The sequence below is a fragment of the Mytilus californianus genome, unplaced genomic scaffold (assembly GCF_021869535.1).
Source record: "Mytilus californianus isolate M0D057914Y unplaced genomic scaffold, xbMytCali1.0.p SCAF_9, whole genome shotgun sequence".
Taxonomy (NCBI): domain Eukaryota; kingdom Metazoa; phylum Mollusca; class Bivalvia; order Mytilida; family Mytilidae; genus Mytilus; species Mytilus californianus.
In genome coordinates this window covers 64,926,424-64,998,512 of record NW_026262745.1, presented here as the reverse complement: position 1 = coordinate 64,998,512, position 72,089 = coordinate 64,926,424, and the positions used below count along the sequence as shown (strand labels likewise).

The 72,089-nt window shown below is 32.5% G+C and overlaps 2 protein-coding genes across 2 annotated transcripts; both read right to left on the bottom strand.

Annotated features, from left to right (window-relative positions):
* Positions 1–3,402: 3,402 nt before the first annotated feature.
* Positions 3,403–13,077, bottom strand: LOC127713948 (uncharacterized). The gene is made up of 2 exons (XM_052219901.1): positions 13,074–13,077; positions 3,403–3,863 (listed from the first exon to the last, which is right to left on the bottom strand). The coding sequence occupies exons 1-2, from the start codon at positions 13,075–13,077 to the stop codon at positions 3,403–3,405; spliced, it is 465 nt and encodes a 154-aa protein (XP_052075861.1).
* Positions 13,078–26,089: 13,012 nt separating this feature from the next.
* Positions 26,090–69,754, bottom strand: LOC127713947 (uncharacterized). Its single transcript, XM_052219900.1, has 5 exons — positions 69,691–69,754; positions 40,344–40,415; positions 38,288–38,650; positions 30,546–30,764; positions 26,090–26,172 (listed from the first exon to the last, which is right to left on the bottom strand). Exons 1-5 carry the CDS (start codon positions 69,752–69,754, stop codon positions 26,090–26,092), a joined length of 801 nt encoding a protein of 266 aa, XP_052075860.1.
* Positions 69,755–72,089: the final 2,335 nt, after the last annotated feature.

Sequence of the window (72,089 nt, the reverse complement as noted above, 5' to 3'; positions counted from 1 at the left end):
AAGAAAGTTTATATAAAATGTTTTAATTATTATTTATAGCATAATGATATGAATAATGAGACATTGATTAAGATTTACTGACAAATGTTAAATTTTTTACTTTTCAGGAATATGTCGGATGTTTCCAGGACAACGCTTCGGACAGGCATTTACGACACAGGATACAATCATTTGGTAACAAAATAACACTTGCTTTATGCAAAAGACACTGTAAAGGTTACAAGTTCACGGGGCAACATGTAAGTTAACATTATAATAAAATAAATAAATAGATGTGGTATGATTGCCAATGAGACAATCTTCCACTAAAAATCAAATGATATATAAGTTTACAACTATAGGTCACCGTACGGTGTTTAGCGATATGCAAAAACACATATCTCATAGTAAGCAATTAAAGGCTCTATGACAAATGTAAAACAAATAAAACGAGTAAACTAGCGGCCTGATTTATGTACAAACAATAAACGAAAACAATGATATACAGCAACACAGAACAACCACAGAATTACAGGCTCCTGACCTGGCAGGCACATACACAATTTGGCGGTGTTAAACAAGTTTTCTTGCGCCAAACCCTCCATCTAACCAAGGACAGTGGTGTAACAGTACGACATAAGAAAAAATTATAAAAATCAGTTTAAAAGGGTTTAACTCATCAGATCGATACAAAGCACATCTTTCACAGGGGATATGGGCGCATGCTCCCTTTCGATGTTTTATATAGTGCACTGACATGGAATATGAGCCCATATCCCTATGAAGACAGAATAAAAAATATATTTTAATGGAGTGTCTCGATTTTTTTTCTTTCTGATTAACTTGTATTACCAGTCTGATATTCGTATTTGCTAATAGGCTATATAAGTTCATATACCCTGTTAAAGTAACCCATCATATTGCACGATAAGTCAGGATATATCATTCCAGTGTTAATTTATGTATAAATCTCCGTAATTTGCACTTGCCATGAGCAAAAGATTGCATGTCACTAGTCGACTCGTGTCACTCGTACCCTTCCGGCGTTCATGAGATATCTCCCAGTTCTTGCTTGGTATCTGTTATGACAATTAATGATATATAACTACAGATTTGTATTCAGTATTTCAAGTTATTAATGTAAAACTTTGTATATCCCTTGACCTTAATGCTACCTCCTCGGTGGTCTCGTGCTCCCCTCGATTCCTGGGTTCGATTCCCGGCCGTCAAACTAAATACTTAAACATTTACAATTGCTGATTCTCTGCTAAGCACTTTTGTTTAAGAGATACAACACAACCTGGTTAGATAAGAGTTATAATGATATGTCAATAAAGGGTGACATGTCTTTCTGTGGATAGGTTCTCGCAAACAAGCGTTGCTTTTTAGAACAAAGCATATTTTTTTCTATAAAATATTAGCATTATCTGGTCCTGATATGCATGAAATATTTCCAACTGGACGTTTGCCATCAATCTTTCAATCCTCATTTATAATATGATATTTTATTTTACATGATAAAGTATTGATGGATATCTTTATGACAAGCCTAGATCGATAAGCATCACACTGAATAACAGAAATACTGACTTTTTATTAACAGGGAGGTGAATTTTGTCTATGAGAAAATGATGTTAACAGTGAGAAGGCTTACCACCAAATTTTACCAGAATCTAGTTACAGCCTGAAATGTGAAGGCGGACCTACTAGGAACTGCGGTCACCACGACATAAAATATGTAGAGGTAAGATATCCGAAAAAGATACCTTAAAGGTCAAGGTACATTTATGATAAACAGGTTTTTGAGCCAAAATCTGTGACAAAGGACTTTTACTGTACCTTGACGTTTATAGATAAAACAGAATTCAAAGCCCGTGTATATTTAAAAATTTTGATCAAAAACATTTCAATTTTAGAAACTTATGAATAACTAGATCAACACTGCATAAATATTAGGATATTAGTCTATGCCATGGATATAATACTATGTATTATTATGTATTTCGTAAAAGATCATTTGATAATCGTACATGATAATTTTTGTGTGGTTGTATATATTGTTTAGTTGCTGTCTTTAATATTAAGAAAAGAGGACATGGCATGATTGCCACTGCAATGAGACAACTCTCCACAAACGACCAAATAACGTTCTAGTTAACAACTTTAGTAAACGGTAAGCTCGTTCACGACGAGCAAATCCCATACCATATAGGACGCTTAAGGCCCCGAAATGACAGATGTATAACAATTCAAACGAGTAAACTAACAGCCTGGTCGATGTACTAAAAATAAAAGATAAATATGATATATAGCAACACACGACAACCACTGAAGTACAAGTTCCTGTACTTGGGACAGGCGCATACGGAATATGGCGGGGTTAAACACGTTTGTGGTTTGTGGGCGCCTTACACTCCACTGTTTTCAGTTGCCAGGCATGTGTCTTTGATGTAATGAAAATCATGACTTTTCCCTGAATGTTTTGCCACGATTTATAGTGTTACTTAAATATTCTTGTAAAAACATAACGCTTTCAAGACTCTTGCATTGTAAATTAACTTTTCCATATAGATGATTAACACTGCTTTTTTTCTTATTTGTAGTATCATGAAGAAGAACATGACTCGTTTCAGAAACATTTCGTGAATAAAGAATAAAAAGATGACTTTACATAACTTTTTTTAATGGTTGTTATTGACTTTACTAAGAGACAAAGATCGGACCGAGATAGGAACAGTCTTACATGTGCCAGTCGATTAATAATTTCACCAATTAAATTACATCTGACATCAGATATCAATTGATTAAAAAAAGCAAAACTACTAGACCAAAAAACCACGAAGTTAGCAAGATTAGCATTGTATGTGACCAACAAAAAAAAACCGAAATTATCAAATAGCTTTTGCCCCTGTTTTAAAAAGGCAATGAATTACTGCCTTGATAGTAAATTGGCCATTGAAATAAGATAAAGGATGTTTTCAAACTGTAAATAAAACACAATAAGCGGAAGCGATTGTCTTAAAAAATGTTTAAATTGTTTTGCGAGGTCTCAATCCTCCCCCTATACATCTTACCAATGTAGATTAAACACATAGCAATACGTACGGAATCAGGAGCCTTTGGCATTTGTTAGTCTTGTATGTTGTTTTTTTTTTTTTTAATTTTAGTTCATTTATATGTTTAGGAGTTTATTGTACATATTGTAAACAAAAAACTTCCTACGCATAACTGAAGCTTACATTTTTTAGGCACGGCAATGAAGCACGACAAATAAGAGCTTTGCACTCGTTTTTTTTTTCGTTTTTTTTTTTCTGGTTAACAAAAGTTGTTTTATTGTTGATGAAGTTTACCCCAAAACATTTTTTAATTATATAGCAAAAACTATGGAAAGTAAAATCACACATGTAACAAACATATATTTGTTTATTTAGAACAAACTACACATGTCAGCGGGTAATTGTTTATATACGGTGGACATTTTAGAGATCCGCATTTGGTAAGAACAGCAAAGAACAATTTACCATAGTGCTGATTCACGCCACCAATGATATACTCTGGGTTTATGTCAACACATACGTAAGCAGACGCAGCTGCAGGACTATATGCTACGGACGACAAGTATCCATTATACTCTTCCTTCCAGCCACTGTAACATGTATTCTTACCAGGAATCATTATGACAGAGGTTGAGAGATGAGTTCTACAGTTAGCACAAGGGACGTCCTGGGCGTTAGAATTAGAAGCAAAGAAGTTGCCGATTACTTCTGCACCATACATACGACCATAGTCTGGTCCGCTATTCTTTATATAATTTGGATCTGGTGGTAAACATACGTATTCAGCAGCCGAGCCTGCTAGAGTATAAAGACCACCACCGGCAAAGCCTATTAAAAAATATACATTATATCAATTTTTCAATATATATATATATATATATATATATATATGATATTATTGAAATCAAGGAATGATCGTAATGATCCTTTTTTATTTATGCAACATATACGAAGGAGGGTTATAATCGCATTAAACAACAGAAGAAACCCCTTAGTATTTTACATTATTTTAAAATTTTATGCACCCAAAACTTACAGCATTGACAGAATTTATATGCAATGATATGTCATATCAGCGCAGATGTGCTGACAAGTGACCTGGTAATCGAGTATTCGGGGACGTGGTGGGTATAAAACACTCATCACAGATACGGCTAGGTTGATGATACAATTCACCAGTCACGTATTACATTAAAAAGAAGCATACCAGTGACACTCGAGTCTTTTCCAAAGTGATAACAGCTTAAAAGGTAATCATAATACATCGTACTACAATAAGCTTCTATAACAAACTATTTTTGACCAGATTAGCAACTATAAGATCATGTACAAATAATGGGCTGCTGGTGTGCCTGATGAAGGATGCAAGGTAACATTAAAGGTAAAATCCGAGAGGAACCTGAATGATGTATCTGATCTAGCCTGGGATCCTGGCTCACTACTCGACAGCAGTACAGACGCGGTAAAGGTTGGTCCAGGATGCTAGGCTACAAATGATTAGGTAAAAAGATAGGCTGGTTCTCGTCGATGTGCCATACGGGTAAATTAGAGCCAAACAGATAAACAAGCAGGGAACATGTCAAGTGAAAGATTTACGGTGAAGGTTAAGACCAGAGAAAATCTAAGATTGTTTTTATTTCAACACATGTTTACCAACAAAAAACTTGTCGAATGAAGCAAATTTATGTTTGTATTTGAGCTTTTGATTTAGCCATTTGACTGTCGACTTTTCGTTTTGAAATTTCCTTGGAGTTTGCTATTTTTGTTATTTTACTTTTTATCAACAAATGATTGCAAACCAATTTGTTTATCTTAATAGTTATTTTATGTATCACCCTGTAAATAATAAAACGATTGTAGATTAATAAGGGGATTAGTTATGCTTTGATGATTTTTCACTTTTCCGGCAAACAAATTCTATGGTGATTGTGCTTGTGAGACACATATTTTCACCTGTCCTTGAAAATCAAAAAACAAAAAAACATAAACAAAAACGAAAATTTTTAATCCTTGGAAGGAGACTGCGTTTTTTTCTTCTTCAAATGTTTACACTTTTTAATAGCGTGTAATTAATCGAATTGACATCTGTTAAGATTTACCGGAATATACCAACTCTGTATTATTATTTGGACATTGCTTTCTTCCCCATCTTATGTATGTTGTTCCAAGACCTAAAACAAAACAAAAATATTACTCAACGGCTTTCAAATAGACGACAGACATATGGATTGATTAATAGATCGTGTAAAGTTAAGGCAGCAGTAGTTAACTGGTGCTCAAATCTCGTAAATCGATTAAAAAGATACATATCATGATGACAAACAAAATTGCGTCGTCAGGGTAAGTGTCTCCTAAATGCATTCTTAGTCCCCCATGCACATACATATTCAGTCAAAATAGCACTATCCAGAATGGAACACAATCGGTATAAGTACAGATCAGACGATAATTCTTATGTCTGAAGATCTGATACCACGAAAACATGTCGCTATTGAGTTGAGATATAGACACATCATATTGGTCAACCAATTCGTGATGTGACCGTAAATCGTATGAAGAGCCGATTTCAGTCGTTCTTCCTCATAACTCTGCTGTAGCAATTTTATATAATGAGTATATCCCTGTTAAAAGTAACATGAAAAGGAGAAATGAGAGAAATATTGACACAATGTATGATAGATAAAATGCATATTTTTAAACGGCATTGAGAGTTTGTATGGGCCAACATTATGAGTGTATTTCTCACCATACATTCGACATGATGGTTAAACGAATTGTGAAAAGGGAAATATGACAGTCACGTATTACTGTATTTCAATTCGTTTTAATCTCTGATCTCAAATTCAAATGAACTGCATGTGTATGATATTGTCACTATAATGTGAAATTTTAAGTCCAACTCCAACTTGAATAGGTATACTTAACCATTTTGTCACGTTTTTAATAATGTGATCGGATCACATTGTTATCTTTTTCATCGACCAAGATTGATAAATGTGGTAATGTATTTGCGTTAAACATTTGACATAGTGATATGCATATCACCGTCAGCGTTTCATAAACATATTTTAACTTATAGCAACATTGAGTGAAAACCTTTGTTCCTTTCTGAATACCTTATTTTACCTCAAATTTACCCAGTTTTTTATTGAGTCATATTGCTCAATCTTTAGTTATCTATATTTAGTGTTTCAAAGTTTGTCTGCTCGTCTTTTTGTGGTTTGCCATGTCTGATTTTCGTCGACTTTAGGTTTTTGCAAGCACCATTTTTATCGTCTACAATTTAAAAAAAAAACAACATTATGACAAATGTGAGAAAATAAAGATAAATAAAGCCTTACTTTTGATGCCGGTTTATGAGCTTTGAAGTTTTTTAATTGTCTGTTCATGTTGTTGGTTTAATGTCCGTTGTTGCTGAATGATTATCTCTTGCTGTTGATTTGTTACTGCCTGTTGTTGGTTTTTAGTAATTAGCTGTCTCACCGTAGCATTCAGTATCGCCAAAACACTTCCCACTTGGTTCAGTCTATTAAGCAATACATCTGGGTCATTGAGCAATAACCTCTTCTCTTCTGTGGGGACTAGATCTACCTTAAAACAAAGAAAATATATTAACGACACATTCATACTTAAATGCCTTATGCTAGGTATGAAGAAATCAATTAAGTAGACACAATTTTTTTCTTATCATTTATAAGGTCACAAAGGGTCCCATAATGTTTACAAGCATATGATAACATAAACGTTAAAACATTACAGTGTGTATATAACTTATTTTTTACAGGATAAATTTGTTTCGATCTACTCTTACTTTTTTCGGACTGTGTAAACTAATAGTATTTTAATTTCTCCTAAAATTTCCATACAGATTTAAAATGAAAGAACGTAAAAAAAAACTTCATCTAAAGAGTACACTGATAGATGATATAAATCTTCAAAATAATTTCTACAACAGCCCAACCAAATTCGTAGTTGTATTCTCATCAATAATAAAGTTGTATATATATACATATACAAATTTGCAACAATTGTAAACGTCACAGTTAATCACGAAGTATTTTCCACTAAGAAAATGATTCGTTGGCAAGAATGAATCAGATTGACTACACGTCTGTGATAATTGGATTGCAAAACTCGTCTGTCAAATGATAGGCATTGACTGTCGTGTCACTGTCCTAATAGAGGATATAGAATGTTAGTCTGGCAATCGGAACGCTCTGTTTTGGAAAACAAAAACGTTTTGGAAAAATAAAACAAAATTTGTCTGGTGGAATTTGAATATATCAAGTGAAAGAAAAATTAAAGTAACAGCTCAATTTGAAATAGTCTACCTTAGACAGTAGGGTTGTTCTTCATATATTCATTTTTGATTATTTTCAATGTCTTAATATTTATTTTTTGCTTTGTTTTTAGTTTTGTCTTAAGGTAGCTGGGTAGTCTAAATGTTCGACGATAGATTTTTCTTAAACTCTCGTAAAAATACTTCTTGGTCAATGTACTTTAACATTTCAATTCAAAACACTGGGGATAACGGACCAAAATATCAAATAGAAATAGGAGTGAAAAATTTAAATGAATGTAACGACACTGATAGTTTGATCTTTGAATTTCTAGGTTTAGATGTTTTTGTTAAATGATATTTGGTAAACTATTTAAACTCGAAAAGTATATTTGCAACATGCTCAGAATGGGATACTTAGACATAACCCCCGATGTATTGCAACATATAATTTCCTGTTGATATAGACTGTGTATAAGACCGACACGCTGCATTGGATTTTGTAATGTGCTTACTCAGGTAAACAATGATCTTGATAATGCCTACCATCTATCATATGAATAACATTGTTTTCAAGCAGTACATGTACATATAAACTGAAAATGAGATACATGTAAAAACATAATTGATTTCCAAGGACTGGCACCAAAACAGTTCCATGGAAATAGCTGTATGGAACAAAATAGGTACCGACATTTATTTAATGTTATTCTTAACAGCAGGCTCATATTTCAAAATGGTTTTTGCTAATGTTTTGTGTAAAGAATGCTATATTGCTTTTTATCAAGATTCCTTCATTATTTTGTTCGGTTCTAGGTTTGAGGATGATTAAACTTCATAGAACCTCATCATTCATGATTAAACAGGGAAACTCTACACTAAAATGTACGACAAAAGGGACAATTTTTCGTTTACTATTGTTAATTTTTCTTCTTTGGATGGTGTTGTTCCTTAGGCTTCATCTTACGGTGTTTACATTTCACAACTCGTTCGCTATGCCTGTGTCTGTTGGGACGTTTTAGATTTTAAAGAACGTAATCTACGTATTACTGGTAAATTATTAAGTCAGGGATTCGTTACCACAAATTACTCAAAATCTTTACTAAATTCTTCTATAGATATAAAGATTTGGTTTTGAAGTTTGATTGTGCATGTAGAAAACTTATTTCAAACGTAAACTTATCGATCCTTTGAATAAACGTATTGTAAAAGGTTACCAATTAAACATTGTAATTAGATCTTTGAATAATGGTTTATTGGTATTAATACAGTTTTTGTTATCAGTGAATTAAAAGCAAACTAAATGTTATTGTTATATACATATGCACTCACATGGATCTACAATCTGTCGATACCTGTATCTTGACATTGCACAAGGTCATGTTTTACTCTGAGTGTTTATGACGTTTTTTCACTAAATCCATAATATGTTGGATGTGTACTGATTGATAATTTAGGCTAAGATGCATGATTTTTTTATTACTTGTTATTAGCTTTGAACTAGCTGTCAGTAACTGCGAGTAATCTCAGATCTGTACTTAATGTTTTTTTGTTTGTTCAGATGTACAAGTACCCGGCCACGTCCACTCTGTTATAGTTAGATGTATTCCTATTTGTATCCATCTGATGAGTTAAGCCTTTTTCAACACATTTCTATAGTTCGTTCTTATGTTGTACTATTACACCAATGTCCCAGGTTAGGGAAGGGTTGGGATCTTGCATGCTAATATGTTTAAGCCCTCAACAATCTGTATGTATGTGTCTGTACCAAGTCACGAGCCTGTATTCAGTGGTTGTCGTTTGTTGTTGTGTTACATATTTGTATTTTTTTCATTTTTCGTACATTAATTAGGCCGTTAGTTTTCTCTTTTGAATTGGTTTACATTTGTTATTTCGGGGCCTTTTATATCTCACTATTGGGTATGGGCTTTGCTCATTGTTGAAGGTTGTACAGTGATCTATAGTTGTTAATTTCTGTGTCATTTGTCTCTTGTGAAGAGTTGTCTCATTGGCAATCATACCACATCTTCTTCTTTTGTTATAAAACGTTGAAGGGAAATCAGAAGGTGAAGTTACGTCGAATTTTGGTAGGTATACATGATTCATAGGATTTAATGACATGAAGCCAAATATATATAAAAAAACAAAAATCATAATCCGTGTTTTTTTTTTTATTATTTCTATGGGCACTAAGCGGTTATCAATCAATTAATCAATTTATGGAAAATTTAACCAGCCAAGACTTTGATCAAGTTGTGTTCAGAGAAAAACGTACTGCTTTCGCTACGGTCGATGTACATATTTGGATTTATTTTTTTAAGAATGCTGGGCAAAACATTTAAGTTAACACTGGCTTTAATTGTTGGTAGATTAACATAAAGTTGACATTATCACATGCATATTGAAAATAAACACATAAGAAGACATATTTATGAATATAAGCTGATTTTCCCCAGACCAAGGCCATGGACGTTGAATATTTTTAACATATTATCTGTAATAATAAACATTATTTTGACTCCAACATGTCAAATTCTACCAGGTTTTTTTTTCCAAATCTAAGATACATGTAGCGAGTGATTGGTGGAAAAAGTGACAAATGCCAAATTAAAACCAAGCTAAAAAGGTACAGACAAACTGTATATATGTTGTTAATGTAATTTTAGAAATAACATATTTCAAATCTTTCTCATCACATAACTCAACAGTTTTTTCTATTAAAAGTAAAATCTACTCTATCTGTGAAAAAGCAATTAAGAGTGGTCGTATAAACAGTCAGCATGATTTGTTTGTTACTATTGTTGGTAAGTGTTTTTCCTTAAAACAAATGAGACAATGTTTGTCGGCTCTTGCTATCAAGTCATGATTAAAAGGACTTCATGAACAGAAGCAAAAAAAAAATATACAAACTCATTACCTTTTGTATTTTTTTTTATTACTTTGAACAGACCACACATGTAAGTGGATAATTGTTTATGTACGGTGGACATTTCAGAGACCCGCATTTCGTAAGAACTTCATAGAACAATTTACCAACATGTTCATCCACACCTCCAATAATATATTCTGGGTTTAGCTCAACGCATGCGTAAGACGAAGCTGCTACATGACCATGATTCCCTGACGCCAAATATCCATGATATTCCACCTTCCAGTCCTTGTAACATGTATTTTTTCCCGGAATCATAACAACAGTTGTGGCCCGTTTTGTTCTACATAGAGCACAGGGAACGTCTTCGTCGTTAGCATTGGATGCAAAAAAAGCGTTGTCAAATTCTGCGCCGAACATACGACCATAGTCTCCCCCACTAGTCTTTCCATAGTTTGGATCTGGTGGTAAGCATACATATTCAGCAGCTGCGCCTGAATCAGTATAGTGACTCCCACCTGCAAAGCCTGTTATAATAATGTAACATCATTATGGAGAAATAATGAATGCGTATTCGTGAAATAATGTACACAATATTCTGGAATAATAAACATGTAATTTATGTGAAATACTCTATATAACAAATGAAGAAAACATGTATCTTATACTTGAAGTAATCGTCACGGGGATAGTATAGGTTCTAATTGAATTATGTAAAATACGCATAAATTGAAAACACAATGCTGCTAAAACACCACAGGAACAAGACTGGCAACTACGAGTATTAAAACTGTGTAATTGATAAATTTAATCTATATAATATTTACCGGAATAAACCAATTCTGTATTATTATTTGGACATTGCTTTCTTCCCCATCTTATATAAGTTGTTCCGATACCTGAAATAAAGTAGGTAATGCTTTGCGTATTTCAAATAGACCACAGACACATATGTTGATTGATTGTTTGTTTATTCAAACATAAAAACATTAGAACAATGCTATGTTAAATACCATGTTTATGATACAATGGCATTTATGACACAATGGTGACTTTAATTTAAAACACACTGAAGTAATTGAGTTTTTAATCATTGTTTTATAGGCAAACTGAACAAGATAGGCAACAGAGTGTTATATTTTCACAATTCATCAGCCAGATCAATTAGTCACACTTACACAAATTTACAAGATATGCAGTTATCTGTGGTCATATTTTACGAGGTCATTCATGATTACCACAGGAAAACTACAAAATAAATCGCAAACTCTATCTCGTCAAGTTTATTAATCTAAATTACACCAATACGGGGGAAAAATAATACTTGGCATAAAATATTCTTTGCAACACATTACAAATTATCTTAAGTTCCCCATGTCTTCAGTTTCATAGACTGTTTGATAAAAGAGCATTAAGATTTTACTTGCTGGCTAGAGGTTGGAATATATTTCATATCATTGTCAGCAAATTCTTTATGTTGGTTTTTAAATCATTTAATAGGAAATGTTTTATTCATTATATATTACAAAACAATAAGAAACATGATTCAATATTCAGATAAAACTTTGCACTTGTAACATAGTATCTTTTGGATCGGGATATTCTAATTTCATCCACTTTTAAATGAATTGTCGATAATATAAAAGCTGCAAATATCTCAGAAGAATTCTCGTATAACGATTAGAGTATGACGAATGATACTATCGTAAACATCCAATTAAACCATTGTGGTGACGTCAGCCTATTCATTTACCGTGGATTCTTTTTCTAGAATCAACGCTTCCCAAATCTGCCGCTGAAATGGTCTCACCAAATTATTTTCAATTGTTTCCTTTGTGTGTCTAATTTCGTTAAGTTTGAATTGGCTAATTTACTGATTTCTGTTCACTAATGGAATTAATTTAAAAACTTACCTTTAATCTTTGTAATTTGTATATGCCTTCACTGGGAATCGAACCCTTCCTTGAAATCTGTAATGAATGACTGACATCAACACATCGACGAAACCTCTCGGCTAACAATGGGTTACAACTTAGATGTCTATTTTATCTATATAAATGAACATCGGAAACACAGGGGTTGTACCTTTATATATACACAATGGGCAGTCGTATAGTATAAGTTGGTAGCCGCGAGGTTAGCATGCTTAAAATCAACGAGTTAAAAGATAGGGATTTATCGGTTTAGGTTCGAATCCCTGTATTATCTCTGTTGTCCCAATTCAGTTTTTTTTTCTAATTTGCATGTTATAGTGGATATTTTTGTAATACAAGCGAGTTTTACCGTTTATTTTTTGGATTATTATTGGCTATTTCACATGTTTGAAACAAAAATGATTACATTCTATTTGTCAATTTTTGTTGTATAAATATAGTATGATTTCATCTGTTTTACTACATAATTTTACAAATGTTTGTTCGCAAATTCCTATGCGAGAAAATCGTGATGTGCCTAGAGTGCTAGAAATTTCGGTAACATACTTATTGTATATACTTTATATATGCTCTTTGGTCGGGTTGTTGTCTCTTTGACACATTCCCCATTTCCATTCTCAATTTTATTAGAAATAAGTTCGAATATGTCTTATTTTGTAAAAACAGATAATATTCAGATGCCTGATGATATAAAGATCTTTAAAGATAGAAGTGTTATATTTGTATTTTGTTAACCAATTAATTGTGATTTGAGATTTATCAATGCATCGTTGGACACGATAACATGGTTATTTAAACTCACTTACAATACCTTCTAATTAAGAAAAGGCTTTAATTTTGAAAAGAAATTAACACAATAGTTTAAGTTATAGATACAATGGATAAGCGTAGATTCATGAAAAACAAACCATTCGCCCTCCGGGCTCATGGTTTCTTTTTCAAGAATCCACGCTTACCCATTGTATCTATATAACGTAATATATGTGTTTACAACAGGAGTTTGGCCTTTTATCAAGGGATGAACATTTATTATCAAATACTTCTTTCTATCTTTAAACTATGCCAATTGATAGCATTTTTACCAAGATTCTTATAGCCTCATTATGTGTTACATCTGCTCAAATCTTAATTTGGCTTACATGATTTACATATTAGTGTCAGGATAATAACTGATAATGAGGGGATCCGAAAGCAAATATGACTCTATTCAGTATATCAGGTGAGTTTTCTCTCAAAAGATAGCGTTCAAACATGCAGAAGTGACTATGTAGCAATCAAACAGTGAAGAGGATATCTTCCAAACTCAGATCTGGGGGAAATTTTACATTTCTTTTTCAATATGAAATTTTGGTACAAAAATGGTTCCGTATTGGTATAGCTAGGTACCTTCCTTGTTACATTAACAGGCAATGAGCAAGGATGAAGAGTTTTGTAATATGTCTTCTCAAAAGCGTTAATTAAATCAGATCATTGTCAGTATTAGTTTTCCTCGTAGAATCCCCATGAATACATGTTTCACCTACCCACTTGGTAATTTGAAGAAAACACCACAGACTGAAAACGAAATGCCAAATAAGTATTCGTAAAAAGTACATAGCAACTAAAATAAGTCTTTTATTAAAAGTTGCATGGAATTTTTAAATTGGACTACATTAGAGTTTGGAATAATTGATGGGTTACATATTTTAAGATGACCAATTTTTTGTTTAGAATCTGAACTATTAACAGCACGCACAGAAATACACAGTATGGGTACTTTAGTCTACAGGGTCAATTAATTGAGATAGTTTTTCATTTTGAAGCAAATGAAGCATATTATCCTCATAAAGTTTGAAGATGGACTATATAATTTGTTTCTAGAAAAAAACTTTTATGGGATTTTTTAGTGCGCTGATATAGACATATGCATGTATGACTTTCTTTAAATACTTATCTTTACAATATAGTCGAGTTGCAATTAAAGAGAAAATAAAAAAAATTGATATCGACAACAGATGGTAATATATCTTGCAATTGCCCCTGGACTATTTATAGAACTGAGTCAACCTTGCAAATAATACGTAGGGCGAATGAAAAGTAGATTTTAACATTATAAATATGATAGTCCCGTATATAATTGATAAAAACCATTACTGTATTTCATTTCGATTGAGGTCAAATTTTATGCATGCATGCATGGCTTTATCACTCTGATTTCAAACTTCAACAGGTACTCTGGAAATCAGGTGGAATTTTATTGTGACCATTTAGACGTACCGATTTGTTATTACATTAATTTAGAAGTGCTCAGATTAAGACAGAGATATTTATCAATCAGAACTTTGGGGTTTGCATACGTTTTATCAACAGATTGTAACTAGTGACAACACGACTGTTGTGAAATGACGTTGTGTGCTTTTCTTTGACTTAAAGATTTTGTTTGCTCCTTATGTATATTCTCTTTTTTATGAAAAAAGTCTTACTTGGAATGCTGTTAAATGAGCTTTACAACTGGATAATTGTCTGTTCCTGTTGTTGATTTATTGTCTGTTGCTGTTGGATTGTTGTCTGTTGTTGTTGGATTAATGCCTGTTGTTGCTGAATTGATGTCTGTTGCTGTAGAATTGATGTGTTTTGTTGTGTAATCCATGCCTGTTGCTGAAGGGTTGATGTCTGATGTTGCTGAATGGTTTTCTCTTGCTGTTGAATAGTTAACGTCTGCTGTTGGTTTTCGGTGAATAGCTGTTTTACTGTGGCATTCAGTATTGCAACGATATTTTCCACCCGGTTTAGACGATTAACGAGTACATCTGGATCATTAAGCAATAACCTCTTTTCTTCTGTGGTGACCAGATTAACACTAAAGCAAAAGAAATATATTAACCAAATGATCATACTTGAACTTCCCTCATGTGCTATGAAGAAACGATTCGACACAAATTGTTTCTTATCAATCTAGTGTTAAGTTAGGTCACATAGACAAAGGTATCAACAAGTGTACATACATATGCTAACAGGTGCATTTGAACATAACGATCTAGATTTGACAATTTTTAAGAGGACATCTTCGTTTCGACATCAACTTACATTTTCCATAATTGTGTAACCGACTGGTAATTTTGAAGGCAACCAATTTTTTTATTGTTCATATCGACTAATTCATAAAACAAATATACAAAAGAAACCCTCGGAAGCGTAAATATATAGTATATATGAATGTAATCGTGACCGTTACAATTTCATTCGAAACAATAATGAAGTTTTACTTTGCAAAACGTAAAATGTTACACTTTATCATAGAATAGGTTTTCTCTAAGAAATAAATTCGTTGATATATAACCGTTGAAGCATATTAACTGTCCCTTCTTTGAATATGGGATGCCTTTGATGAACTTCTACTATTCCAATCGGCGATCCAAAATACTGGGTCTGTGGGTGGCATGCCTTTTTTGTGAAATATTATTTAAATCCCGTGAAAATAAAACCAAAATTTGCCGAAACCTATCATTTCCTGATGGAATCCTACAGCATCTTTTTCCATAATTTCTAAAACTTCTACTGAGTTTCGTGCTAGATACTTTATGAAATTTGCGGTTTCAGAACTGCTTCACCATTGAACACATCCGTAGAAAAATCTTAGTGGGAAATATAAAGGAATAATATAAGATATGCTAATGTAAGGTCAATGGTGTAGCTACACAATACCTAGAGAATCAACACATGTAACCTTAAACTGTCAGTCAAATATAAAAACACTAAATATAAACGCATGGTTACAATTTCAGTGTAAACGATTACCTTTATACATTATACCTACGAAGACCAAAACCAAAAGTTCTGAAAGTTTAATGCATCAATAAGTAAATAGTATCAAACTTTGAATATATCTTGATAAAATTATTGAAATCATGTGCGATACCTTGTACAATAGGAGAAATGAAATAATTTCATAAGATACAAGACCAACAACAGCATTTTTCAACAAATTAAATTATTATTTATAAATCAACTGTTTAAAAACATTTTGAATTGTTCGAAATATCTAAGATTTTATACCCCGTTAGTAGAATACCTAAGCTGTATTTGGTAAAACCTTTCGAAACCTTTGGCCCTTAATGCCTTCAAATTTCGAACTTTTAGCTTGTTTGATTCGAGCGTCACTGATAAGTCTTTTGTACACGAAAAGTGAGTTTGGGTTACAATATGCTATTTATGGTATTTTGAATGAGCTGTTTTTAATTCAGTTTTTTCACAAGAAGGTTTATTATTCTATGCAGTACAAGTTTTCTCTAAAAGAGACAATATATTTTTGTTTGGTATTAAAAACGAGGTTATACAGTAGAAACAAGATTAACGCTTCGTGAGGTGAATAAGATAACCACTGTGTACGACAGTGAAGCGATAAATATGGGTATAACAAAACACATGTCAACAGTCAACAGAAAAAATAGATAAAAAAAATAGTCATTAATAAAATTAAATGCGTTTCTATACTCTCATAAACTCTCAATATGACAAGCTTGAAAATACAGAATAAGTTTTTCAAAACCATGCGCACAAATAAAGAACAATTTAGTAGTGAATAAATGTAAATTTCACGAACCTGTTCATATTTGAGAATAGCCTTTGATTATGTCCATACTCATATACGAGTCCATTTTAAGTTTATTATATCTTAATTATTTATTGGGGGATGGGTGTCCCATGAATCATAAAAGACATGGGGATGTTGAAATAAGACAGAAACCAATCAACAGATACATTTCTAGAAAAACATAACCTCTCAACTACAAATCAAATTGAATGAACGAGTAAAATTGAATAAGTATTCAATCCAAATGCATGTAACTGATGTCAGTGCGCATGACCTCTCATTCTTGAGCTACTTTTGTAAGGATTATCTAACACCAAAACTTTTTTAAATAAAAAACGTAATCTTAACAAAAATAAAAATCGACAAATGCTGTTACATGTCTATATTGTTAACTTAATCTAATCACATTGAATTTAAAATACAGGATATTAGATACACAGTATAGTTAGCCTCATATACTGACGTACATCCAGAAACGTACAATGCGGTTTGGATGAGAACATCAACTTTACGAAAAGAGAGGATTATTTACGTTTTAGTTGTTATCTTTTAATTTCTATGCTATAACATGCACGCAGCGACTGCATATGGAATACATTTCTCCAAGTTGATAGAATATTCAAACCTTGCGCTTCCTATCTCCATTTTCTCATGCATGAATTGCTACTAACAAGGAAGCTATTGAACAAAGGGTTCATGGTGGTAAAGTTTTAGTCATCCCTTCGAGCGTTTTACGGACACTATCATAATTTGTTTGATCGTTGTTGAACATCTATGTCATAGATGACCCCTGATAGGTTCCTATTGCCGTAGCTAACATCCTGCCCCTTTTTCCTCGATGATTGTGCCATAACCGGATGACACTAATCACCGAATGCTATCTTCCTTGAGCCACACTACGGATACCAGTTGTGGAGCTGGATCTGCTAATCCTTCCACAGCAACTGTGATCACTCCGGCTTTAAATGTGGTTGGTGTTGCTCAGTCTTTATTTATTTCTATTGTTTGTTAGACTGATGTATCATATAAAATAATAAGACAAATCATAATTATTTGTCCGTTAATGACAAGAGATAAATTATATTCAATTAAACATGCGCACTACAAAACAAAATAGAGATAACTCATATGACCAACAACAAAAACGATCCATACAAAAATTGTGAGTTTTCGTTACATGTTGAAGTTCTGTGAAATATTCTTAAATCAAGAGTATTATAAAACTGCTCATTCGTTGCTTATGGTTGTATGAAATACGTGTAAGGATGTTGTGTCATGATATAATACAACATACAAATAAAGGCAACAGTAGTAAACCGCTGTTCAAAAGTCATAAATCGATTGAGAGAAAACAAATCCGGGTTACCGAGGGAAACACATCAACTATAAGAGGGAAACAACGAACGAAACAACAGAGACACTGAAGTGCACCAAAAAACAAACGACAATGCAACATACATAGCAAAAATTACAGCGGGTACAATATTTTTTGTCCAGATAGTGTAATGAGATTTTATATTGTAATTGTAAAATGATGAAATAATGTGTATTCATCTTGACCATAGAATGTTTATTTGGAAAAATGAAACAGCAAAGAAAACAGATTTCTGTCAGATGTATTTCATAAGTGAAGTTATTGAGGATCAAATTATCAAATGAATTTGGAAACATGTACAGGTTCTTTTTTTATTGGTATCGATGAAGTTTGAATGACATAAAGAAGTGAGTAATTTGTTGTAGAAGAAAAGGATAGAACATGTTTTGTAACTATTGTTTAAGGTACACTTTTCTCAGAGATTATTTTATGAAGAGGCTGAAATAAATATCTATTATTTTGAAAAGAAAAAAAAACATACATAGAAACGAACTATTAGATAACAACTGCCATATTCCTAACTTGGTACAGGACATTTTAAGAAAAAAAGGTGGGTTGAACCTGGTTTTTTAGCTAGCCAAACCTTTCGCTTTATGGCAATGTTAAATATACCGCTAAAATGACAACATTACATGACAGGAATACAGTACAAATAATGCAAGAACACTCAGGACAGAGAAATGCATGAATAAATAATATAGTAGTACATCTCGACATGTTAACCACAGAATAACAACGAATACCTAAAATAAATTTAGGACAGTACACAAAAACAGCATATTAGAATTACGAACTATGCGTCACACGAATGTGTCAACGCCACAAAAAGTGATGTCACAGGTAAATTTCTAAAAAAAATGAATATAAATGGAGATAAGGTTTGTCATTATGTTATTTGATGTATTTTATAACAATTACAAGAATATTAATATAGAATTTTGTAAGTTATTGTGTAATTAATTGTATTATCTAACTATATCGGTTTTTCTTCTAAATCAAACGGTGTAAAACAAATAAATCCTGTGCGTATATTTGCTTTAAACTAAAATCATATAAATGAACAGGGTGATTGATTATTTTTACTTTTACATACGAATAGAAAATAAAAAATCGAATTACGACAACAAACGATAAGACATAAAATAATATCCGATCAGAATGACATATAAAAATTTGGTCACAACACACACATTTAACAAGACACTAGTTTCTCTCAAATGTACTTAACTGAAGTTTACCTGGAATCTATTCTCTTATATAAAGTTGTTGCTTACGTAAATTTCAACAATCTTTTCTTGTATGGAGGACGGATTCCTTGAAATTTAACTTTCCAATATATAGATGATTTTCTCTCACTATAAAATATTTCAAAGTTTGACGATTATGTTGAACGCATCTATCCCATCGAACATGAGCTAAAGGATACACCATATACAGTTAAGTGTGTCTCATATCGTGACTTACATATATAAATTGACAATGAGGGTCGGTTGAAAACAAAGCTTTACAACAAAAGAGAGGATTTATTCTGCCCAATTGTGAACTTTCCATTTCTATGTAGCTATATTCCTTGCAGTGCCTGATAGTCACTGATGAGCCTTATGTAGACCAAACGCGCGTCTGGCGTATCAAATTATAAGCCTGGTAACTATTTACACCACTTTGATAACTATTCACACCACTGGGTCAATGCCACTGCCGGTCGACGTTTCGTCCCGGAGGGTATCACCAGCCCAGTTGTCAGCACTTTGGTGTTGACATGAATATCAATTATATGGTCATTTTTATGAATTAACTGTTTGCAAAAGTATGAACTCTTCGAAATGCTAAGGATTTTCTTATTCCAGGCATAGGTTACCTTAGCCGATGAGTCTGATGTAGACGAAACGCGCGTCTGGTTATCAAATTATAAGCCATATTATATTACCTTTGATAACTATTTACTGACGCCATCACGAGTTGGTTGACTGTTATGGAATATTCGTTTTACAGATGATAGCGTATGTGTTCCTAATGTCGTAAACACAGTTCCGCCTCCTGTTCCAGAATGTGATCTACCGAATAGAACTTATTACCAGCAACGCGACGGGTGCCACATGCGGAGATCTGCTTACCCTTCCCCGGCACCTGAGATAATCCCCAGTTTTTGGTGGGGGTTCATGTTGCCCAGCCTTTTCTATGTTATATTTTGTGTATTATTGTTTGTCTGTTTGTCTTTTTCTTTTTTAGTCATGGCGTTGTCAGTTAATTTTAGAATTGTTAGTTTGAATTTCCCTATGGTATCTTCCGATTATCTTTTAGCATTTGTTAATGGTCTTTAATACTGTACTGTGTTTAGACATACTATTTTATATGTTCGTATCTCAATCATTTATTAAATAAACGTATCTGCGTCATATTTAGGTTTTCAATTTAATTAAATACTAAACAATGGAATACAATAGAACATATTTTAAGTAACAGTCCAATTAACAAATTTATGAAAAACACACAATTATAAACTTGTCTGACATTGTTCTGACCCCCTCAGTTCTAAAGACTGCTTAATGAAGACTCCAATATGAAAAAAACAAGTTCAGGGGTGGGGTTCAGAATGTGTTTTAAATTATTAAATGTAGCAAGATGTTGAAATAATGGTACATTGTCTTTTAGATAAGCAAAAAAAAAAAAATGAACGCAATGCTATGTTAATGTCACAATATAAAAAGAAATGAAATTCTTCATCTAGGACTCCACATTTTTTGCATAATCGTTGTGCTCTAGGAATGTTTCTATATCTACCGAATCAATGCCTAGGGAATGATCACTGAGTCTAAAGTTTGACAGTAACTGCCTATTTATAAAATTATTGTAATTTAAATATTCCTCAGACTGACAATTAGTTTTAAATTAGTTTTGGATGAGGAATCCAATTTTGAAAGTTAATTTAAAGTCTTTTCATATTCTTCTGAAACACACTTTTTAGTATTACATTTGAACCTTATTTTATTGTTTAAAAGGTACATTAATATTAGAGTGATTTTCTGGGTTTATTTTCATATCTTTAAAAATTTTATCTGCAAATGAGTACCAAGAATAAATTTCTGATGAATGTAAATTTATATTCGTTTGTAGTGATTTTTTAACCAGAGGATTAATATTATTAGAGTTTATTCTATAAACATACATGAGTGTTTGAGTTTTTATATAAGAGTCTGATCTAGCACCTTTGTAAGTGGCTGTCTTTTTCAGGCCTAATACTGCTTTACAAAATTTAGAATGAACCTTCTCAAAAGGATATTTTTTCTGCCAGTGCAAGAGTACCACAGAATATGTTATTTCCAGCAGCTATATAAGATGCCCTAAATAGTTATCAAAGGTACCAGGCTTATAATTTGATACGCCAGACGCGAGATTCGTCTACATAAGACTCATCAGTGACGCTCAGATCAAAATAGTTATAAAGCCAAACACGTATTAAGTTGAAGAGCATTGAGGATCAAAATTCCAAAAAGTTGTGCCGAATACGGCTAAGGTTATCTATGCCTGGGATAAGATAAAAGTTAACTAAAAATTATCCATAAACCAAATTTCAGAGTTGTATGTCCAAATAGGTCTGATAATACCTTTTTCATACAGCTCTCCAGAAGTTTTTGTAAATTTTCCTCTATAGTTAATAATATTCCCTAGACATTTAAAGTCCTTGACTTCAGTCAAAAATTGATCATTGAACAAGAGGAGTGGGGCTTGTTTATTAATATTCTGAAACATTAATTCAATTCTAATAATATGTTAATATTATTCTTGTAATCAAGGAATAATCGAAACAGGGATTCGGGAGTTGGATATCAACAGACAATCTGTGGTATAAAAAAAGAAGAAGACGAAAAGACAAATACCGATCTTTAATACAGCACAAAGAGACCTAAAGTCTGAGCAACACTCATCGTCGAACGACGACTATCTTTGCATTAATATAGAAAACCACCTTAAAGTTGTGAATGATATTTATAGTCCGACAGCAGTCTCATCTGTATAATATGTCATGTAAGTAAAGAAGTGCTCTGCTTCTTTCACGAAATGGCCACACGCAGTTTCGTTGACTCTTTTTTGAAAAACGAATGGAAGATATTATCGGGCTTATATCTAGTTTGTCAATCTAACTTTTCGACTACACTACAATCTTCAGTGGAGTTCGAGTCTTTTTGATTTGCATTTTAAAAAAATACAATTAGTCAAGCATACGGTTTGTAATAAATGCCCACACTGTTTTTTTTTTTTTAATTTTATTATCACAATTCGTAAAGGTTTCTCGGGAATCCTGTGCCTCGGTTGAAATTGCTGCTGTCCGTGTAAAAGCGTCATGTTGATCTGCAAAAGCTGAGTCCATTTGTTAGTAAATTATGAAAATGTTTATTTGAACAATTACTCTTCATGTGCTATTTCTTGGGCTTGAAAATGCTTCTTTCCAAGTTTTGTTATATGTCAGTTTGATTTTAAATCTTACTGTAGTATGGTTCTTGATTAAAGTTTATGAAAATTACAGACTTTAAAATACATAGAATACCTTCCTGATTTACATACAATATTTTTGAAAGTGTAATATCTCTACTAATTAATTATTAAAAAAGTCAAGAACACTACCTTATATGGATATGCATGAGTTAGCATACTTATATTCGCGTACTTGTTATTGTTTATTTACGTATGACGCATTTTTTTACCTGGGTTTTTGACCAATCCACTAAATGAGTAACTGTGCATGATGGACTAGTATGTGTTAACGATCAACCGAGAACACGTGTTATATATTGAAATACAAACAATTTTGCATGCATGGCGGTATAAACAAATTTGCTTAATTTTTCTTTTTTCGTATCCACATTTATAGTCCGTGATATAAAGTATTCATTCCATGCTCAGATTAACGAGGAGTTGCTTCTGTGCGAAGAATCAAGTGTCTGAATTACCCGAATATCTGTTGGGGAAGCTAAAATTTCCCAGCTTTTTTCACAAAATTGATTTTATGATATTGTACTTTCTTTTTATGATATAAAAGTCATTTAAATCGAGTAAGGGCATGTGTTTATTAATTTGTCTTTAAGAAACAAACACGCGTAATCAAAAATCGGGTCCATTTATAGCCGTCTACACCATATCGTTTTTCTCATTGTGGAGGACTCACGGTTGCCTATAATTACCTACAATCACTTTATGTGAACCTTGGTGGATAGTTGTCTCATTGGCAATCATATCACATCCTTTCAGAAAGTTTGGTTTTCCATTACTATCTTGTAAGTAGATGTTTACTATAGAATAATGTGTATTTTTTTATATTTTAAATTTGGCTGGTACAGAATGTATTAATCCTAAATCATATGTCATCAAAGCTGCAAAGGAAATTTATTAATGCTTGTCTGTCAATGTTATCAAAATCTATCCATATTGATTTTTTGGCATATTTTGGTTTTTTGGACCTTTTCAAACTGTTCCTTTTATTCTGAAGGTAATGAAGCAATATTTTAAACAATAATTGTAAGTAGCTGTAGATTTGTTTTGTTTTCGTCTTTGCAAAGTTTGTTTTTATGTATATTTTAGTGACTCAGATATTTGCCAATCTTAATAAAATCATTTTAGATGCTATCTATATTTATGTGCGACAAGGACGCTAACTTTAACATATTTTGTGACAATTGCAGCGTTGGATATAAGCCTATCATATTTCTCTTGTTTGTTGGATACAGACAGTGATTACTCCATTGGAAATTTCACTGTTTCACGTGAAATTAATGCAAATGTTCAATGTATAAAAATGGACAAAAACTGTTCAACTATTATTACAAGACGAATAAGAAAGTCGAATCGTGAAGCTAGTAAACAATTTTTTTTTAAATCTGAGCATCAAATTGAAGATGTTACATTAAACACATTCGCTGAACAAAAACATTAGTTATCAGAGTCCCAGGCACTATTTAATACATGTATAAGTTTACAACCTCTCGCAGTAAACTCATAGTAGCCCTCAATGCATTGTAGTTCATTGAGTCGATTGACCAATTTTGCAAGGCTATGTTAACCTTTCTAATAGGAAAATTACTATGCAAATATATTCTGACATCAGGAAATTTATAGTTCCCGACCTGTTAAAAATCTTCAGAAAACTGGCAAATGAAATTAATTTTCTTGGATACCGAAGAGAAATTAATAGTAAGTCTTTTTTTCTATTTATACGTAAATACAAACGTGCAAACAGAAGAGATAGAATAGCTTGTGACGTGAGCGTATATTCCTGCATAGTTAATGAGCTCTTGTTGGACAGATAACATAAGAAATAGGGATTTTGTATTGTTATAAACCTGAAAATGACTAGAAACATGGTTGCTCAATGATATGAAAAAAGTTAATGTATTTTCACGGCTTTGAAAAATGTTGCAGATACTGACTCTTTAAAGTAGCACAGGAAACAGACTTTGGTGTTTTTATCAAAATTTTCAAATTTTTGCAATTACTAAAAGTGTGAAATAAACAGAATGAACTTCAATAAATATTTACCGGAATATACCAATTCTGTGTTATTATTTGGACACTGCTTTCTTCCCCATCTTATATATGTTGTTCCAAGACCTGATAAATACATATAAAAAATGTCATACAAAGTCTTTATGACAAGTTGGGAACAACAATGACAACATACGGAAGTATTCATCATTCTGGGTTTTTTAATCAAGTTTAGAGGTGAACTGAGCACGGTGGGAAAGCGTATAATATATGTTAAAAATTCATGAGCCAGCTTACGTTGATTTTTTTAGTTTTAACTCCATTTTTAAGCACCGCTTTTGTGCTATTTTATGGAGGCCAGTTTTTATTGGTGGAGGAAGCCGGAGTGCCCTGAGAAAACCACCGACCTTCGATAGAAAAACTAACAATCCTAGTCAATTAAGATTGAAGTCGAGTGCACCCGCACGAGCGGGGTTCGAACTCACAACCTCAGTGTTGACTGGCCAGTGATTACAGTAGTAACTGCTTAGACCACTCGGCCAGCTTACGATCAAACCAATTAAAAAGAATTATAATGTTATCTGTGATCAAATTTATTAGGTCATTCCTGTCCTGAGGTAGATTGTTGATTGTTTTTAGATTATTTAGAAATGTAAATAACAAAAGGAATATTTAGGAAATTAGCTCTAGTACTACATGTATATAGATATAAGAAGATGTGGTATGAGTGCCAATGAGACAACTCTCCATCAAGTCACAATTTGTAAAAGTAAATCATTATAGGTACCGATTATCAGGATCAGATTGGTCTTCAACACGGAGCCTATAGTTCATTACTGTTTACAATTCAGTTGAGATCAACAATGGTTCCAAATATGGATGTATCAATTTCTTTATGAACTGACCTTACATACCAGTTAAAATACTCTTGTATAAAAGAAAATATGTTTTGAAATGTTAATATAAGGCAATGTCGAGAAATATCTCTCTATTGACCTTACGCGTGTCTACAGAAGGTAATCTTACCATTTATCATTAAGGCTAATGAACATTTATGACAGTTACGTGTGTACTTGATCAATCTCTAATTGCATTCATTTGTTTCAGCTAAAATTCAACAGAACTATGCTTGAAAGTTCCACTCTAATGTGTAACTTCAAGTCCAACTCCTAATTGAAAAGATACACTTTACTTTTTCGTCATCCATTTGATAATAAGGGCGCGAGTTACATTATTATTTACTTGCATTGCTGGTTGATAACTTGGTAGTGTATTGGCATTAGACCAGAGACATCTAGGAATCCTCTATGTTACTGTATGCTACCGTATGTTTTTCATCAACGGATTTTGCCATGAAGTTAAATGACGGTTTGAACGAGAATTTTTTGGCATTTCCTGACCACAAGATTTTACCAAAGATTTATCAAAAGTTTATATAGGTCATGTTGGTCGATTAGTGTTTTAAAGAATATTATGACAAATGTAAGATAATTATGAATAGCGTAATAGTCTTACTTTTAATGCTGTTAGCTGAGCTTTGCAAGAGTTTAATTGTCTGTTCCTGTTGTTGGTTCAATGTCTGTTGTTGTTGGGTTGATGTCTGCTGCTGTTGAATCATATTCTCCTGTTGCTGGTTTTTAGTAGTTAGCTGTTTTACTGTTGCATTTAGTATCGCCACAATACTTTCCACTCGGTTTAACCTATTCACGAGTACATCTGGATCATTGAGCAATAACCTCTTCTCTTCAGTGGTAACCAGATAAACCTTAAAACAAAGAAAATATATTAACCACATAATCATACTTGAATGTATGTTGTGTGCTATGAAGAAACGATTTGACACAAATCTTATCAATCAAGTCTTAGATAAGGTCACAAAAGGTATCAAAATTGCTACATGCATTAGGACAATGGCACGTTTAAAAATAACGTGTATATAACTAACTTTATCAAAGGGTAACCTTCGTTCGACCAACTCATAAATTTTCCATAATGGTATAAACGACTGTCATTTTCATTGCTAAACTGATTTTCATATAATTCCTTTGTGTAAAACTAAACAAAAACAAAAAATCATTGAAAGCGTAAATATATCATGTATATAATATATAAGAATATAATCGTGTTTTACCAATTTCAAAGGAATAATACAACTAAAAATAAACAACTTTTCGTTCGAAACAATAATGTAAGACGTAAACGTTACTATTTATCACAAAACATTTTCCACTAAGAAATAAATTCGTTGACATGTTACGGTTGAAGAAGATTAAATGTCCCGTCTTAGAGTATGGAACTGGAAATTTGTCCGTCATTCCCAAAACCTTTTATGACATGCGACTATTCCAATGCCGATCCATGACGAGGGGACTATGGGATGGCATCCCCTTCTTTGGGAATATTCTTTATAAAATCAAAAAAAAAAAAGCAAAATTTGAGAAGATCCATTCTTTTCTTAGTAGAATCATATAACACGTTTAAATTCGCAACTGAGTTCCGTCCTAGGCACTTTATTGAATTCGTGGTTTTAGAACAGCAAGTACATATTCCTAAAACAGATTTTGAGAGAAATATATAAGAATAAGATATGCTAGATAAAGGTCAACAGTGCAGCTACACAATACATAAAGTATCAACACATTTAACCTTGGAACTATCAGCTTAATATGAATTTTAATGAACATTTGATATAAAAGCAAATAAAACGTCAATATGAATAAAAAATTATTTTCCAATATCATTACAACATGTAAACTGTATGAATGGTGTTTAACATGTAAACATCAATAAAATTGCAATAACATTATATCAAATATAGATTTTCCAGATATAAACAGTAAAATCACAAAAATACTGAAATCCGAGGAAAATTCAAAACGAAAAATCCCTAATCAAATGGCACAACCACAAGCTCAAACACTTCAAACGAATAGATAACAACTGTCATATTCCTGACTTGGTACAGGCATTTTCTTAAGTAGAAATGGAGGATTCAAAAGGGCAAACAAATGTTAGAATAGATATGTTTTGTATCGCCTCTACGAGGTAATGGAGGCGTGCTGTTTCGGCAGCGTCAACATTTAAAAGAAATGTGATAAGATGAGGTATTTTTTAAGACGGGACAACTAACGATAAGTCAATTGGTATTTGATATGAATTTGTTTAAGCATTGGCTTACTGTTATGGAGGTCAAACGTCCTTGCCTCCTAGACAATGTTTCATTGACTTAAAGTTATTTATTAGGTCAGTTTATGGAGAACCATTAACAAAAGGTCAATAATATTTAGTATGCTGTTGTAATAGAATTATCATATCTCACTTACAGAGATTATTTGGCCCTGCAACTTCAGTCATGTTTCATTGACTTTGAATGGTTTGCTTCGGTACTGACATGATTTATAACAAATCTTTCTAAAATTATCCGTTTATAAATTTTGAAATTATAAAGAAACTAAGGTTTCAACTCCCTCATGCAAAGTTGACCTTAGATAAATTTGGCTATTTGTTTTATGTATTTTTGTCATATTGCTCTTCAACTGTTTCGGTACTTATATATCCCTCGGATTTCAAATGTTTGGCTTTGAGCGTTCCTGATGAAAAGCGCTTCGGACGCATGAAATTATTAAACGTGTTGTTTTCAATTTTTTATAACATTCACGCAGCGACTGCATATGGAATACATTTCTCCAAGTTGATAGAATATTCAAACTGTGCGTTTCCTATCATCATTTTCTCATGCGTGGATTGCTACTAACAAGGAAGCTTTTTTAACAAAGGGTCCCAGGTGGTAAAGTTTAAGTCATCCCTTCGAGCGTTTTACGGCCGTTATCGTAATTTGTTTGAGCGTTATTGAACATCTATGTCATAGATGACCCCATATATGTTTCTATTGCCGTAGTTAATATCCTATCCATTTTGTCACCTAATCACTAATCACCGAATGCTATGTACTACACATACCACGTGTGGAGCTGGGACTGCTTATCCTTCCAGAGCACCTGAGATCATTCCGGTTGTTTTGTTGTGGTTTGTGTTGCTCAATCTTTATTCATTTGTATTGTATTTTTAGACTGATGTAAAAAAAAACTATCAATACAAACATTGTGAGTTTTCATTACACGTTGAAGTTCTGTGAAATATTCTTAAATTAAGAATATTATAAAACTCATCATTTGTTGCTTATGATTGTATGCAATACGTGTAAGGATGTTGTGTCATGATATAAAACAACATACAAAATGTATCTCTTTTTTATATTTTGTTCACAATACACACATTTAACAAAACAATAGTTTTTCTCTGGTCTACTGAACTGAAGTTAACATTGAACCTTATCTCTTATATTAAGTTGTTGTTTACGTAAATTTTAACAATCTTTTCTTGTATAGAGGAGGAATTTTTCAACACACAATCGGCATTTCCATTGGAACCAACTGTGCCCCTCTTTTTGCCGACTTGTTCCTTTATTCATATGAGGTTGATTTCATACAGGAACTTCTTAAGAAGAAAGAAAGAAATTAGTAGATTCCTTAAATTAAACTTTCCAATATATAGATGATTTTCTCTTACTAAATATTTCAAAATTTGTTGAACTTCTTAAGAAGAAAGAAAGAAATTAGTAGATTCCTTAAAATTAATGTCTATCCCATCGAACTTGAGGTAAAGGATACAATAGATACAGTTAAGTCTGCCTCGTATCTTGACTTACATCTAGAAATTGACAATGAGGGTCGGTTGTAAAGAAATCTTTACGACAAAAAAGATGATTTCAGCTGCCCAATTGTTATCTTTCCATTTCTATGTAGCAATATTCCAGCAGTGCCTGCATTCGGAGTATGTGTCTCCCAGTTGATACGATATTCCAGGGCTTGTATTTCCTATCATATTATAATTTCCTTGATAGAGGGTTGCTGCTCACAAGGATGCTATAAAACTAAGAATTCCAAGTGGAGAAGTTGAAATCATTCCTTCGTAAATTTTACTGGCGCCATCACGAGTTGGTTGACCGTTATGGAATATCCATTTTACAAATGATAGCGGTTGTGTTCCTAATGTCGTAAATACAATTCCGCCTCCTGTTCCCGAATGTGATCACCGAATTAGACTTATTACCCGGTTTGTATTAATACGAGCAACGCGACGGGTGCCATATGTGGAGCAGAATCTGTTTACCCTTCCGCAGCACCTGAATTATGCCCCAGTTTTTAAATTTTATTTTCTATGTTATGTTTTATGTACTATTGTTTGTCTGTTGGTCTTTTTCTTTTTTAGTCATGGCTTTTTTAGCTTATTTTCGACTTGTGAGTTTGAATGTCCCCAGGTATCTTCTGCCTCTCTTTTAGCATTTGCTAATGGTCTTTAATACTGAAGTGTGTTTAGACATACACTTTTACTTTGTTCGTATTATATATCTCAATCATTTATTAAATAAACGTATCTGTCTCATATTAAGGTTTTCTGTGTAGTTGAGTTGTGGGCGCAAAGTGTTTGTCCTTTCTTAGTTTTTCTTTCTGGCGATTTTTTTTTTTTGTCTTTTTTATTAGACTTTAAATGTTGTTGTTGTGTTCCCCCTTTGATTTTATTACTCCGTGTAGCAACAGCCAATTAAAAAATGAAAGTGACAGAAGTATATGAATGACCTGAGCTTTGTCCATAGAAATACAATTGTTTTCGACCATCGATTCCTACAAATCCTTCGACATTCACTTGAGCAATGTATATATTAAAAAATCTGAATACATATTTGGTATCTTTTATTTTATTACTTAGAACAGACTACACATGTCAATGGATAATTGTTTATATAAGGTGGACATTTCAAAGATCCGCATTTGGTAACAACTTCATAGAAAAGTTTACCGTAACGTTGGTCCACACCTCCCATAATGTATTCTGGGTGTATGTCAACGCATACGTAGGCAGAAGCAACATTATGAGAATGATATCCCGAGGCCAAGTATCCATGATATTCCTCTTTCCATCCACTGTAACATGTGTTCTTACCAGGAATCATTATAATAGATGTAGCACGTTCTGTTCTACAGAGAGCACAGGGAACGTCCTCGTCATCAGAATTGGAGGCAAAAAAGTTGGAATTAAATTCTGCACCGTACATACGACTATAGTCACTCCCACTGGTCTTTACATAGTTTGGATCTGGTGGTAAACATACGTATTCAGCAGCTGAGCCTGTATCAGCATAATTGCCACCACCTGCAAAGCCTGTAATTAAAAGAAAGTACACCTGCTATACTTCAAATATGATACGTATATGTGTATAAAAAGCCGTGGTCTAAGCAGTGTTTTCTAAAATCGACCGTAAAATGATTATACATTCACTTGTTACATTTCAAGTAATACAAGATTTTCATTATCAAACACATCTAAGATACACAAATAATAATTTAGAACGACCGATTCGCGTTTCGTCTACATAATACTTATCAGTGGGGCTTTCATCAAAAAAGGTAAAATCAATAGTGAACATTGATAACCGAGAATTTGTCTGTGCCTGCATGGGGGTATAAAAAAACGTGTTTCGAATGATTTTTATATTAAATGAACAGTTAACTGACAGAAAAATGTCTGTGTCAATAATAGTTCATGCGAACATATGGGCGCTAGCTTATGTGATTGTGATACCGCGGGGACAAAACAGATACCACAGAGTGATCGACACAGTGGTTATAAACAGTATTTAAAATAAACAGTGTAATTTTATAGAACCGAATGGGATTTAAGTACGTGTCAGACTATACCAATCAACAGCCAACTCTTCTGAAATGAAACAGTCACATACACATGGCAAACAACAACAAACAACATACGGTACAGGCACAAATTGTGGTGTGGTATTTGACCAATTTTACGGGCGCAGAACATTCTCAATTACCTGTTTGGGCAAAATGTCGTGAAATACATAAAATAACACAATAAAAAATATGCATAGTGAAGATGCCAACATATAACCACTCTCTTTAACAAGGAAAGCAAGGATAAAAATTGCTAGCTACAACAGGAACCTACCTAAGGTAGCTACAGTTTTTGTTGCAAACCGTCGTTCAAGAAGAAAAAAATAATCAGAAACAACACTGCACAGTTGCATATGAATACATACATTAGGGGCTGGAATGGGATAACGGAATATAAAATAAAGGGGAAACCAAAAACAAATGAGAACTAAATGGAAAAAATTCGTAAGGGTTCCGCAGAACCCAGTGTCTTGCCTACTTTTGCTGTTGTCTATGTTTTCAGTGTAATAGGGGAATGCACATAATAGATTTACAGTTAATGAAATAAAACGTTTGAAATGTATGAAAAAAGTTATTCTTGTAAAAAATGAATACAGTATGCAATCAAATCTCTAGATTTATAAAAGAGTTTAAACATGTTTCTGTTTTTAAATTTTCCTCTAGTTACTATCTTTTTAGTGTAAGAAGCTTCTGTCCATACACATGGCAAACAACAACAAACAACATACGGTACAGGCACAAATTGTGGTGTGGTATTTGACCAATTTTACGGGCGCAGAACATTCTCAATTACCTGTTTGGGCAAAATGTCGTGAAATACATAAAATAACACAATAAAAAATATGCATAGTGAAGATGCCAACATATAACCACTCTCTTTAACAAGGAAAGCAAGGATAAAAATTGCTAGCTACAACAGGAACCTAGCTAAGGTAGCTACAGTTTTTGTTGCAAACCGTCGTTCAAGAAGAAAAAAATAATCAGAAACAACACTGCACAGTTGCATATGAATACATACATTAGGGGCTGGAATGGGATAACGGAATATAAAATAAAGGGGAAACCAAAAACAAATGAGAACTAAATGGAAAAAATTCGTAAGGGTTCCGCAGAACCCAGTGTCTTGCCTACTTTTGCTGTTGTCTATGTTTTCAGTGTAATAGGGGAATGCACATAATAGATTTACAGTTAATGAAATAAAACGTTTGAAATGTATGAAAAAAGTTATTCTTGTAAAAAATGAATACAGTATGCAATCAAATCTCTAGATTTATAAAAGAGTTTAAACATGTTTCTGTTTTTAAATTTTCCTCTAGTTACTATCTTTTTAGTGTAAGAAGCTTCTGTCCAAGTTTGGTAAACATCTAGGATGGTTTATAAATTTAATAAATGTTTTGAAAAGTTTAACTGCAGTCTGTATGTAACGTTAACTGGAAGAAGAACTAAGTAATATACGGAAAAAAGGAAATAAATGTTTACAAAATTTCCTTCTAGATACTAGCTTTAGATCATAAACAAGCTTTTGTCCAAGTTTGATCAAATCAAGGATAGTTTAAGAAAGTTATTAAAAAAAATTAAATTTTAACCACAGAGTGAATGTAATGTTAACTGGCATAAAAACTAAGTCCATTTATAACTAAAATATGGATAAACAGGATTTTTTTTTTTACAAAATTTACTTCTGGATACTATCTAATGATCATAAACAAGCTTCTGTCCACGTTTGGTAGAAATCCAGGATATTTTAAGAAAGTTATTAAAATTTCAAAAACTTTAACCACAGAGTGAATGTTATGTTAACTGGCAGAAAAACTACGTCCATTTATAAGTAAAATACGGAAAAATAGAATTTTTTTTTTACAAAATTTACTTCTGGATACTATCTTATGATCATAAACAAGATTCTGTCCATGTAGAAATCCAGGATAATTTAAGAAAGGTATTAAAATTTCAAAAACTTTAACCACAGAGTGAATATTTGTGAACGCCGCCGACGACGAAATATCCTAATTCTGTCACAAAAAGAGGAATAGCTATATGGTAAAAACAATAAAAAATGTCCATAGAAATCTTCAATGATAGAATGCCCCTGCAGCTGTTCGGATAGAAAAACTAGAGTCATCTGTGTTTAATAAGGCAATGTTGGAGTTATTTGATTGTTATTTAAATGAATTTTGTTTCATGTATTTTGATTACATTCTTACCTGAATAGACTAATTCTGTGCTATTATTTGGACACTGTTTTCTTCCCCATCTAATATACGTTGTCCCAAGGCCTGGAATATATTTTTTTTACTTCAGACATTGAAAGCACATTAGCAATTATGGCATTGACGTCCGTATAGTAATATATGGGCAAGTCGGTCATCTGTCAAAGAGTATATTGACAGAGGTAAAGCTATGAACCATACATTTTTTAGGAGATGACCAATCGGTTCATTAACTGCAATTTAACATGCGTTTGGTTTAAAAGACACAAATACGCTGAAAATACGCAAGTACACGCAGTAGTTCAAACCTATAAAAAAGTGGAGAGAAGAATAAAAACGTTTAATGTCTAGGAATTTTGTATGGTTTAAACCCTATTTTACTGGAAAGAAACATTAAATGCCTTTTCACAATGTTTTGTGGGAATATTCATGACGTCACAATACAAAGGGCTAATATTCTAAAGATAAAAAAGAGCAATATTTTGTATAAAATCATTACCTCTATGAATATTTCTGAAGTGTAAGTTTAAAATTTTAACTTTATTAATATCGTTGTACACGGGTTTATAAAATGTGTTGATTTTAGCTACTTTTTATGCAGCCACGGAAGGAGACATTAGAAGACCTTTTAAAATTAAGAATTTATGAACAATATTCCTTAACTGATACAATATCTTTCACTTTTGAAATCTCGAATTATTAGCTATATTGCAATCTTAAAAAGAGAAGAAAAAACCATATCTTGTGTCTGTTAGAGTTAGGTTTTTTTTATAATCTAGTCATCAAATAAAGCGGATTTTAATGAATAGTAAGTTAAAAGTACGAACTATAAATAACATCATAAATAGTCTTACTTTGCGCAGTGCTAAAATAATCTTGTAACTGTTTGATTGTCTTTTCCTGTTTCTGAATTATTATTGACTGTTGCTGTATTGTACTATTGAGTACCGTAAGGACACTTTCCAGTCGGTTCAGTCGATTAACTAGTACATCTGGATCATTGAGCAATAACCTCTTCTCTTCTGTGGTGACCAGATTGACCTTAAAACAAAGAAAATATATTAACCATGCAATCATGGTAAGATGTCGAATATCAGCTATGAGGAAATTAAGAGACACAAATTGATCCTTATCATTCTAGAGCTAGAAAAGGTCACAAAGGATATCAGAAGGTTTACTTGTATATGATAAACGAATGTCTCAATATTGCGATGTGCATAAGACATTTTTAAAGAAAAGTGTAGTTTTGCTTTTACCTAATATGGTGACGAATTGTATAAACGACTGATTATAATCATATATTGAAAAAGGTGTTGTTTTAAAATAAAAAATAAAAACAAGAAGAATACGTAAACCTCTATAGAAACGTTAATATAACCATTTTTATATAGGAACAATATACCAGTCAAATTAGTTCTTTCTCTTTAAACAGCACTCTGAACAACATACTTCCGCGCGGTTGAACAACAGCTACTTTTTATTTACATTGAAGATTTATTCTTGATATGTTGTATGGTTCAACACCGGAAACGTTTACAATAAAATGGATGTGGTGAAATATATTAGAGAACATTTATGCTATAAACTAAAAAGACAATGATTTCGTTGCTGTTCCTTGTCCACTGCGTCTAAATTACCCCGGCAAAAAATGCTTCGACTCGGTAGTGCATAGGAATACAAATACTGAGGTGCAAAAAGTGACTAATCTTGCAATTTGTTGGTGGTTCCTTTTGCAATTCAGCGATATAGTAAGTCAAATTCGAGGTAAGAGTCACTCTGGTTGGCATTTTTACTTATTTCTCAAAACTCACAATCGAAAAGAGTAATCTGTTTATTGATATTTTACAAATATGCCACTCAAAATTGACCACTTGTTCTTTGGACATTTTGAGTAACCGAGTGAAATGTTTACTTTGTTATTTTCCCTCGAAATGTACATGTTAGCAAGCGCTACCTGTTTGGTGGGGAAAAAAATATTTTGAAATTTACAAAATTCTGTTCTTAGGAGAGAAATTAGTTTTCAACATCAAATGAGATGTAATTTTCTGTGAATTATGGGGCGAGCGATGCCATTTAAAAAGAAATTGTTCAAATCATTTAAACGGAGCAATAATTCATAAGTTCTTCATGGAACGTTGGTAATGTTTTTGTTGTTGTTTTTTTTTAATTTTTATTTTGAAGCGAAATCGAATAGGAGAAACTTTGAATATTTTTTTGCTTGCATATTATTCACACAGAAATAAATTTAAAATGATTTTGACGTCCCGTAACCGCACTGAAAATTATAATCTATTGAGTCAAAACTTTTGTGCAGGGACAGTTTGGTTGAATGTTATTGAAAGGTCACCACAATGTTTAGCTGTAGAGTTCTCAGTGTTTAACAACGATGAAAAGTGGTTTTATTGATCAGTTGCCGTAAAATGAAAAGCAATTTTTAGAATAATCTTTCAAAAAATTATTTTTTGCTCAATAAACTTATTGATGAAGATTAGTATTATACTGGACTATTGTTAACTTGATATGTGTAGAATTCGTTGGGGACAACCAATACAATTCGCTAGTGTATAGATTGAAACAATACTAAAATGTTTCTTTTAATTCGTTTTCTACATTTACATTCTGTATTGTTTGATCTGGTCGTTGTGCAAGATATTGTCTTTCTGCTCTTTACGTTGATATGTGAAAACTTCAGTGAGATAGAGAGATGGATGTTGGACAGTTTGATTTCATATCAGCATATTTGTTACTTTGAGCATAGTACTTTCAGTAACTGTGAGAATGCCTTTATATGTATTCGTAGTATTTATGTTGTTTGTTTGTTGTTTAATTGTGTTATGATTTGTTTATCTATTAAACTGTTATTCTATTTTAAAGTAAAGCGCTTTTCCTGTAGATTTTTTTTATCACATGATTTACGTGTCTTTCTATTTCATTCCACTAATCGAAATTGTGTGAAAAGGGCTTTGTTGTATTTATCTGCCAGTCCAAAGACTTCACTCGTCCGTGGTTGTTTTATTCCATATTTCTTTTTTTTTTCTTTGATTGTTAAAGACACCTGGGATTATTGTTAAAGACTTATGTTGCCCTCTAGTTACCCGTTGCTTGTTTTTGTCGTTGGGTTGCTGTTTCATGGGCGTATACTCCATATCTCCTTGATTTCGAGTGTTCTTACAAACACGGTATATTCATTTGATGGCTATGACCATTACTTTAACAAACTACGTATCTGGTAACAATATCGAAATCAAGATGACAAAAGAGTAGGTCCGGTAAGGGCCGATTTTGGCCTCAAAATTCAGGTTTATCTGATGAAAGATTTAAGACACTTTTTAAACACTTAAGTGTCTACTTCAGTCGATTCAATTAGTTTATGTGAAAGTTTTGAACTGATTTAGTCATTAAAGACGCTCAAATTCAAGCTTAAATATGAAAAATCTATCAAATATGCCATAATATGTCACTTTTCAGATGGTTTTTGTCAAAAATGAAAGTGGCCGCATCCGTGTTCATTCTCAACCTTTATATATGTTATGTATTTTCATTAAATACAACTTACATTTAAATATTAAGAATGAACACAAATGCGGCCACTTCCATTTCAGACGGAAACCGTCTAAAAAATAACCAAAATGCTAAAATTTTGAAGATTTCAGTAATTTAGCATGACTTAATGATGCTAGTACCCGATACGTGTCCATTTTATTGTCAAAAATAGCCCATATTTATGTAACAGAAGTATTCTTCTTTCCAATAAATAGCTAAAAATTTACATTTTAACAATTTTGTAAAATTGCTATATTTTGGGGCCAAAAAGAGGTCTTACTGGGCCTACTCCTTTAAACAATCAAGATGATGGTGGACTGGTATGAGTAAGAATCAGTGCATAAGGTACACTAGTTACATCCTTCAAAACATTAAGGCGGTTCGCTACTCAGTTTCAAAATAACAAGCTTTTCATAACACTAGTATATATTGATAGATTAATAAAGGAACAAAAAGAGCAAAAATAAAATATATGTCAATGTGCTTGTTTTCGAGATATTAGCCATTGAAATTTTGGCGGAAAATATTCTCTCTTGATTTTTCATAGCTTTATCATTGACAAGTTAAAGTTCTCAAAAACTATTAAAATATAATTAAAGTTTTATAAGACTTTTACAGATTGCTCATACTCATGCATGTAAAATATTTTAAAAAAGAAAAATGGGGGTCAATAGGCAAAATTTTTTAAGGCATTCAAATAGATAAAACCAAAGGATTCCGAAAATCTGACAAAAATTCCATAACATGACAAGCGAACTTCCTTAAGTGACAAACTGAGACTTTGCAGCAAATAACTGTTTTATTGACAGCATTTCTTATAACATATCGTCGATGAGTAGACACAGGACGCCTGGCATTGCGGGGATATATAGATAAGGGTAATCGTATCAAAATAAGATTTTTACTACTCGCCAAAAGACCCTACCGTACGAGTTTCCTCCAGTAGTGCAGTGGAAAATTGGGGTTAACATTTATTTATTACATTTTGCTTGTTCGCAGGCCAGTATTGAGATAAAGGCTGTTTTGTTTGTTAAAGTTTGCGTCTTTGCATTCAGTAGTAAAGAGGAGAGTTGTAAGTTAGTTGCATAAAACAATTGAAACATAGTTTTTATTTTATTTTAATTTTTATCCTATTTTTATTTTCACTTAGAACAAACTACGCATGTCAGTGGGTAGTTGTTTTTATATGTTGGACACTTCAACGAACCGCGTTTGGTAAGAACTTCAAAAAAGAGTTTACCAAGATTTTGATTCACTCCTCCTATAATATACTCTGGCTTTATGTCAACGCACACATAAGTTGTAGCAGCATCATTGCCATAATATCCAGATGACAAATATCCATGATATCCAACCTTCCAGCCACTGTAACACGTATTCTTTCCTGGGATCATTATAGCTGTGTTAGCATGATTTGTTCGACAGAGAGCACAAGGGACGTCTTCATCCGCACCATCAGAAGCAAAAAAATTAGTGTAAAATTCTGCACCGTACATTCGGCCTTCATCCTTGCCACTAGTCTTAACATAATTTGGGTCTGGTGGTAAACATACGTATTCGACAGCCGCTCCCTTCTCTGTGTAATGTCCCCCACCTGCATATCCTAAAGGAAACAGACAAAACATTTCCTATTCAAATATATGTTGTGCATGTGTTATATTTAACAACAACAAAAATAAAGCAGCAATTCTGTTTTAAATTATTGTGTGAACTTTTAATTTTTTTATAAACAATTAGATTACGAGCCTTTGTCTCTGTTTGATGATTTGTTTGCTTTTACATTTTAGTTATTTCTTTATGCATCGTCTGCTGGGTAATGTTTATTACAATGGTTGTTCATTAGTCGAAGCAAACAAAGCCCAAAATTGAGCATTTAACCAATAATTATACGTTCGGTCCTTTGAACTCAAATTCTTCGTTTCTTTAATTTTCCTTAACAGAACGATATAACTAATGAAACTGAGAAAATATATATTGAGCATTTGGAATGAAATAAACCACTCATACACATCATATCGTGACTCCTTACAATATAGAGAAGCGATATCAAAATTTGCATCAGTATCACCGCTCCGATGGTCTCTCTTTTCCGCTCTCGCCAAAAAAATATTTGAAAATAGATATAATAATCCAAAGATGCTTTCTTATGTACACGTTTCATTTTTGAATTATATTTTCATCCTGTATTTGGATATATTAATATATATTATAACATCAGTCTTACTGAAATTTACCATTCAGCTCCACTTTGGTCATGTGCAGCATATTTTACAAGTTTAAAGAAACTTGCACATCTTGGTAAATATTTTTAGTTTCTAAAAAACAGAAAAAAATTCTCTGAAACTGACATTATCTAGATGCTTGATTTCTTGATTGACAACATATTTGTTACGTTTGGAGGACGTGTTTGTCAACAAACAATCGGCATCCCCATAGGAACCAACAATGCCACTCTTCTTGTCGACTTGTTCCTTTATTCATATGAGGCTGACTTCATACAGGAACTTCTTAAGGAGAAAAAAAGAAGTTAGCAGTATCCTTTAACTTTACTTTCCGCTAAAAAGATGATGTTCTCTCAATAAATATTCAAAATTTGGTGACTATGTTTAACGCATCTATGCCATCGAACTTGAGGTTAAGGATACAACGGATACAGTTAAGTCTGCCTCATATATTGACTTACATCTAGAAATTGACAATGAGGGTCGGTTGAAAGCAAAACTTTACGACAAAAGAGATGATTTCAGCTTCCCAACCATTTCTATGTAGCATCAAACCAAGAGTCCCCAGTAGTGAAGTTGAAATCATCCATACTTAAATTTTACGGACGCCATCACCAGTTGGTTGATCGTTATGGAACATCCGTTTCACAGATGATAGCGGATATGTTCCAGATGTCGTAACTACAATCCCGTCTCCTTTCCCCCGAATGTGACCTACCGAGACTTATTACCGGATTTGTACTAACATGAGCAACACGACGAGTGCCACATGTGAATCAGGATCTGCTTACCCTTCCGGAGCACATGAGATCACCCCCAGTTTTTGGTGGGGTTCGTATTGCTCAGTCTTAAGTTTTCTATGTTGTGTTTCGTGTACTATTTGTCTGTTGGTCTTTTTCTTTTTTAGCCATGGCGTTGTCAGTTTATTTTCGACTTATGAGTTTGAATGTCCCTTTGGTATCTTTCGCCTCTCTCTTGCATATAAGCATTTTAGATGCGCTTTTCAAATGGGACTTGCAGAAGGTCTCTTTCATTTGATTAAAAGTGAAATTGCATAGCAAATCTATAGTATACCTGAATACACAAGTTCTGTATTATTATTTGGGCACTGTTTTCTTCCCCATATAATGTACGTTGCTCCAGAATCTGAAAAAAAAAAACCACATTCATTATGAACAGAGTTTCCAATACCCATGCAGGCACAGACAATTACAACATTAAGCTGAGCTATTCTCGTATATATTCCGTAATCGTTCTCCCATGAGGACGCGGTGTGTCAATGTAAGATCATCCCGATGGCCGGAGGCCAGAGGTTGATCTTACACTGACACACCAAATCCGAATGGGGTAACTATTTTACATCCCAGCTATTCTAGATTAGATTTAAAAAAACAATTACGCTTCATAAAATTTAGTTTAGAGCGCCACACAATCATTATAATTTACTTTATATATTATTATATAGTATATATCCTTTATGAGTCCCGGACACAATGATTAAATATATTAAATTAACAGGGAGTCGTCCTGGTGTAGGGGTATGAATCGTAGGTCTATATGATAAAGGTCTCGAGTTCGAATCCCAGCATAGACACTGGATTTAGGGCTATCCTAAGTGACACCACACTCCAAGTAACTAGATGCTTTCAGTATTGGAGCGTGAAATTTTAGAGAGCATCCAATTCTTGGAGTGTGATAAAACACAGACAACGAGGGAGGGCGGGACGGGGGAAAACAAAATAGTAGTCGAGAGTTCTTATTCTAACGAACATGAAGTTCACCAAACCAACAAACAAATGCTATCTCAGAGAGAGGAAGATTCAACCTCCATCCTTAGATCGACTGCATCTCGAAATATGATTTAAATCTAAAGGTCTCGTGACTTCTCGTGAGATGTCGCTTAGGATATAGGGCTATCCTAAGTGACACCACACTCCAAGTAACTAGATGCTTTTAGTATTGGAGCGTGAAATTTCAGTTCGCATATCCTTACTCTCAAGATTGTTACCATTGAAGCAAACCCCTATCCGTCCATCATACCTTATCAACTATTAATCCCAAAACTCACAAAAACAAAAACCCCAAACTAACCAAGACTAATTCTTTTAATATATGTGAAAGACAAAACCATGAAATTTATAGTCGTTTTCTTCGTAAACTGGTAATCATTATATGCCGTATTGTCTGATAATTGTCTCATTACCAATTACTCCACATTTATTGTTATCAGTAAGTAAATAAATACAATATTAACAAATACAAATTTATTCATATATATACAAATATTCGGTAAACGTTAAATACAAATACACTGAAAACTATTTTCATACAAATAACACTTGAAAAAATGAGAAGTTAGAGAAATGATGAAGGCAATTTGGTTGTGTCACCCACTTCGTCAAATACTCTCTTAGCTGTTTGAGGTGAACGAGCAATTTCCTTAAATAGGGAACCTACAGAGTTCTCTACAAAATTGTTTATCCTAGAGTATCTATCATAACTTTTTTGGCTAAATCAAAAATACTATTTTCTGCTGCTACTTCTGCGCGGGGAACTGAAAATGGAGGTAGGAGAACTCTTCCTCAGTAATCCACCCAAACTTCTTTGTTTTCTTTAAAATCAATACGGCTAGGGTCAAATAATGACCTAATTTCCCATTCAAATAATTCAAATTTCATTTTTTTTTGATAAAACCCTAAAATGAAAAAAAATTACAGAGAAAAAATTCCCCGACCTCCATTCCGCGTGACTAAAAATAAGCCACTAAGGATTAGATTCCAATGGAATGAAAGCCAGAAAACTTTGAAACTTTACGAAATTTTAACGGAAAAACTTTTAGGTAATCCAGAAAAAACTTAATGCAAACATTTTAACTACTCCTTCTTCAACTTCGGTCAAGAGTTCACGTGATGACCATTCCCCTCACAGAAGAAACAAGCGCCCTTAGTTCTCCTTTGGAATCTAGGGCGAAAACCTGGGTTTCGCATCATACTTGAATCACTGAAAGGTGGAGCAGCGGGACCATGTGCCGGGAAAACCATTACCATAACCTACAGGGAACAGATTATAAGGGAACGCTGGACCAGGATATGGAAAAGCTGATGGACCCGACACACTTTGAATAGGCATTTGGTTACAACCCTTGCTATCAACCTTCTCTTCAGTTTTCTCATTTTTCCTAGCATTCTTTTGCCATTCAGCAATAGTAGCTGAAATCTTTTTATCTTCTGAAGACCCAAGCAATTTTAAACATGTCATCATGATTTTCAAATTGTCTACAAGCCTGCAAGGCCTTACTAAAGAAATCAGCCTCTGGGTGACTTGCTTTATTAGCACACTCAACCAAAAAACTCTAATGCAGCTATAAGAACGCTTGGTGGCGTCAACTTTGGCCTCCCGGCCAAAGCTCTAACACTTTTTAATGCTTCTGTAACTTTATCCGAAATTTGCTGATTTTTCAAATTGTCAAAACTGTTTTCCATTTTCCGAAGTCTTCCCTCAAGATGAAAACTAGTTTTAGTGGAGTTAGAAATACTAACCGGGGTATTTGGAATTTGTGGCCCCTGGACACCAGCCATTGGTGTAACAGGTCTAGTAGTAGATGCAGCAGATCTCGATGCACCTGAAAGATTCATATCAAATTTTACATTCTACTAACTAAGATAACTAATAATTATACCAATATTAAACACTAAAAGCTAATAATCTTACAATTATTACCCAATATATTGCATTTCGGCTAAGTGTACTCCATTGACAAAGATTATTTTTGTGAGCATGAAATTTTCCCAATTTTCAATTCAATCAACTCTGATGAGAATTTACTATTCAAAATATTGATTATCTGCCAACCTTTTAAAATAAATTTGCGTACAAACTCAAAATAGCAAGTGCACTACAATGTAGTTTCTCAGTAAACATCTTTCTACAAGTTCGAAATCGTTTAAAAATAGTAAAACATACAATTTGGTTATGATAAATTAAGAAGTACACAAAAACGTACTAGACAGAAAAACTTCTGACTTTGTTTCGTCAAATCGATTGCAGGTTTTGTTACATGCACATCTACCCTATATGCCTTTAATTTTATAAGTTATTGACATTATATATTCTTATCCAAAATGAATGAGAAAATTGCACCCATGTCACACTCCGACCTATATTATGAATGATATATTTATCAGGATTAAAAATGGCTTACCATGATCAAGAGTAGTTAAAGATGAACCCTTTGGGCCGCCAATCAAATTGGCATAAAGAATGGCTTGGTGCATGAGTTGCAGACCGTTCTCCAAATTTACGTCTTTTCCAGCCAGCATCAGAACATCCTTAAAAGATTCTGCCGTTAATTTCTTAATTATTGGCAATAGACCTTTCCCAACTAGTGTATGTCTAGGCTTTAAAATTAAGTGTGGCTCAGCCATCTACAAAATATAATATATTCCATAAAAACGAATATATATATAAAATAAAAACAAAAAACAAAAAACAGCTAAATACGACAAAATGTCAACTCAGATTAAAAGATAAACCCACATTGCAAACATAATACTTCTATCACTTTGGAATGTGCCAATCATTTCAATACTACCCGTCACGTGACACTTGTCAAAGTATACCGACAGCACCTATAATTACCTCAAATAAAATAAAATAACATGTTCTATATGGAGCCCACAAACGAGGGGCTGAATTCGTTTTATAAAAATTAAGAATAGGTGGTAGTTATTCTTCTATCTAAATACCGCAAAACAAAAATAAAACTCATTCATGAACATCATTAGCTATCGAGCGCACCTTAAATTTGACAACAAACTTGCGTAATTACCTTTACACTTTATAAATGTTTCACAGAAAGTTCACCTGTTCAATCAATGCAATAAAATCAATACTGACCTATCTAGGTCAATCAACTGACGAAACATGTTTATTCATTATGACTGAAATATGCTAGATAGGTAAACTTCTCAAATCGTACACATCATATAGCATATCAAATGTTATATAGATCTTCAAATCACATAATAAAATCATAATTCAAACTGACTAAATAGGGAATGAATAAAGAGCAAAACCTTAAACGCACGGATGAAGTAAAAAATTCTGTAAAATTATAAAGGATTTCAACTAAATAAAATCAACCAGCCGATTACATATAACCAAAAATCACCCCGTGTTTCGAAAAAAAATGACATCGTCAAAAACAATCAATAAAAATTAGACGATAATCCTTAAATTAAACACGACAAACTAAGTTCGCTCTCTTAAGTAAAGAGACCACCTTCATAAAATTAATCTATAGGACCAGCATCCTATAACCAAAAGACAACACATGTCTGTTCTCAAATAAAAAAGGATCATCATCCTAAATAACAAGACAACAAATGTGCATTCAAATAAATAGGACCATCGTCCTTAAAAAATTCCGACGGACGACACCATCCGTTCCCACAACAGAATAAAACAAATAAAAATGCAGACCATCTGCTAAATAGGACCACCGTCCTTTAAAAAATTCCGACGGACGACACCATCCGTTCCCATAACAGAATAAAATAAATAAACAATGCAGACCATCTGCTAGGACCACTGTCCTTTTAAAAAATTCCGACGGACGACACCATCCGTTCCCATAACAGAATTAAATAAATGAAAATGCAGACGACACCATCTGCCTAAAATTATATTAACCATACAAATAAAATAAAATATACTTACATTGAACCGATAAATGAACTCGGATATCTTTCGTATATAAAATAAAGCACGTTTTGCACGAGCCCGGGAAAATAGCTTTAAAGGGAGGACAGAGGCACGTCTGTCCTCGATGACTGCAGCTCGAAATATGATTTGAATCTAAAGGTCTCGTGACTTCTCGTGAGATGTCGCTTAGGATATTTTCTACATAAATTTTGTTGAAAGTTAGTCTTTTCTGTAGAAATAAATCTGAGTTTGATTGTGAATTTGACCTGGGACTATTATACTAACAAGTATAATAGTCCCAGATTTGACATTCCCGCTAAAATGTTACTGAACAAAGGAAATCATGCAAAACAAAGAAACTTAAGATACGGTGATCTGGTAGGGGTGATCCTGCTCAGATCACCCCTGGTAGAACAAAGGAGCTGGGATGTAAGTATGAATTTACTATTGAAAAGCTACATCTCAAAACAAAAACTAAGGAGATGGCATATGGTACGATTGCCAATGAAATAGCTATCCACTAGAGACCAACGAACGAGAATGTTAACAACTCTAAATTTCAAAGTCCGTTTGGCGATGCGGAATGTATACATACGCAGGTATGTCGTGTATAATATAAGACGAAGATTTACAACGATAATTATAATACAATGGTCTTACTCTGAAGTTGAACACTGTTCAATGAACTTTGTAGTTGTTGAATTGTTTGGTCCTGTTGTTGGATAGTTAACGCCTGTTGTTGGTTTTCTATTTTAAGTTGGACAACCGTACTATTTAGAACAGCCAGGACACTTTCCACTCGGTTTAATCGATTCACTAGTACATCTGGATCATTGAGAAGTAACCTCTTGTCTTCAGTATGCACAATGTTTACCCTGAAACCGAGTAAATATACCAATAAGAGAACCATGGCAATCTGTGCGTTTCTTCCAATGGTGAATAATAATTTGACACGACTTGATTCTTATCTTTGATTGGCTTGTATTGTGATCAATGTAAGTTTGTTTCAGATAATAATGTAAACAATAGGCCGTTAGTTTTCTCGTTTTAATTGTTTTACATTTGTCATTCCGGGGTCTTTTATATCTGACTATGCGGTATGCGGTACCTGGCGCAGGGACACAGAAATTGAAATAAAGCAACAAGGATACAACTGGAACACTTGAGAAAAGCTGGCGATAAATCGAGTTAGATGGAGTGAGTTCGTCAATGGCCTATGCTCCCCGGAGGAGCCAAGTAATGCGGTATGGGTTTTACTCATTGTTGGAGGTCGCACGGTGAACTTTAGTTGTTAACTTCTATGCCATTTGGCCTATGGTGGAGAGTTTTTCATTGGCAATCATACTGGCCACATCTTCCTATTTTTATATCCATACATAAAAATAGTTCGTTACATGTAAACACTCTAGTTATGTAGTAACATGAGAAAGTATACGCGATCAAGACACGACCTGGCGTGCTGGTAAGGTAAAATTGATGAGCTATAGCGTCCTTGATTAGGAAAGCGAAAAAAGTCAACAGATCCATCTAAACATCCTAACATACTGTCAAAAAGTTAGCCTATAAAAATAATAGACCATCGCCAACAAATGTTATCATCTTGAAGTAAAACATTGTTTCATTGTGAAACGATTCAAAAAGGGAGGATAACTCTGAAACTCTGAAACCATAAATACGATAAGAGTGGTGAAAAAAGAACTTGAACTGGATTCCAATTAGTAAAATGATTGGTTGATTGGTGGCTTCATAAGTTAGTATAATAGTCCCAGTCTTAACACGGAATAGTTTAACAAAGTCAAACATATGCATCGGTAAAACAATGAAGATTAGGACATGTACTAGTATCATCAGAGACATATAGGTGTATATATATAAGTCTTATTTTCAGATAAAATTAAATGAATAAATTAATAAAATAAGCAGTTAACTACCCCTTCTGCAATTTTCATATGCCAGATAATGAGTGCTAATTCCCTTAAAACCCCAATAAAACCGCAAAAATAAATGTATTGGGAGAAAATCGATCAATAATAAAAGTAGATATTTGCCCATACATTTCAATTAATACCGTTATGATTTTCCAAAGGGAAGTGCAAGAAGAAAGTAGGAATAACTACTTTTCTCAGGGATAACCCATATCCAAAATCATTCATTAATTATATCTTGTATATTTATTGCATTTTTAGGTATATAGAGCCCTTTTCAAGGGATCTATTAATAGAGGACTTAGGTACCTCCCATATATTCAAATTCAAATGGTACGTCTTTAAAACAGGGCTAATAGATAGCTATTCCCATTAAAAACAGAAAATTACACTTTTCATTTTTGTGTTTGAAATTTTACACAGTGAGAATCGTAATGAGTTATGCCGCTTTGTCCGCGAAACATTATCCTAAAAAAATTTAATCGACAGTTTACCAACACTTAAAAGGCTGCATTAACTCCTGGTAGAGGATAACAAACTTAGTCCTAATCTGGGAATAGTATACTAATATATTACGTCATAGTTCCTAAGCCATGTTTTTGAAAGTGTCTTTAATAAGACTATATCCTAAATCAGAAACATATAATACATATTGTTACGTATTATATGTCTCTGCCTAAATATATCGCAAATTTAATACTGTAAAATACGTGTCATACGTGTCTTTAAAAGATGGTCTTGTAACAATCAAATTATTTTATCATGTAGCATTCATTTCAACGAAAAATTATTTTGCTATGCTCTTTTAAAAAAAATGTAGACTAGATATTGTGATAAAATTATACTGTAATTCCTGTCAACAGCAAAATATGGAAAAAGTATTCCCATCCTTCAAAACGTACTTCATCTTAAACGATTCATATCAAAATCAAAGATATTATTGACATAAAATCCAAAATCTAGATTGTCAAACACAAACCCACCAAACACAGAACAGAACAACTAATAACTTTGATGTGGCAGTTGTAATCTCTGTCCTGCCTTTTTATTTTTCACTGTATTCGGTCCTGCCTTTTTTATTAGTTTATCCTGACTTTTTTTACATAAATTGTCAACCTGCCTTTTGTTTGCCAAGTTGCTCATCCTGCCTTTTCTTTACTCAAAACTCCTGTCCTGGTTTTTTTTTTAAATTTCATCTTAGCCCCCCCTAAAAATCAAATGGTAGGTCCCTAAACTGTATCATAAAGTATAAAGTATATTTTACTACAAATTTTCCATTTAAAAATTTCATTTTATCAACATATTTATGAAAATAACTTTCAAGTTAATTAATTAATTTTTCATTTACATTGCACCAGAGACATATTATATGTCTCTGATTGCATTTATCATCATTAATTAATATATATACAGAGCTGCAATATGTAAGATCCGTATAAGCGCTCATATACTGATGATTGAAAGAGGGAGACATCTAAATATTCCCAGAAATGAAAGATACTGCTCTGTATGTAATTCTGGTCAAATTGAAAATGAAAAACATTTTCTTTTACATTGTGAAAAATACTCAACTAAAAGGGCCATATTTTACCAAAAAGTTTCAAATATAATCGTTGATCCTACAAAATTTCAAAAAAATGAAAATAATGTTATCTTTTTATTAAATAATAATTCATACACAATCCTAAAATTGACTTCCTCTTTCATTTCAGACAGTCTGAACCTGCGTAAAGCAGAACAAACTCTATAAAATTGTCAATATGTCTAATTCATAATCATTGTTTATAATATTACATATTAATATAGTCATTATTTGCAATACTTATTATGTATGATCAACTATGTAATTAATATACCATGAGCCTTAACCATTTATTGTTGATGAGTTTGTGCTAATAAATATTTGTATTTGTATTTGTATATGATTTTTTTAAAATTATTTTTAATGTTACAATAACATAGTATTGTGAATATCAGAGTAAATTTATTGTGTTGCATAATTTCAATGTAGAATAAAAGATTGCTTTTCAATAGAACATAATTATAACTAAGAGAGTCCTAAACAGCATATTTGAAAGTCTAAGGCGTATCATAGGAGGCCTAGGGTACCAGCGTTGCAAAATCGAGTGTACCTTTTGGTGACGTAAAGGATCACATGACTGATGAAACAAAATGTCTGACAACTTGTGCACAAGGTCCACAACTGATTAAGCATACAAGTACAAGATCATAGAACAGTACTAGCTGCGGAACCGTAGCTCATAGGTTTTTATGATATTTTTGACTTTGCTGATCATAAATTGTCAAATAATATCATAAGGAGTTGACATATCAGTTACGGTTCCGCAGCTAACACCAGTAGTGCAGTACAACATCATATTATCTCCCAAATGGGTTATAATATTCTCTGCACGTTAAGATCCTGCAACAACTCTAGGTCTGTAGGATGCCTGTTCTGTTCCTGTACAATTTACCATAATTTTGCCAGTGGCATTGTAAATTCCTGCCCTTTGTCCATGTTGAACCATTGTTGATTTTTTCTCTTCTTGAACATGCATGAAATAAAATAAAAAATTTTTTTTTTAGTTATTCAAATTTTAGATATTCGTAGGACAGAGGAGCAAAATGATTTTGTTTTTAATAGTGTGGTTGTTGTGCTCCACAGAAAGGAGGGGGTGTCTTTGTATTGAAGGTATACACAGCCCGGTTAGGGGGGGGGTTACTTCCTATATTTTTAGTGGTACGAGTGTGCTGCAAAACAGGGTCGCTTTTTCATGCCCTGCTTATTAGAACAGGGTCCCTTTTTCATGTCCTGCTGGTTAGAACAGGGTCGCTTTTTCATGCCCTGCTGGTGAGAACAGGGTCTTTTTTAAACAAAGTATTTCTCTAGAACAGGATCGCTTATTAAACTGTTTAAGATACAGTCTAGAACCCGGCTGGGTCTAGAACAGCATCTATTTTTTACGGTCTAGAACAGGGTATACATTTTCTGAGCGTGTCTAGAACAGGGTATGTTTTTCAATATTTCTGTTTAGAACAGGGTATGTTTTACAATATTTTCAGGGTATGATTTGGCAAGTGCTGTCTGCACAGTTATACCCGAAAGGATAGTCAGTAACCCCTCCCGGATACATAGACATGCCACGGGTATGGGTAACTCTTCTGAGATGTCAAAAGATCAATGGGGTGCAATTTCACGGAGATAATATAACAGTGGGTCATAATGTTCATCTTGTTTAAGGCTGTACTTTTAAAATTAAAATAAAACTAGAATTTTGAATTGATACTTTTATCCAGAAGAGCATTAGTTAAAGAACAGAATAAACTGAAAAATATTGACAGGTAAAGGAGCTCCTTTTCGAGACATAGCCAGAAATTAGTAGTACTTTTGCTAATTAATATTCATAATATGTAAATGAGAATTGTACCACATGATAATAGTTTGAACTGGACTGGCTTGATATCATTAGAATCTTTAAAACACGGATATTATAAGTTACCCGTCACAGAGTCCTTGTTTATAATCACTTTGATATTTCCGTAAAGTTGTCAGGCGGTCAAAATCAAAACAATGAACGCGAATTTAGTGAATTTTTCATGTTTTGGTGAGTTTATTCTTTTGAAGTAGGGGCATTTTAACTTTACGTGGGAACCTAGAGTTCAACGACTACACATACAAGGTTTGGACTTGCTTATTCTTTGGACATTCAAGTTTCATCCCCGCAACCTGTTTTTGTAATGACCTTGTTAGCCATTTTTCAACACGAAGTTTGCAAATTTGACGTTTCAGCCATTTTAGCCTGTATTTTATACTGCAATGTTAAAAGCCTCTCGCTTCGATTTTTATAATAGCTCAGGAACCTTGATTTTTGCAACGACAGTCATTATGTTTCGTTTAAATGGTGTATATTGTTGTTTATATTTTATTTTCTGTCCCGGCAACCTGTCTATCACTTAAAGTTAAAACAGACATTTTTTTTCAAAATTCCCTATCATTTCAATATAATTCCGTGACCCGTATCCAATTTCTTTAGTATAATATTCAAATAAGCAAAGTGGCGTTGATTTCTGGATATGATATTTAAAAAAAAATGGGAGGGAAAGGCTGACTCAGACTTTTACCCTATATTTGCAATTTGTATTATATGGGTCTCAAATCAAGGAAAAAGAAATGTAGAATCTGCTTAAATTTTGGTAACTGACCTTTTATGAGCTATATTTAAGTCTTATATGAAAAGAAAAAAGGAGTTTTATGGGGCAAAATATTTTACCCTGTATCCTAGGGAAAAAACCAAGAAGTTTGAATATCTGACAAATATTCATAAACCTGTCCTAAGTATATCCTTAAAGGAGCCTGTAAAAGCTGTGTTCTGATCTTTTTGCCTAATAATTTGTATGATCCCATGATTCCTGAGTAAGATGTCAGATGATGATGGGGTTATTAACAATCTTGACTGGGAGTAAAGCCCTGACACGGTAAGATGTCAGGATAGCTGGGAAATGTATATAAATGGGTTGTTATTTTCCTATTAAATATATGAATTGGTAGAGAGTTTTGCATACAATCAATACAATCAAGCTAAAAGTTGAAATTTTGTACAAATGGATATTAGAATTAAGATGTTATCCATTATGCATGTACATTTTAAACCACTGCGAAGAATGAATTCATAAATTGAATTTCATTGAAAAATATCTAAGGGAGATAACTTATTAAAGCCCAATAGAGTAGAAGGGAGATAACCTATTATAGCTCCATCAAGCACAAGGGAGATAACTTCTAGTGCAATCAAGCATAATATAGTCAAGTTAAGTAATATAAGATGACTCTTCTTGTGATATATTTGTGAATAGCATGTTTCAAATAAACACAACATTTAAAGCAATCAGATGATTAAATTGAACATTTACAGAATCTGTAAAAGTTTGGAACATATTACTTCCAAACAGTGGAGTTAAATCCAATTTACATGAAAGTAACTTTAAATCCCTTCTGGGATGCTGAGTCTGGAGTGATTTTCTGCCTCTGAGACAGCCATTACAGAAGGTTAAGCAGTCCCTATACTCTACATACATGTGCCACTAATTTTTCTTTTTTTGCTTAGTTTTAAACCATATGATAAGTCTCAGTAAATGACAAGACATTAATAAGGAAAAGAAGACGTGACTCACAGTGTTTCTAACATATATAACATATCTGAAGACATCTATATCACAAAGTTATCCAAGTTATCCAATATTGTTTTACAAATTACTCGAGGCTAGTTGTGTTTTATTTAAAATTCTTCTTTAAATTTGAATTATAATAGGTGCAAAAATTCAAAAACTGTTTTATACTACAAATAGAAACATTGCTCTGTTATTTATTATTATTTTTTTTTTTAGATATTACACAACACAATGCATTTGTTTTTAACCAGTTAAGGCTTTGGGCCAATAGATGCCATTATTAAAAAAATTACAGTTCACCCATTGATGAATATAATAGTACAAACAACAGATACCATGAAAAAAGAGGGGAGAGTCTCTGATACCTTTTTAAAAATAACTGTCAATAACAGTGAAAATCTTAGCAAAAATCGTGATTATCTCCCTTTTATAGCAATTTAGACAAAATTCCTAGGTTTTTTTCCCTTTCTGTCAATAAGTTGATGTCATAGCAAAACAACAGTACCAAATATATGTGCAAACAAACAAAAGCATTAATGTATATAAGAAAAGCCTTCTTCCCTCCAAAACTGTGGTACAAGAAATATTCAAATATTGCATGATAAACAGCAGTTATAATACAAATTTTCTTTGTTTATTAATTATTTTAAAGTGGATTGGAAGTTTTTCTATTGAACCAAAACTTGCAGTCAGTCGATATTTTGTACAGCTCACAAATAACTTGTTTCAAAAGAACCCAACTGCAATTGTAGGCTTACGGCATAAGGATCATAAAAATGTTTTCATACCTGCCAACTTTTTGAAATCTCCATGGGGGGATTTTAAGCGCATGAGGACCTCTTATATTGTCATAAGTGGATTTAATCTACTACTATATTCTTTCAATGAGTATGTATGTGCTTAAATACCCTTTTAACTCATTTGAATGCCTGTTTTGAGGTGTTCAGTTTATATAATAAAGAATTTTAAAATTCAGGCCAAAACCTCTCATGGGGGATACCTCCCATAAATCAGGATAGTTGGTATGTCTGTGTTTTCTTTCTATGACCAATCATGGACCCTTTTGGATTTTAAATTTTATACAGTGATTACAATGATTATTTTATGACAATAAAATACAACATAATTGATTATAGAACAACGAATAGTTAGTGCATGCACATGAGAGAGAAATGTAAATATATTTATATATATATATATCTAAACATGTGACAACTTTATGACAGACATTCTCCATTGGATAACCGGAATGACCTGTGCTTATCTTACCATAATATTTGTATAAATCGTCTTGGTCCTTTTTATAAACTTATATTATATATATATGTTATAGATAGAATAGTGTTATATAGTGATTAACTTCTAATAGCAATGATTTTCAAAATTTTAATAGTTCAATGAGAACTCTTTCTTTTCCAATAATAAAAAAAATGTGTGTATAATGGTTTCCTATATATGTTGTCTAGTTGAAAAGTTCTCTCTTTGGTTATAAAAAAAATCACATTATAAAAGATCATGAAATTCATTCCCTCTAAATTACTGTAATTTCACAATCTATTTCCCAATAAACACCAAAAAGTCTATCTTTTTCAACCATATGACAGGACACAGAGCTCTACTTAGATCATTAGATAAACTTTTCGAATAACTTTCAAAACCTTCTGTTTCCTTATTCAAGGTAATAGTGACATCAAAAACCAGGAATTTTTTTGAGTTATTTCCCTTCATACTAATATAAGTTTTCTGGCAAACATTTTTTCTTTCATTCTTTTAAAAGTAAAAATAAGTAAAATTTTATGGAGGAAATATATAAGCAATTTTGTCGTGTGAATCTTATTATGATGGATTTCCCATTTGGTAATAGTGGTAAAAATTTAGATCAAAGTTTAAAAACTCTCTAAATATTTGACTGAGACATAAAAAGTTGTATAGGAATCAAAATTACGTACATGAAGAGTAAATCTTTGTTCGATTGTTTTTTTTTTAATAGACAATCAATTTAGATAAATAAAGCATCCCCTTTTTTGGACATTTCACGACAAACAATGTAGTTTTTGTCTCGCCTTGACGGAGTCAAAAAGCGAGACATAGGTATGCTGTTTCTAGCGTCAGCGTCGACAATGTATTAGTGTGTGATTAGGTTTAGTTTATGGTGAATCACTAGTGGTAGGTCAATGATATCTAGTATGCAGTTATATTAGCATTGGCACATGATTTCTTTTATTTAAGTTGTTATTGGCTTTGAACTAGCTGTCAGTAACTGCGAGTGCTCTCAGATCTGTACTTAATGTCTGTTTGTTGTTGGGATGTACAAGTACCCATCCACGTCCACTCTGTGTTTTTGTTAGATGTATTTCTATTTGTATCCATCTGACGAGTTAAGCCTTTTTCAACTGATTTTTACGGTTTGTTCTTATGTTGTATTGTTACACAACTGTACCAGATTAGGGGGAGGGTTGGCGCCTTCAAACTAGTTTAACCCCGCCACATACTGTATGTGCCTGTCCCAAGTCAGGAGCCTGTAATTCAGTGGTTGTCGCTTGTTTCTGTGTTACATATTTGTTTTTGGTTCATTATTTTGTACATAAATTAGGCCGTTAGTTTTCTCGTTTGAATTGTTTTACATTTGTGATTTCTGAGCCTTTTATAGCTGCCTATGCAGTATGGGCTTTGCTCATTGTTGAAGGCTGTAGGGTGACCTATAGTTGTTAATTTCTGTGTCATTTGGTCTCATGTGGAGAGTTGTGTCATTGGCTATCATACCACATCTTCTTTTTTATACATCTCATTTCCTTGGAGATTATTTGGCCCAGCCCCTCAGTCATGTTCTATTGACTTTGAAATGTTTGCTTAGTTTACATGTATTAGTTTGTGATTAGGTCAGTTTATGGGGAACAACTAGTGGTAGGTCAATGATATTTGGTATGCAGTTGTATAAAAAAGCATTGGCATATCTCATTTCCATGGAGATTATTTGGCTCTGCCCCCTCAGTCATGGTCTAGTGACTTTGAAACGTTTACTTAGCTTACATGTATAAGTTTGTGATTAGGTTAGTTCAAGGGGAACCATTAGTGTTAGGCCAATGTTAATTAGTATGCAGTTGTATAAGCATTAGCACATCTAATTTCCATGGATACTATTTGGCCCCGCACCCTCAGTCATGGTCTATTGACTTTGAAACTTTTGCTTAGTTTACATGTATTAGTTTGTGATTAGATTAGTTTAAGATGAACCGCTAATGATAAGTCAATGATATTTGGTATGCAAATTTATTGGCATTTGTAAGTCTTGTTTCCATGGAGATTATATAGCCCCACCCCCTCATCATGGTTCATTGACTTTGAAACTATTACATTGTGTTTAGGTTTGTTTTAAGGGAACGACTTATGATAAGTCAGTGGTATTTGGTATGCAGTTGTATTAGCATTGGCACATCTCATTTCCATGGAGATTGTTTAGCCATATACCTTCAGTCATGGTTCATTGACTTTGAATATTTGCATAACTTACATGTTAATAAAGTATTGCTATTTTAATTTCAACATTTGCATTTTTATCAAAATTACAGAAAGGCCAGACATATCTCTGTGTTAACAGTTTATAGAAATTCATCCCTATTTTTCCATTGGAGATACAATGTAGACCATGGATTTTTCAAACCTTGTAATATCCTAAATTCTGTACTGCTGGATGTGCTAAGAATAATGCTCGTAAATTGAGTTCAAACCATGCAAACCATTTAATCATAGTACCGGTACTTCTAAGATAATTTTGATAACAATTATTTAACAGCATCTACTGGTTCTCACTATTATTTTTATTGCAAAATACATTTTGTACCAAAACTGTGTTGGTTTTTTGCAAATTTTATTGGTCATAACCTTCAGACCACCACTTATGGAGAAATCTGCACTTTATTTGGATCTCACATAAACATTCAGCTGGTATCCTACAAAACAAAATAAGAAAAGTCATGCAAATAGATAGATATTAAAGATTTTTTATTTTGCCTCCACAGTTTGTGTTAATGAAAGTCATTGTATGGCATTGAAGACTACAACACAGTTGTCACAGATTCTCCAATTTGAATTATTAGTTTTTATCCATGTCAGATGATTTTTACTGGCAAAGCAATAAACAATGGCTTAATATTCAGCTTTTCTCATGGTTAAACTGCTTAGAACATGTCATAAATTGTTTGTTCAACAGCAACTGTAAAGAAATTGGATATTTATAAAATAACATGAACTATTTTGTCTATTTATCAAACAGAAAATTAGTGTTATTGTAACTTTGGACATTCCTGTCTTTGTCCGGTGTAATCCTTTTGTTGAACCTGCTTGTGAAAGTTATTTTTTCTGTAAACAAACTTTATTTTTATTTGGTATTTTTGTTTCAGAAGTACAAGAAGTTTGTTTGATTTGATTGGCTGACCTGACAATAAACAGTGTCAAGACTCAGATGACCAAAATCCTGTATGTCAGAGATTACACAAAGCTTTTGAGGAAATGAGAAGATTTATAAAGAAATTAGTCCCTGTGATGAATTGAGAAGTAGGTCTATACACTTCAGATTGTTTTCCAATGAAAATACAATATAACATATAACTAGAGTCAGTTGTGTATCAGGTTACATATTTCTTAAAAAAATCACAATACTAAATGTGTTGCCTGTTTAAAGTCTAATACTATTTATAGCTAAATTCTGTCCAAGTATGATCTGTCTGAGGATTAAACTCTCAAATTGTCCCTTTATTGTGGATTTTGTTGGTACATAGGAATCATGAACTTAAATGTTCGACTTATTACAAATGTTCTATAGGAATATATACAGACTTTGGCAAAATCATTTAAATCACATATCCACAAAATGCAACAGAGGCCGATTTAGGGGGGGCGGGGGGGGCAGGGGGCCACCCCCCCCCCCCCCCCTTTTGCAGGAAAAATTTGGTTGATTATATAGGGAATCACTGAAGCGTGGCTGGAGCGGGCCCCCTCTTAAATGATTAATTTATTTAAAATTTCAAGAAATTGAATTTTCATATCAAATCTTGTTAACTCATTTGTGATTCTTGTTAAAATATTGGCAGATTTTATTATAGGAAATTTCATTCCTAGCTTTTCATCCAACTTTTAAAATTTGTAATAACCTGCATCAGCAACAACCAAAGCAGGAATAGTAGCTGATCAGCTCTGTCTGTCTGTCCAAAACTTGGGTAAAAAAGTTTCATCAAAGTTTTCTTGGCCTTTATATAGTAAGGGAATGATTTTGTATTTGGTCTGCAGCTTGATAATATTGACTTGTAGCTTGTAAGCAATTTTTAGATCTGGGGTGCAGCTATACCTCCTGTTTTGTGATAGTATAAAATTTTACTACACTCCTTGTACGCAGAAAAGGAGTGAAATTTTACAACACTCTTTGTATGCAGAAAAGGAGTAAGTTCACAATGGGTTAAAATTGGTCCTAAGATTTTTTATATCAGGCCAAAATACAACAAATTTCACATAGAAATAGTTGTGATATAACTATTAATAAAAAATAACTTTTTTTTGGCACATCACATTAAAAGTGACGAAGAAATGACCCCTCACGTATGCATTATTTGTGTTGTAATGTATTTTTTTGTCAAATTTTCAATAATTCCTAACAGATTTTGACATAAAATTCCCTGATTCAGAAAGGTTTTGTGTCTACGAATTCAGTATCATCATTTTTAACTTTTTGCTTCAGATTATTTTGGATCTTAAGTTGCAGCCAAGGGTTTCCTCAAGCTTTTAGGTCCGAAAAATGCACAAAATCATCGTTTTATGACAATATATCCAAAATGTGCTGACTTTGAAGCCTAAGAATGTACTACAATGAAGAGATTTGTTTAACTTAGTAATAAGGCTTTTGAAATAGATGCATTTAAGAACCAAATTAAGGCCGTTTTGAAAATTTAAAATTAAAGCTGAAATTCAAGACCATATTTGGCCTAAAATGAACATTGTCCTTGCGTCAATTTAGATTGTGTGACTAAGAGGGTTCCACCTGGAAAATAGGCTTTTTAGACTGAATTCTGCCAGTTTTTACCTGATTTTAAAAGGAAAAGAAGGCAGAGGGGGATGATAAAACTCCTTTTGATTTGATGGTCAGGCCTGAGTCATAACTTTTGTTGCTTTTGGTTTGTTTGTCATTTTTTCCTATTTTTGTTTTTGGTCATTCACTGCACTCGGTTGACCATTTGATTTTCTTTTTGAACAATGAGATTATAACTTTTTTTTTTTTAATCCAAATCTTATTTTATATGTTCTTAAGTAAATGATTTACAAGTAAGAACTTTATAATTTACATCTTTTTATATGGTTACATGAGTTCTTAGATAATAATTATAGTGTATAGATTTCAACTTCCCTGATAATCTGTGGTTTATAATACAAATTTATAGACCAGCTTGTCTGTGTTTTCAGCATAACTTTCAATTCATTATGTCAGAGTTATCTGGTCAGTGATAATATTTGAATATGTTTCCTTTTACTATCATACATGCTGACAGAACAGATTAATTAATTAGAAATTCAATTAATTGAATAGGTCAAAGTTTATCTAAATGATTTAAAGAAATGGTCTTATAATTGTAATATAGAGACTTTTAAGTAATATGGGTTATACATACAGACATTTAAAGAGAAATGATAATTAATTTACATTATATTGACATTGTTAAGTTCAGTTTTCTATAATTCCATGTACAATATCTTGATATTTATGCAAAAATGTGTCTATTCCTTAGTTTTGTATCATGCATCTTGTAGACATTCCAACATGTGCATTAGGTGCACAATGTGTCTAGATTTAAGACCTCACATTTACAGGATGCACCAGGCCTCAGGCTCAATGCCTCCTCAGGATTTAGTATTTCAGTAAAAAAAATGCTTTTTTCATAATGAAAAAAAAAATCCCTATTTCATAAACAAATTATGATTGGCAGGGCCTCTTGTTAGTTCCTTTGACGAAAAGGTGCATTTGGAAAGGAATGCTTGGCTGCCCAATGGAATATTGGAAATATTTTTGTTGATTCATAGCAGAACAATTATTTTTCAGATGTGACCAGAATCAGTCAGCCAAATTATAGGAACAAATTGGTGCACATTTTGGAAGTAAAACACCCAACCTTAATTTTTCTGTCCAATTTACACAAATGTTGAAATAATATGTAATGTATACATGCTCTTATATATTGTATTGTTAAATATGTTAAATGGAAAAGACTTCATAAGTCTGTTTGACTTGTGTCTCATCCAATTTGTGTTTATGCAAATAAAATATGTTTAAATTAAAAAAAAACAACCTTAAAAGTCCCTTTAGATGAATTGAATGTTGTTTGCTAATTATTATATGCATGTTAAGGACCCCTGCACTTTCTAGACCTTCATGATTGGTTGATTATTTTTGCTTAATGTCCAGTAGCAAATATTTCATGCATAATGAGGATGAGAATCATTTATGATATTACCTACTAAAAATACAGTTACATGTAGTGTTATTAATATAACAGTCTAGCAAAAATGCTACTACTGCCTTGAACTTGCAGTCGGGGTTAGATTTATTCCATTTTGAAGGCATCACTATGAGATCAGTCAGGGGTGCGCATGAGATTTTATTCCATTTTGAAGGCATCACAATGAGACCAGTCAGGGGTGAGATTTTATTCCATTTTGAAGGCATCACTATGTGACTTTGAGATGAAGAACAGCAATAAAGGAACAGTTTCTTCGCTTTGGGTTTATCAAGTGAATATATGATTTTTTCATTAATTAATGCCCCATTTTTTCAGAATATCATTTCAGTTAGGGGTAATACGATAAATGAGCATATGGTATGTTTAACTTTTTAAATAAAAGTAATTGTATGCATAATGCATATTTAATAACACTTTTAGTTTTATTGTTTGTTAGAAACATATGTTTTATTTACACTTTATGTCTCTTCTATGTTGTCACATGCATGGAAGATTAAATAACAACAGAAAGAATGATCAAAGGATATGTAAATGACTGTACCAGAGTTTTCCATGCACTTATCTCTTATCTATCATACTTTTAACCTCTGACCTGTAAGTTTTTTCTAAATTGTAAATTGACCAAATACTTACTTTGATATACAATAGTTTCAATTTGACCTGTTGATGGAATAGATGTCATTTTAATGGATCATTGATTTCATCCCTTTTATGATAGGTCACTTTCTTTACAGATCATTAGGAAATTTGGTAGGCTGTCTTGTTCCATTAACACCCATCTGTAATCATAAATCTTGGGGGTATTTGGTAAATTAGAACCAAACATTAAAGTTTGACAGGTTCAGGAGCACAATATTTGATGATGTTATATGTTATATAATATAAGACTCAACTGCAGTTAATAATTTTCCTGAAATTTTTGCTGCCATTGGATAAATTTTCAGTAAAACCGCAAGTTCATGATCTTTATTTCAACATTTCCATTTCACCATCTAAATTTCATAAAGACAACTACAGTTTAAATATTATGTGCTTTAGTTTTACATACATGTTACATGCTGTCTTGATAGACAAATATAGGGAGGTAATATGCCCAAGTAAAAAATTGTTTTTAACCCCCACATTATTTTGAACCTGTACTGAGTCAGGCTCTATGGGATATGTGTGAGGGTTTAGATTGCACAGGTCTTCCATTTCTGTATTTTTTAGTTCTTTTTTGTATTGTCCCATTATTGTCTATTCTTTATATTTAAACATCCTATTTTTCTCTATTTTTTCTTTTTTTCCTTTATTCTGTACTTTTGTCCATTATTCTCTATTCTGTAAACCCCATCCAGACCCTCATGTGTACTGTGTAATATTTCTGGTGATTTCTGTTATCCCTTTTATGTACTGTAAATTCAGAAATTATTGTGTGCATTTATTATTGCGATTTTGTCATTTTAGACTAAAATGCAATTTTAATTTTTGCGATATTGAGAAAAATCCTGTTTAATTCATCTAAAAAATTTCAAAATGTAAGTTTGAATTATTGCGATTATAACCCTGTCGCATTTTTCGGAATAATAAAAACATCGCAACAATTTCTGAATTTACAGTATCATATATAGATTTCACCACTGCATCAAGTGTGTTACAATATTTCTCCACTTGAGACAGTTAAATTTTAAAAGCCTTTCTTTTTAAATATTGAAAATTTAACTGTTGAGAGTGAAGAAATATCTTAATACACGAGATACAGTGGTGGAATTTGTTTCTCTAATTACATTTCGACGATATCTAAAACTAAGTTTATCCTTCCTTTTCAAAGATTTGCACAAAGTTGTGTTCTTTATATGTGACATCATGAGGCATGGTCCCCTTTTTTCATGATGTCACATAAGGAAATTCAGAAGAAATCAAGAACATTTTACGTCATAATTGAATTTCGACCAATCATTTTCTGAGAACAAAGTTTTCTCTAGAGATGAGAAATATTTTTCTCACACCGATCTAGAAATGTGAAAATAGCATGAAAATTAGAGAAAGTGTAATTGTCATCTATAAATAAGAAGATGTGGTATGAGTGCCAATGAGATAACTCTCCATCCAAGTCACAATGTATAAAAAGTTAACAATTACAGGTCAAAGTACAGCCTTCAACACAGAGCCTTGGCTCACAACAAACAGCAAGTTATAAAGGGCCCCAAAATGACTAGTGTAAAACAATTAAAAAAGGAAACCAATGGTCTAATCTATATAAAAAACGAGAAAGACCTATGGACCACACCAACAAACGACAACCACTGAACAACAGGCTCCAGTCTAGCTCACATTAGCCATTTAGAAAACATGTTACAATTTTCTCACTTGAGCCAACTTAAGTCTGAGGCTCATATATTTCTAAATGCTGAAAAAACAAAAACAAGCTTTAAAGTATTTTTGTTTGATATGGCCTTGCATGAAAACTGCAAAGCAAACATTGCTACCTCAAGACCACCAAGATGTTTTTAACTACTATACTTGTAATTATCATCTAGCTGCCAGACTCTTTTGAATCAAAGGGAAAAGAGAGTCAAGTTGATTTCTAAAAATGATGGTGGTCGATCTTTAATGCATTTTAAATGACAGCATATATGCACCGACTCTAGTGCTTTACAGTAATTGATTATTTTTAAACGTTTTTCAGAATGCTGTCAATCGAAGTTTGTTCGAAATGTGGACTTGACAGTGAGAAGAAATAAAGAAGTTTGAAGATGATGTGGACTTGAAAGTGAAAAGAAATAAAGAAGGATTATGTAACTGTCACATCTGGTAAAACTTAAAAAAACTTTCTTTGTTTTTGAATTCACCAGACTTAAAAACATCTATGTAAACAAATATTAACAGCAAACTAACCGGAAAATTCAAACATCTTTAAAATATCCTCCCCCATTTCTTTAATTTCCAGAGTTTTTATTCATTAGCAATGAATTATAACATCTTTCAAAGAAAGGAAAATGTAAAACATATCTTTTCATCAGGTTTATTTTCATAACACTTAGTGGAGAATGTGGAATTTATTAGTAAGCGTTGGAACAAGTGATTACCAGCAGTAAAGTACCGAAAAAAACATTCTTGCATAATCAACAGTTATTTTAACAAAAATTAGTTTTGTCCCTGGCTAATTAGTTTACCATGCCATTTAGATTAAAAGATAAAACAATTTCACTTGCTCAGCAGTAGTTTATAAACATTAATTTACACTTGGCGCTAAGTTTGTGTGTTTTGAATTTTTTCGCTTCGTTTTTCAAGCATTGATAATTAATATTTTTTCAAGATGCAAACGTTTTTTAGTGACTTTTTGATGAAGGAGTTGTATAACACGTGTTTTGAACTTCGGCTAAATGAGGAATAAATTTCACTTTGATCAATGTTGCTGTGGTACCTTTTATTTTTTCAGGCAGAGTTAATTCAAAAATGCAGGTGTTTTTTTTTTAATTCTTTGATGTGCTTTTGTTATAGGAAAAATATGGATTTTTCCAAGTACTGGTATGCATATAAAATACTTTTAATGCTCACCAAGAATGAACATTATTTCAAAACTATTAGAATTTAGACACCTGAACTTAAATTGATATTTTGGTTGCATTCAAGTAGTCTGTGAAGAACAACATATTTTTGCATGTATGGTATATAGTATTCTTTTACTTGTACCCATGTAAGTGTCGTCTGCTGTATATAATATAATACTTGTTCATTCTTCTGCTGATTAAGAAATTTAAGGATGTTAACTGCTCAGTTTCAAAATAACAAGCTTTTTAAAAGACTATTATGAATTGATTATAAAAAATTAATGGAACTGAAAAGCAGAAAAAAATTAAAGGATTTGTCCTTTTTGGCAGGAAATGACTCTCTCTAGATTTTTGATTCAATTAAGATTTACCCCATTTTTCTTTCAAAAACTATGAAAAATTAACAAGGATTTTATAAGATTGTTAAAAATGGTTTTTTTAACTACCCTATATGTTATAAAATTAGAAAAAAAAAACTAGGGATTCGTGAGCCAGGCAAAATTTTTAATGGCACACTACATGGATGAACAATGAGGAATTTTGAATATCTAACAAAAGTCAAAAACAAGATAAGTGAACATCATTAATTATGGCATAGACGCTATTTACTTGTTGAAGACCATACTTTCACTGGTCAATACATGTAAGCAAAAAAGGACATCTAATACACAGACAAAATTTAATGATATGAGTGCAAATTGAGGACGATCAATTTATATATAGATATAAGTAGCCAGCTATTTGATTAAAATTGTGCATGGAGGGAAAATAAATATATATGAATAATAAGATGTGGTATGATTGCCAATGAGACAGCTCTCCATTCAAGACCAAAGGATAAAATAGTGTAAAATTAAATGTCAATTTAATTCCTTCAAAAATGAGCAAAACCTATACTGTATAGTGAGCCATAAAAGGATGACAAAGAGGAAACAAACCAAAAGAGAAAACTTAAAAGGCCTGATTTATGATGAAAATTTTTAAAAAAAATATTTGCAGACAGCAACCAATAACTACCACTCTCTAACAAGCTCCTGACTTTGAAAGGACACATAAAGAATTTGGTCAGGATTTAACATGTTTATGAGTGTTAACCACCCCTTTACATGGTACAGTGGTTTTGATATTTAATAGAGAGGCAAAAGATACCAAGTGGACAGTTGAAAAACGAATTGAAAATGTCATTGTATAAAAACAAAAAATGACCATAAGATAGTATACAAAACACAACATAGAAAAATAAAGACTGAAGCAAACCCCATCAAATAACCATCTGGAAAGGGCTTGAAAGAAAGAATAGAATGTCGGAGTACACAAAGTCAACCCTTTTGTAGATACGCGCAGTTATTAGAAGATCGAAAGATATATCCATTGAGCTTTCGGGCCAATGGATTTGTCTATCGATCTAACAAGTATATTTAGGAGATAACTGTATTGTAATCTCCATTCTAATGAAACTGACAGAAAACAACGTCAAATCATACAATTAAAATCTGTCATTATAAGGTCGTCTGCGCTTGCACATACGTTTTCATAGCATCAGTTGTGAATTGATGCCATGAAAATTAGTGACGTTAGCCAATCAAAATGAACGTTACAAATGATGTTGCATTAGAATGATTGATTGATTGTTGCTTGCTTTATTTCAGTGGCAAATATTTCGTGCATGTTGAGGATGATCAATTTATGTATAAATCATGTTTTGTATTAAAAAAAGTTTATTTTTACAGAGTAGGACTTTGCACTGACTGGTCAACTAATATATTGATTGCTTGATTGTTGTTTGCTTAATGTCCAGTGGCAAATGTTTCATGCATGGTCCAGACTATCAACTAATATTAAGACTTTGAGTAGGAATTCAAAATTTTTGAATTGGTATCAGTTATGAACTTATATTAACATTGAATTCTTTAGATGATATTCCATGTTCTGAATCATACATTGTCACTTTCGTCAGTGAAAGTTTTAATTTAAACTTAATCCGTAGTGTCAAATTTAAATTTTGATAAATGCATTTAAATCTTTCAATATTTATTTGATATTATTGAAGCAACATAAACTTTTCAATTCATTAAATCAAATTAATGCTATATAGGAGGGCAACATATTAGATAGATCAATAAAAATGAACAGGAGTAATTCATTGGAGGTAATTCTACCGATTGACAATTTAAATATGTTAGTTATAAGGGATTAAATCATTGTTCGTCTCATAATAAAGATAATATTAGTCACTTAACTTTCTAATAATATGGGATTCGGAGCTTTCCATTCGTAAAATATGATTTTAACTTTTGAATCATTTTAGTGTAGTGCAAAAAATGTTAATGAACTTGATCTGTACTTAACCTTTTAATGAAATTAAGCAATAATGAAAATCCTCAAATGCATTTGTGGGGAAATTTGCAAGGTTATGACTCGATGAATACAACAAGTTAGAAGATTTTCTATATGATAAGTTTGGGATAAAAATGAAATTCACAAATCAGAAAAGCACAAATAGAATATTTTAATCAGTAGCAGCCTATATATATTTTTGGTTGTTGATAATAACGAATACCTGAATGCAATGTAAAACATGTTTAAAAAAAATAATTCTTGAGTCTTAGGGAAAAACATTTGGTTATAGAAGTTGAGGAGAAGTTATAAAGTAAGTGTAAGAAGGGGAAAATGTGGCTTTTACAGAAAACTTTAGTACTGTTTTAAAGATTGTTGAAAACTTCAAAAACATTTATTCTTGTTTTGTTTAAAATTTGATTTGACACTTTATAAAAAAATTATTTCATTTTTAGTATCTTTGATTAATCATAATTTTAATGTATTATACATTTCTATTGAAAAAGAAATCTTTTCTTAGAGAAGTTAATTTTGAACTTTGTGAAACTGTAAATACCCATTAAAATCATCATATGTATTTATTATACTTATCCTTTTCTTTCTGTAAAGTCATCAAGAATTTTTAGAGTAACAGAAATGAAAAGTTAGTTTACGTAAATTATAACAACACTGAATCTAACATCTTATTTCTTATCAAGAAAATTCATGTTTTTATTGTAATAAATCATGCAGTATATAAGCCAAACTAATTTTCATGCATTTTATCAGCAAAATTTTCTCCATGCTTGCAAACAATACTAAACCTTGTTAAAACAATGTCACAAAATCTGATAAAATTTGATTTGATATGATTGAAACCTTTTTTTTTTACAGGTGAGAAAATGAAAAGTTAAAGAAATATACGCCTTGATTAGAAAAGGGGGTTGACTGGTTATGAGAGTAATGGAGCATGCCATTTTTTATTGCCGAATACTTAGATGAAGTAGATATCCACTTATCACATGATAAACAACACTTAAAACAATTGTGCCGATTTCAAGAGCACACCTGTTGTTTTAACCAGGTAAGTGGATTATGATTTTGTACATATGTATTGCTACCATTGTGAAAAGATTATAGTTGAAGATAATTTGAATGTACTTAGAAAAGTTCTGGATAGTGAAAAAAGGGGAGATGACTCAGAATAAACTATGTTAGATTCTTTTATATTAAACGAAAAAGAAGACATATGAAAATGGAAGAAAAAAAAAAAATCTTGCAAATGCTTTATTTGATCCTTTACTGTAAATTCATTAATTTTTGTGGGTACCAATTTTCGTGGAATGAAGGAAAATAGTATTTTTTGTGGGAATTTGAATTTGTGGCTTTGCAAAACTTTGTATACAAGCCTTTAGAAAATTTACAATTTTGTAGAACATTTAAAAATTAACGGTTTCCCTATACCCACAAAATCAATGAAAATTTGTACCCCATGAATAGTAATGAATGTACAGTACTTATAAAAATAACATTTTATGTTGAAAATCAAGTAATATCTTGACTATACACTTCATTACACATGTTACACACATTGTGGATAGAGTAAAAAAATAAATAGAAAGGGGCCTCATATTGTTAACAACATAATTCATTTATAAGATAAAAATGGCAGTGGGTACCTTCGGAAATTGGAAATATTTTTTTTTTGTTGTTGTTATATTTTCAGATTTGTATTTGTAACAGGGAGATTTCTTTTATTTAAATTATACAAACTTATTATATACTAGTATAAAAGCATCCTTATTTTTGTCAAGTTAAAAATACATGTCACTCAGTCACAATAAAGATTTGAAAAGTAACCATGGAATTAACGTGCATACATGGTTACTTCACATAATTAGAATGAGTCCTTCAGATACAGACCCCTATAATTAAAGAACCTGCTCCCTATTGTAATCGACTAGTACCTGACGTGTGACAGGACACACCTGATTAAATCACACTGATTCCATGGTATTAAACAGGTGTCAATTTCTAATCATACTTATTGAAATGAACAGATACATGTCAGTTTCTTATGCAACAACCTTACAGGTATTTGTATGGGAATTTCAATAAAATTCAATTTTATGGCTTTTTTATGAACTGGGGGCAACAACATGACCGTCAAAAAGTTTGAGGGAAGTTAAAGAATTAGTTACAGTCCAGAATTGTCCATTCAATTGGAAGAGTGTATTCTGTCAGAAAACTAGTTATTTTTTATATTGAAAGTTAAGGAGGATAACATTTGAAATTGGGGTTGTGATTTTCTTGAGTGTGGAGGCTGATTTTTATTACAGAAGTACAAGGACTTTTTGATTCGAGGTAAAGTTTTTATATAATTTCCACTTTTATCCTAATTTTAGGCAAAACTCCCAAAAGATTCCCATAACCTTTTTCTTAGAAAAAAACCATTGTATTTGGTATTATATTTTTTGAAGTATTTGATTAAGTGGACGACTTAAAATTTTACCAAAATTAACCACATTTAAAAGATGCTTATAACTTTTTTTGTTGAAAAAAGTTATTGTATTTAATGTGATATTTTTTTTCAAAAAACTAAATATATTGTAGAATTTAAGTGTAAGTGAAAGACTTGCAAAACTTAAAATACCCCTGCCAGATTTGTTAACCATTGATTTTCATTGAACCTCTAATTATTTAGCTTCATTTCATGTCCTGGAAAGCCATGTGAGCTCTAGCCGCCACTCAGAGTCATCACCCCTTATATCGTTTCCATCTTCTCTGAAACCACAGTGGCCAATTTTAACCAAAATTGGCAAATATGGTGCATGATAGGTCCTCTACAATTTTGTTCAAATTTCTGAAACTACATGAAAATATTTTAGAAATTTACAAGATTAGATTAGGAGACCCTATATAACAAAACCCTCATTAAATATTGAGCCATTGCACAAACATATGTCGACTATGCAGTATGGGTTTTGCTCATTGTTGAAGACAGTAAGGTGACCTATACATGTAGCTGCTAACTTCTACGTCATTTGTTGTCTGGTGGAGAGTTGTCTCATTGGCACATCTTCTTATTTTTATATATGACCACATTGGTAAGACAAACTTTCCATTACTAGTATATCAATAGGAAATCATTTTTTCTCTGAAATCTTGGCAAATTTTAACCAGTCTAATTGACAAGAATGATATAGTGAAGGTTCCCTTAAAACTGTCCTCTTTCCTGATCAGATAAACAATATGACTGCAATTAGGGGCATTCTTTGATTCCGATAACCCAATTTAAAAAAGTTATAACTTCTTTAAATGTACTTGGTCAAATGTTTCCTATGAATTTAAGGTTTTGCCTCTTCAAACAATCCTTATTTGATGCTGATAGAATGGCAAGTATTGCGACATTGATGGCACACAGTTCCTATTAAAACCCTATCTGAAATAACAATTTCATCTTTGCTAATAAAACCTTCTGGCCAATTTTAACCACATTTCGCAGAAATTTATGATATATAGAAGGACCTCTGCAAATGATCTTTATTTGGTATTAATCAGATGAATTTTAAAAAACATAACCACGGAGGCATTTTTTTATTCTGATTGGTCAATTTTGGAAAAATCTTCTTTGGAACTGCAAGATGAAATGTTTTGAAACATTGCAGATCATAGATACTATATCTAATATACCTAAAATGTGTTTCTTTTGGAAATTATATTACTAGTAAAACCATTATATTTCTTTCTTTAGAAACAAATCCTCTTTCCTGTTTATTCCACCAGGAATGTATTCATTTCTATCAATTAAGTTGTTGCAGTAAAAAAATACTATTTATGAGTGTTCCTAATTCTTTTGATTCAACATTTTGTATTTTGTTGAGTAAATCTAAGGTTTTCCCCAATCAACAAAAACTACAAAAATTGGTATTAGATTATTCATCAATCTAGATTACAAAGGTGAAGGTTTGGTACCATTAAAACGTTTAAACCTGCTGCAATTGTTCGCACCTGTCCTAAGTCAGGAATCTGACTTTCAGTAGTTGTCGTTTGTTGATGTGGTTTAAAAGTGTTTTTGGGTCTCGTTTTTTATATAGATTAGACCGTTGGTTTTCCCGTTTGAATGGTTTTACACTAGTAATTTTTTGGGCCCTTTATAGCTTGCTGTTCGGTGTGAGCCAAGGCTCCGTGTTGAAGACCGTACTTTGACCTATAAAGGTTTACTTTTATAAATTTTGACTTGGATGGAGAGTTGTCTCATTGGCACTCATACCACATCTTCTTATATCTAGATACTGCTGTGTAGGTAATTTTTCTATACTGGACTTCTGTTCCATTCTGATGGATTAATTGTTGCATGCTTAAAAGTCCAGTGGCAAATATATCATGGGTGTTCCGGAAGCAAACAAACAAACATTTTTATTGCAATGTAATACAATAACGATCAACTGGGTTGTGGTACTGCCATTGGAAATGAGGGTATGTTGGATTGGGGTAGAAGGCCATCTACTTCTTTAACTTACAGAATGTGTGGCACTTATATCCTCTGTTAGTTATTGGATTAACGTCCTCTTTTTTGTGGACGTGGCTACATTATCAGTGATCGGGAAGGACGTGCGCCTTGCGCCAATTGCGCTTATCGACCAGAAATGGCGCATAGAGTGACAAATGTAAGCGCCCGCGTGGCGCATGATATTTTTCACTTCGTTTTGAAACGTTGAGATATCGTCAAATGGATTTCCGATCGTATTTCGTGCCGCCATGTGTGAGTACACAACTGTGTAGTGTTTACTCCAATGATAGGAGCACCTATATATTTTTGGGACGTCTCGGGTGTTTTCCTATGGTAATATTAGCAACATGCGGTATGACTGATAACCCAAAAAACGTAATTAACCATCATTCATGATATAATTTTTTTATAAACAACTTTAAATTTGTGAAAATTGGCTAGTACCTAATTATAATCTTTTAAGTAAGCTTGCTATTATTTCGATTGAAAAATCCAAAAGCCTTTTTATGAATAGCATAGTATTTGTCTCCATAAAAGGGGCTTAACTGTCCTTGTCAATTTTTTTGGTCTTTGGCTCGTTTTGACATTTTGTAAACATGCCTTCAGCGAATTGTTGTTGTGTCTTATCAATTAACGTTGCTCTCTACTGTTATTCTTGTCATCGTGATGAAGTAATAATAATACAAGTGCAGAGGAAATGTCAGAAACGTCCTCTAATACGGAACATCTGGAATAAGTATGGTATCGACGAAGACTCAAATTTAATGTAAAAAAAACCATGAACATGAACAAGGGAACAGTACAAGTTTTAACATTGTAAATAAAGGTTATCGTAAATATTGCCCGGTTTGGAAGAAGTTATTGTATATTCATTAAAATTGAAATTACAAAATCACAGGAACAATATCCATGATATTAATTAGAATCATACTTGTAAGTACAGTGAAATATACACTTTTTTTATTTATTTTTTTTATTGTAAACAAATGGCCCACTCATTTGACAACATGGCCCATTAATTCTAAAAATGGCTCATTGAATTTATTTTTGGGGGGCCCTGGGCCCATAGAGAAAAAATCCTTCCAGATCACTGCATTATTACCACATTTTAGTTTTACTGCCGGGGCTAGTGAAGACTTGGAAGACCATATTTCTATACAAAAGTGAGGCAACCCTGAAAAAATGTTACAGAGAAATTTTTCTCTCCTAACACCTCAGCTGTGTCCTCTCTCTCTCTCTCATTTCAGACTTTCTCTCTCATTACTTTGTACACTTATTTATAGATATAAACTTTGTATATTTTAACTAAAGTTCACGATCTTGTCTCTTATAAATATTTATAAAGTAGTTGTATTGTTTTTACCGATAAAAAAAGACCTAAGGTTGGAATGAGTAATATGTCTAGTGGGGGATCATTGACTATACTATCAGTCATTATATATGATAGTACTAAGTGAAGATACTTTTTAAAGGTTAAGACAAATAGAGATCAAACGTTTTAAATGTAGAGGTGTTAACTAAAACTGCATGCATTGTTACAGGCAGTATTTTATCATTCACATTTATCTGTGTGTAAATGAGAAAGGATTATATTAATAAGGGATAATTTTTTGCATAACCATGCTTTTCAATGTATCTTCACATGATGATATACTAATAAGACAGGTGCTTCCAGACGAGGTCCAGCTGGTTATTTGTTTTTGACAAGTGCATTTTGAATGGTTGTACTAAAGGGAGGGAAGGTTCATCACCCCCATGTATTTGGAAGGTTTTTCAGGGCCATAATATACAGACCCAAAATGACCCTTCTACCATTTATGGTCCTTGGGAAAGCATATCAATGTGTTAAGATATCAAGAGAGAAATAAAAAATTGTTGAAGAACATATACCACACCATGTCCTTAAAGAAAAAAAACAAAAAATAAGTTTTTGTCCACAAAGCATTACCCAGAAATAAAAGATTGAGCAAAATAAACCCACATAAAACTTGGTAAAAAATTAGTACTTTAACTTTGGAAGAGGGGCACTTAATTTTAGCTTATTCAGCAATAATATATATGCACTCAAATTGTACATATTTTAAATGTGAAAGTCATGGCTGTTTAATACATTGCTGAGCAGAGCACGGTAAAGAGATATTTGGCCAGGGGTCAGTTTG

What these genes read in the sequence shown, in the direction of transcription:
- LOC127713947 (XM_052219900.1), bottom strand. Translation starts at nt 69,754, where the DNA reads ATGGAACAGAAGTCCAGTATAGAAAAATTACCTACACAGCAGTATCTA. An exon ending in TCTAGATATAAGAAGATGTG is followed by an intron (nt 40,416 to 69,690) that starts GTATGAGTGCCA and finishes TTTTTTTTTCAG; the next exon opens with ATTCTGGAGCAACGTACATT. An exon ending in ATCTATTATAATGATTCCTG is followed by an intron (nt 26,173 to 30,545) that starts GTAAGAACACAT and finishes ACTAAAAACCAG; the next exon opens with CAACAGGAGAATATGATTCA.